A 72,089-nucleotide genomic window follows, 5' to 3' on the forward strand; every position below is an offset into this window, starting at 1 on the left:
CTTTGTCAAAGATTAATTGACCATAGGTGTCAGGGTTTATTTCTGGGTTCTCTGTTCTGTTCTATTGGTCTGTATGTTTGTTTTGGTACCAGTACCACACTGTCTTGATGACTGTGGCTTTGTAGTATTGCTTGAAGTCTGGAAGAGGTATGCCTCCTGCTTGGTTTTTGTTCCTCAGGATTGCTTTGGCACTGCTGGGTCTTTTTGGTTCCATATAAATTTTTGGATTGTTCGTTTCAGTTCTGTGAAAAATGTCACGGGTCATTTGATAGGGATTGCATTGAATCTGTAGATTGCTTTGGGTAGTATGGCCATTTTTACAATATTGATTTTTCCAATCCACAAACATGGATTATCTTTCCATTTCTTTACATCTTCTTTAATTTTCTTGATTAATGTTTTATGGTTCTCAGCATATAAGTCTTTCACCTCCTTGGTCAGGTGTATTCCCATGTATTTGATTTTTGGGAGTGCAATTTTAAAAGGTATTGTATTTTTGTATTCCTTTTCTAATATTTCATTGTTAGTGTACAGAAATGCGACTGATTTCTGAATGTTAATCTTATATCCTGCTACGTTGCTGAATTTGTTGATCAGTTCAAGCAGTTTTGGGGTTGAGTCCTTAGGGTTTTCTATATAGAGTATCATGTCATCTGCACACAGTGACAGTTTTACCTCTTCTCTTCCTATTTGGGTGCCTTTTATTTCCTTTGTTTGTCTGATTGCTGGGGCTAGAACCATTACAAGCCAAGTCCTTACCTTTTAATAAAGACACGGAGCACTGGCTCTCGTATCTGTTTGGTCCGCACCCCATAAATGATGGGGTTGAGGGAGGGTGGGACCACCAAATAGAGGTTGGCAACCAGAATGTGAATATAGCGCGGTACGTTGTGTCCAAATCGGTGCGTGAGGAAAGAGAAGACCGAGGGGATATAGAAAACACAGATGACCCCAACATGAGAACCGCACGTGCTTAGGGCCTTCAGCCGAGCTTCTTGGGAGGGGAGGCGGAAGACCGCACGGAGAATGTGCACGTAGGAGATGCCGACAAGGACTAGGTTCAGCAGAAAGAGAGAGACCGCAAAGAGCCCGTAGATACCGTTGATACGGATGTTTCCACAGGACAGTTTGGCGATGCCCATGTGCTCGCAGTAGGAATGAGGTATTACGTGAGCCTGACAAAATGGTAGGCGGTGGATGAGATAGATCATGGGAAGTGTAAGCAGAACTGGACGGACCACAATGCACAAACTGATGCCCACCAGCCCTCGGGGTGTCAGGATGGTGGTGTAGCGGAGTGGGGCACAGATGGCCACGTAGCGGTCGAAGGCCATGGCCAGTAAGACTTCGGCCTCCATGCCAGTGAAAGTATGGAGCAGGAACATCTGGGCCACACAAGCTCCAAAGCGAATCTCATGAGCATCCAGCCAGAAGATAGCCAGCATGCGGGGTACGGAGGTTGTTGAAAGGGCCAAGTCAACTGTTGAAAGGATGGCCAGAAAGTAGAACATGGGTTCCCGGAGGGCCTGCTGCGTCTTGATGACTAGCAGGATGGTGGCGTTGCCCAGTAAAGCCACGAGGTAGACGGAGCAGAAAGGCAGGGAGATCCAGGCATGGCCCTCTTCCAGACCTGGGATTCCAACGAGGAAAAACGTGGTTGGGTGGAAAACGCTCCTGTTGTGATGAAACATCCTTCCAAATAACAGAGCAAGAGAAGCTGTTGCTCCTAGAAGGAATAAAAAAATATGTCAATAAGAAATGGTTATGAGGGTGTCTAGCTTAGTGTTTCAATATGTAGTGAAAATGAAGAAGTTTGCTGTTTGTAAGGACCTATGAAATTTTTTTAAGAATTCTAAATTGAGGCATAGTCATTCATGTGGTCCAGTCTCAAAGAACATAATATTTATACAGATTTAATTCTGTATTTTAACATGTAAGGTTTATCAGCAAGCCCGTGGAAGAATTATAAGACATAGGACATAGCATTAAGTATAGAGTGATTCAGTAACCCTCACACCTTTTGTGAAGTCCCTGTCTGAAGAGGGACACTTGAAACATCAAGGATACATGTATGGAAATGCGGACATAACTCAAAAGAAGAAAGGCAGATGAGAAAGTAAAGCCACAGGTAAAAATGTACAAGACATTTCCATAATTAGACAATGCAGAAATTCACTAATGATGCATTCATCATTTATTGACTTAGAGAAAATACCAAGATCAAATCTAGTGTCCTGTCAAAAAGACAGCAACACAATATCAGAGATACACATTGTCGCAAACAAAACTACATAAAATTCTGGGATGCCTGCCCCAGAGCAGATACAGGCTGGTCTCACACCGCTGTACTTGAAAGAATCCAGAAGGAACAATAATACACAAAGATAGTAATAGACCCCTGTGAGTTTTCCCTGATGTCTGTATTTTCCAGACATACAGGAAATGGAATTTCACAGTGGCTCATTTTAGAATGCTGCGACTGTGGTGGTTTCCAGGGTACTTGAAACCTTCTTCGTTCACTCTCCACTCTACACCAGTTCCTCTGAGAAGAGCTTCTAATTTCACTCGCATGCGCTAGGTTCACTTCTGCCTGATTAAGACACTGGACATGTGGGTAGAGGGAAACCTAGAAGCCTTCGAGTCATCATGGAGCTGGGGATGGTGATTTTGAGCATCACAAAACTGTCTGGAGTAACAAAGTCTAATGGGAGAGAGAGGTACTTTCTGTAATTGTCTAAAGAAGAGTGTTTTGGCAATGCCTTCTACATGATGGAGAAGCAATCAGGCACCAGCTTCATAAACTCAAACAATGAAGTAAGGCACTTTCTCTGGGTATCAACTTGAAACAGACTGGTTCAAGGTCAGATAAAGTAGCATAGACGTCTGTTTTTATCTTTTGATAAAATATGAATGAGTCCATATTTCCATAGGAGATATATCAGGTTGAAAAAATAAAATACACGTTATATACATTCTGAAGTTGGGGAGTGTGTGTGTGTGTGAGAGAGAGAGAGAGAGAGGGAGCTATATTTTGCAATTATGCCTTTATTTGTGTTTTTTTAAAAACTAAAACCTCCAAGTAATTGCCCTTGGTCGCTGGCAGGGTACTGGCCAAGAGCAAGCTTTCTAGACATTGCGATGCCTTCCTTGGGTTCATCTCTGGAAATAAATTCTCAGTAACATGCCACTGCTCACCTTTGAGTTTCCCCATGCTTCATTAAGTCCATTGCATTCCATCCCTATGACCTGTAGCTGAAATAGAAATTCTGCTTTATTAACCAACCATATAACCATTTTGTAAATAAATTTCAAATGCCCTGAATCTTCTATATATCTTTAGATAACCCATCTCCATTGAAAACTTGTAAGGTTTTCCCCCACCATTCAATTTGGAAATTGGACGACTGCATCGTGCAGATCATATCAAGGTAGTAGTTCTCAGCCACCTCTGATCATGTCTGTTTCATTTGACTACAGCACATACCTAAGTCAAAAGAAAATTCACATGTGATGCTTCATTCTTCCACCGGAGTATAGAGATGCAAAAGAAATTTCAAGCAGTAAAGTTCTACATCTGTTTTTTTATACAGTCCAAAGAGAGTAGTTTTATATTAAGGTTCTAGCCACTTAGAGCCTTGGGAAAAAAATGAGTTAATTCAGTTTTCTGTTATAAACGGTGCCATGGGATTAAAGCCTCTGAGATTGCCTACAGAACTCTTAGACTGATTTAGAAAAACAGAAGCTGAAGAGAAAATAATGTGGATAGAATTTGTATAGAGAAAATTATAAATGTGGAGCAAAAACACAAATATTATTTACATATGGCATAGAGGGAAACATTTTTATTACCCCGCAGGTAAGATTTTGCAGTCAATTCATGAGTTGCTGTTTCCTAGATAAAATAATCCTTGATCCGTAGCCTAAGTTCAGACATAATAACCTAGCATAGGAGACCCTATTTTTAGCCTCCGCTACCCCATCCCCCTTCCCTGACCAGAGATTTTAGGTTCCTCAGATGCTCAACTGTAGAGATTCCAATGCATGAGTGGTTGGTCCCACTTTCCTCTGTTTATGATTTTTCCTCCTAGTCTAACCCTTTGACAGTTACCCATATCTATATTACAGAGGTCAGAGGGATTCAGTGGTAAAAATAGGCCACCCCAGAATTAGTCTGACTGAGTTCAAATGCTGGATTCCCCATGTCCTGGCTCTATTACCACGAGTGACTTACTGATTATTTCTGCCTCAGTTTCTTCAGCTGGAAAATTAGAGACGATCATAGTGCCAGCAGCATAGGGTATTTTGAAGAGTAGGTTAAGTGGTGAATGTCAGCCACTTCGTACAATACCTTCCACACTTTAAGTGGTTTCTTAAAATGAAGTTGTGCTCACCGCACCCTCTTCATAAACCTTTGACCTGTGTAAACCATGCTAGGAAATCTTTCATGCTGCTAAGTCTATGACATTGCTCTAAACCTTCTCATTTACGTTAAACATTTCTCCTTAGTTTTTGGTCAAATGTATACATATTTCTTATTCTCACTAGAATAATTTCAGATGGAATAATTATTACCTCTTTGCTGCATCCTTAAGCTGACATCTTTGATAATACTTAAGAAGCATCATCAGTGTAAGTAAGATATAAAGCATAGGCTACAAGGCATGAAGTTAAATCCTTCTTTTGGTTCTTGTCTTTCCATTTATATCACACAAACCTTAAAGTTGAATCTCTGGAAATTTAAGAGTTCATACATATCAAATACTTACATGTGTATGTTAAATGTATATACACGTGCATATGTATGCATTATATTCAAATATGTATATTCAATATATTTTTGAATGCATGTATTGAATATTACATTTTCTGGGAGGTCACACACACACACGTACACACGTATATCTATGTCTGTGTGTGTGTGTGGTATCCACTATGCATATTTGTATTCTTGTGAACTCAGTAACATGCGACTATCTCATTACCAAGTGTACTTTGATTCTTCTCATTTATCTTGTGCTGACTTAGACCTCATTTTTCTTAATCCTTATTCAGTAAAGTATATTACTGAGGTTGAATCTCTATGATGGTTTGTATTCTTCCAAGTTGTATTACTTACGTACAGATAGATGCTACTACTCAAATATTAGGTTTATCTGACAAAGATTTTGCAGCAGGAATAAAAATCTATTAAAATTCCCTTGAAACAGAAGGTGTGGCTGAAATGGCAAAGTGGGAAGACTCTGAGCTCACCTCCTCCCATGGGCATACCAAAATTACAACTTCTTGCAGAGCTGCTATTTATGAGAATGACCTGAAGATGAGCAGAAAGTATTTTCCACAACTAAAGATTAAAAAAAAAAAAAAAAAAAAAGAGCCACAGTAAGATGAGTAGGAGGGGAGGAGATGACAAACAGGAGGGGTATCACAACCTCAGTGGGTCCTCCCCAAGGAATGAGGGGTCTAAACCACACTGGGCTCCCAACCCAGGAGTTCTACACTGAAGAGGAGCCGCTAGAAAGTCTGGCTTTGAACACCAGAGGGGCTTAACTTTGGGAGAAGTAGAGGGCTGTCGGAAAGAGGACGACTCTGCTCTTAAAAGGCATGCACAAAATCTCGTGTTCTCCGTGTCCCAGGCAACTGGGCCTGCCCTGGGACAGAGGAGTTCACAGCAGCCATTCTTAGGAACTCATCCTATGGTAATGACCAAGGCATCGGCAGGCAACATTCTGGAATGCTTGCTGTAGCCTGTTAGTGCCAGGGGCTTGCCCTGTCTCCCCATAAGCCTCAAACAGCCACATGTCTCTGGCCACACTACCAGCTGCGTGGGGATCCTACCCCACATATCATCCTGCCCATAGCCCCCATGTGGTGTGCCTGGTCAGAGAGCCAATCAATCAAAGGGTCTATCCCAACCTCAGCAGGCCTGCAACCCCCCACGAGCCAGGACAGCACCTCCAAAGAGTTAGGGAGCTAGCCCTGTCGACTGAAGCCCCCCACAACAGAAACATGCCCATGCGCACCACCCACACAGGGGGTGTGGCTAGAGGGGAGCATGCTCTGGTAACCAGTGGAGAGCATCTCTGGTGACCAGTGGGGAGCATGCTCTTGGGCCACATAGGTTGTCTGTTTTTTTTCCTGTGTCTTTTTAGGACCGCACCCATGGCATATGGAAGCTCCAGGCCAGGGCTCAAATCAGAACTGTAGCTGCTGACCTACACCACAGCAACGACAGATCTAAGCCATGTCTGTGACCTACACCAAAGTTTGCAGCAATGGCAGATCCTTATCCCACTGAGCAAGGCCAGGGATCAAATCAGCGTCCCCATGGATATCAGTAGGGTTCGTTACTGCTGAGCCACAACAGGAACTCCCCCATATGTCATCTCCCACATAAGGCGGTTGTGTTAATAAATGGAATTTTCAACGTAGTAAAGATATAAATTCTCCCCAAACTGAACTATATTTTAATTTTTATCAAAAAAATAAGCAGGGATGTTTTTGTAGATATTGACAAGATTATTGTACATTTTGTATAGAAAGATTCAGGTCTTTATACAACTAAAACATTTTGACAAAATAAAAAAGTAGGAGGAATCAGTTTACCTGATGTTGAGCTTAACTACATACCTGCAGGAATTAGACAATAAGCTATTAGTGGAAGGATAAATACAAAGATCGATGAAACAGGGCAGATAACTCACAAGTAGATCTATATAAATAAGCTGAAATAATTGACAAAGATGCAAAAGCAAAGCAATGGAAGAAGGATAGCCTTTCAACAAATGTTCCAGGAGCACTATGGCATCTGTAGGCAGAAAAATTAACTTTAAACCTTAAATATTATACAGGAAGCTTAAGCCAATGTGGGTCATAACATAAATGTAAAACTTTAATATTTTTAAAATTGCAGAAGAGAAAACCTTAGAGACCCAGGCCTACACAGAGTAGAACTCACCAGTGACGCCATCTGGACCTGGAATTTTCATTGTGGGAAATAGTTGATGACCAGTTCAATGTATTTATATTGAAAATATCTATTCAGGTTTTATCTTTCTTCTTGAATTATCTATACAGATAGGTTGATATAAACCAAATCCAACAGATTTCAGTGCTAGGCAACCTGTGCTATAGAAAATGCTGAAGGACTACTACCGGCTAATGGAGTCTGACAAATGTTAAGTGGATCCAAATAAAGATAGGAAGATCAGTGGAAATTTTGAATAACTGTGTTCTCTATTTAAAACATAGGATGAGCTTTGTGCACAAAAATTCTATTACTGTTCTTAATGATTTTAGAAATAAAATAGTTAAATATTCATAACCATATATCTACTCAAAAGTATTGTTTCCAAGAAAAACAGTATTAAGAGTCTACACATAATGTACACACTTTTCTTTATAAGTGTATCTATCAAAATATGTAAAATAGTATGTGATATAATTCCAGTAATAGAAGTCAGTCATACAAAACAACATGTTTTGAACTAGCAAAATGTTTTGGGGTCACTGCAATACAGATACATTATTGCCTCTCATTCTAATGCACGGAGTTTAAAATGTTTAAATAACGACCATACAACACTTTAACAATACAAACAATTAAAAATAAATATTTACTAAATAAATCATTTTACTCAGATCTATTATCAAGTAGAACATGCTAAAAATTGTTTTCTCATGCTTTAAAAAAATAATTTGATAGTTTCTGTTGTCAAGATGGCAGTCTATAGGAGTTCCCGACGTGGCTCAGTGGTTAACGAATTCGACTAGGAACCATGAGGTTGCAGGTTCGATCCCTGGCCTCCCTCAGTGGGTTAAAGATCCAGCATTGCCGTGAGCTGTGGTGTTGGTTGCAGACGCGGCTCGGATCCCGCATTGCTGTGGCTCTGGCATAGGCCGGTGGCTACAGCTCCGATGAGACCCCTAGCCTGGGAACCTCCACATGCTGCAGGAGAGGACCTCAAAAGACAAAAAGACAAAAAAAAAAAAAAGATGGCAGTCTATATAACTATTTTCATTCCCCCAAAAGTTCTAGATATATCAAAATATATATTAAATTTTTTTAATTTTTATTGAAATTTTAATTTAAGATTTATATTACAAATAAGTGAATCATAAGTAAAACTTCACTAGAAACAGTCATTCATAGACAGGAATACAAGACCTAGAACATACCTGCCAACACGAGGGGAAGTTACATTCCCAAGTCAGGGAGGGATGGTAATGTTTTTTTTGTGTCTTGAGGTTTTCAAGCCGGAGGGAGGAAAGAACACAGAACAGATTCTTAAAGACTAGGTAGAGCTGTCTAATAGTGTGTCCACTAAGCAAATCCCCCACCCTCGTTGGGTTTTGTGGAGATACCATGGTGTATCTATCAGCCGTGTCCCCTTTCCAGATTTCAAATACTCATTCTTCCCACTCGTGGGATTGTGACTGAGAGTTGACTCCCTCTTTGGTTCTTCTCTTGCCTAAGGAAACGCTCCTAGTGTAAGATCAAATCTCTCTCCCAAGACAGTCCTTGAAGTGACTAGCTGATGAAGTGGTACAGAAGCTCGCTCAGTTCACCCCAATCCAGGACCGCTGTGCAGGGCTATTCCAGCTCAAGAGCTCCCTGTAGAGACGTCTGGCTCATGCCTTTTTTGCCCCTTTATCACCAATCATTGTCTCCTTCTTTTACATACACCTCCACCCACATTTTGATCTTGAGAGCAAGGCTATGTTCATTTTCTAATGCCGATGTTTCAAATCACCAGAAACTTAGTGCCTTAAAGCAATACAAATTTATTATCTTACAGTTCCATTGGAAAACAGATGCATTTTTCACGAGCTGAAATCCAGGTGTCGGCACGTCTGCATTTCTCTCTGGAGACACTGGGGAAGAGTGTGTTTTCTTGCCTTTTTCAGCTTCTATAGGCCGTTGCCCACATTTCTTAGTTCATGGCTTTCTTCTCCACTTCCAGGTCCAGCAAAGAAAGGTTGAATCCTTCTCACACAAGATTACTCTGACCTCGCTTTTGTCATCACATCTTCTCTGATTCTAACTCTTCTGACTGCATTGTCCACTTTTAAGGCCTCTTGCGATTACTGTGGACCCACCTAGATAGCCCAGACCCAGAATACTCTTGCTATCTTAAGGTCATCTGATGAACCACATTAATTCCATATGCAACCTTCATTCTTCTTGGCCATAATACTTAACATACTCGCAAACTCTCAAGCTGAGGACACGGACACCTTCGGGGCACTTCTTCTGCCTACCGCAGCATCCAGGTAAGTTTCCTACATGCAGATCTCCATGTCACAGTGCGTTTTCTAAGAACCCAACCTGCAAAAGCTGGTCCTTGAAGCGTTTAGAAGAAAATCGCAACAACGAAGAAAAACTCGCTGCAGTCACCAAACATTCAGATTATCTATGACATTTTCAAAGTGAGCTAACAATATAGTAAGACACTGTGCTAAAGAGGACAAAATAAACCACTTCAGGTTTAAATAAGCATGTGGCTAAGGCTTTAAAGGCATGAGAGAGAGAAGAGATAGAAAGAGAGAGAGGGAATTACAATCATGGAAAGCACAAGGTTTTTTTCTTATGAGAAGGATTGAACATAGAAAATTTAAGTGTCAAAAAAATTCATGTTAAAGAACTTAAGACTAGAATGGAAACTTCTTTAAATAAAAAATGTGAGTTTTTAGGAATAGGTAGATGGTAGTTCACTTGGGGCACAGTGAGTTAGGGATCCAGCATTGTGACTGCAGCAGCCTGGATTGCTGCTATGTCACCTGTTCGACCCCTGGCCCAAGAACTTCCCAGAAGTAATAAGCAGATAGTTTCTCTATGTAGTCTTATGAAAAATATAAGGACCAGAGTTCCCTTCATGGCACAGCAGAAATGAATCCAGCTAGGTTGTGGGTTCGATCCCTGACCTCGATAAGTGGGTTAAGGATCCGGCATTGCCATGAGCTTCGGTGTAGGTCACAGATGCGGCTCGGATGTGGCATTGCTGTGGCTCTGGCATAGGCCGGCAGCCATAGCTCTGATTAGACCCCTAACCTGGGAACCTGCACATGCCGTGGGTGTGGCCCTAAAAAAAAAAAAGACAAAATCAATAAAAAATATAAGGACCAACTATGTATATTGAACATGACCTTTAAAAAATTATAAATGTAGACTTAATGTAATGAAATTTCAGAGCATGAAAATTAACATGTTCTTCCCAAAGAACATAGAAAAAATAATTTTCTCAAAAGAGAAAATAAAATATTGTCATCATATGCTTCACTAACAGCATTAGTTGACATAAAAAGTTTACTAATTAATTTTTTAAAATACTAATAGAATAAAACTTTGTTTCAAAATTATATGAAATTTTTAGCAGTCAAACATGAGGCAAATGAGAACATACATAAACATAAAAATATAATTATTATCAGAGCAGGTGAGGGTGTGGCTAGCAGCAATGGTTGGCTAAGAAATAACAAATAGATTCTCTATAAAGATTGCGAAAACCAGAGCAAGAAAATATTCATGAATATTTCTTGCAAAAATAAATTATTAAATGTATGTCACCCAATAAAAATGGTCATTTAAAAAGTTTTTTTAAAAAAAAACCTGGAAACATAATTTCACACAATTCTAACTTATGTGATATAAATAGACAAGAAAAACAGAAAAAAGCATACTAAAATTTTCATGTTGTTCATAGTAGGATAGCTATAAATTAGTGTAATTAAAAAACAAATGCATAACCAGTGTTAGGAAACAAAGTTAAATTGGGAAAGCATGAAATTTAGAAAAAAGTATTGGAAAATATGAATTTAAAAAAGTGATCAAAGAACAGGAAAGGAGAAATATATTCTAATTGAATATACTCCTGCTATCCAATAATTCTATCTTAAAGTATAAAATTGGGGTAAATGATCTAAAAACATAACCAAGAAAAAAATTAAAGGAAATATGGAATATTTCTAGTTGAAAAAATAATATCAATATATATTAATAGATGAACATATAAATAAAATAAATGTTATCAAAAGCAAAATAACCTAGATAAAGCGATGTAACTAAATACTGTGATTGGTTGTAGACCTAAAAATTTATGTACTGTCATGTCGAAAACCACATGATATATTTTGCCTCTAGAAAAATAGGAGAGAAACTGTATTGGAACAGAGTTAAAGATGATTTCAAGTTTTATTTTGCCTTTATTTTTATTAAGCATTATCTTTGAGATGAGGGCCATATTAAAAGTCATTAATTCATGAGGTGTAGGAACAAAGATATTTATTATATTTTTAATTTCGTTTTATTTTAAAAAGTCCAAAAAAGAGGAAATAATTATTTTTTAAGATGGAAAAGTAAAGTGACAGCTGTAATGGTACAAAAGATCATTGCTTGGTCTTTGGGAAATCTTACTCTCGAATCAGTCGAGAGCCCTTGGACTCATAAAACGTGACCATGAATGGGCTGGTTTGATGGTTTGAACAGTAATGTCAGTGAAGAAGTTAGAGACAGATCATGGGTTTAGGATGAGAGGTCTTAGATGTGAGTATGGATTATTTTAAGGTCAAGTGTAGACAGAAAGAACAAAACAATAAAATGTTAGGCAAGGCCAGCATGCATCCCATAGGTAGAAATACTATGCATGATTCAATTACAAGACCACGTTTAAGTTACAGGCCTGAGGAGAAAGAGAAAATCAGTAATACAGCACTGACTGTATTAGTGAGAATGAGTTTTAAAAGTTTATATTCTTTGTGGCTATCATGTTACTGAATCTTACATGCTTGGTGGACCCCTCCACCTCAGGCTACAGATTTGGCATTTTTTTTTTTTTTTTTTGCATTCATGAACCTGGCTTTTTTTTAAAGGGTGCAATAGAATGCAAGCTCTGTAAGAACAGACATTCCTTTCAGTTTGGTGCTTTGATTCCTCCCTAGAGATTAGAACCACTCAAGACTTACAGTAAACACAAAATAAGTGTAAATTAAATGAATAAAAAATGAAAGCCTGAATGAATGAGTGGAATGACTGGATACAGGATACAGAGTCAAATTTCCGGTACCACATTTCTCTAATTACAGAGCAAAAAAAGACCCACTGTAAAATTATTTCCCTGAAAAAGAACTGGTCTGAACACTATCAAAAACTCTGCATGATGACCTGCAAATAGAGGCCACTCAGCTCCCTTTCAGGACAGCCCATTAGCCTTTGAACTAGAGATCCAATGAAGTTTCAAAGATCTTGGAATCCATTAATCAGCAGTTAGGAAAAAAAATCAACTTGTATTGCAACCTGGAAGCAATAGGTTAAGACCAGGAGAAACTTAAGTCAAGAACACACAAATTTCCTAGAGAAATCAAAATCCTTAGTAAAAGAATGTAGTAGGTCTCTTATTTTTTAACAAAGACACGGAGCACTGGCTCTCGTATCTGTTTGGTCCGCACCCCATAAATGATGGGGTTGAGGGAGGGTGGGACCACCAAATAGAGGTTGGCAACCAGAATGTGAATATAGCGCGGTACGTTGTGTCCAAATCGGTGCGTGAGGAAAGAGAAGACCGAGGGGATATAGAAAACACAGATGACCCCAACATGAGAACCGCACGTGCTTAGGGCCTTCAGCCGAGCTTCTTGGGAGGGGAGGCGGAAGACCGCACGGAGAATGTGCACGTAGGAGATGCCGACAAGGACTAGGTTCAGGACAAAGAAGGAAACAACGAAAAGCCCATAGATACCGTTGATACGGATGTTTCCACAGGACAGTTTGGCGATGCCCATGTGCTCGCAGTAGGAATGCGGTATTACGTGAGCCTGACAAAATGGTAGGCGGTGGATGAGATAGATCATGGGAAGTGTAAGCAGAACTGGACGGACCACAATGCACAAACTGATGCCCACCAGCCCTCGGGGTGTCAGGATGGTGGTGTAGCGGAGTGGGGCACAGATGGCCACGTAGCGGTCGAAGGCCATGGCCAGTAAGACTTCGGCCTCCATGCCAGTGAAAGTATGGAGCAGGAACATCTGGGCCACACAAGCTCCAAAGCGAATCTCATGAGCATCCAGCCAGAAGATAGCCAGCATGCGGGGTACGGAGGTTGTTGAAAGGGCCAAGTCAACTGTTGAAAGGATGGCCAGAAAGTAGAACATGGGTTCCCGGAGGGCCTGCTGCGTCTTGATGACTAGCAGGATTGTGGCGTTGCCCAGTAAAGCCACGAGGTAGACGGAGCAGAAAGGCAGGGAGATCCAGGCATGGCCCTCTTCCAGACCTGGGATTCCAACAAGGAAAAACGTGGTTGGGTGGAAAACGCTCCTGTTGTGATCTGTCATCCTGTTACTGGTCAAATGAAGTGAAGCCAGTTCTTGTGCTCCTGTAGGTGGAAACGAGACAGAGACAGAGAGAAATCAGACGGAAAGGATCTGGTATGTCGATTGCTAGCTTTTGTTTCAGCATAGAGTTGACGTCGTGTTTACTACACAAGTAGGCCTGTTACTGAAGGACATATTCCATCCCTACAGCCATTTGATAGACCAGCTCAAAGTCATGTTCAGAGCTTCTATTCTGCCTGTTGATTGAATTCTGACTCCAAGTATAAAGGCTTGCAACAAGCTCAATTCAGATTTCTTATAATTAGAGCCTGTCACTCACTTTGAAAGAGAATTAGATCTGATTCTACTTTGGGAAATTCTCTCTGGTGAGTGACACTGGAAATATCAAGACTACCCATGAGACCGAGTTAATACAGGACAGAGGCAGTTAAAAATTCTTCAAGCACTCTTTTAGGAAAATAAATCACAGACCCAGGTGTATAGGAATTCACACAATCAAAACCTGAATTCTTTGACTCCTCATTATTCGCTGACAGAGATACATATGCAGAAACTCTGACCCAGGCCCAGTAGCCTCTCACAGACATGATTTCAGATTAGAAGAGACACAACCGTATGCTCTCAAACAAGTGATGGCCCCTTGAGATTCCTGGCCAGGAGCAGAAATGGCCACTGTTCCTGACTTACAGACTGCACGGAGCATAAGTTGGAAAAGGGAAAAGGAGAGAAGTCTAATGCTATTTACACTCTTTTTTTTTTTTTTTTCAAAAAAGTATTTATGGCTGCACGTATGGCATATGAAAGTTCCTGGCTAGGCGTTGAATTGGAGCTGCAGCTGCCAGAGTTTGCAACAGCCATGGCAACAGTGGATCTGAGCCACATCTGTGACCTAGGCTGCAGCTTGCAGCAATGCTGGATCCCTAATCCACTGAGCGATGCCAGGGATTGAACCTGCATCCTCACAAACATTATGTCGGGTTCTCACTAAGCTGCAGCAAGAAGTCTTATTTACACTCTTTTGTTCATGCTCCACAGCATATCAGGTATTTTCAGAACACTTGTTAATTGTACCATTGTTGTTGAGCTTACTCCTCCTACCAGATTCATACACTGCAACTGGGTGGAAAAGTCTGAAAGCCTCTAATGGTTTGTATTTGGGGAGGTATTTTCTGTAGCACACTGGGTAGTAGTGTCTCAGTAAAGAATCTACTTCTGTAATGATCTAAAGGGAGTCGAGAGTAGCATATAACACTACTATATATAAAATAGATAAACAACAAGGACCTACTCTATGACACAATGAAATATATGCAATATTTTGTAATAACCTATATGGGAAAAAATCTGAATAAGAATACATACGTACACACACACACAAATATAAATTCATTATACATACACACACATGCACATAACACACACAATAGAATTGACTCTGCTATACACCGGAAACTAACACAACATTGTAAATCAGCTATATGTCAATTAAAAAAATGAAATTGACAAAATAAATAAAGGGAATGGAGAAAGGTACTTGGGAAGTGCTTTCAAAATTTTGAAAAAGGAATCAAGCTACTCAGAATGGGGTAAAGAAATTTACCCAGGGGTGTATTGTACAGCACTTGTAATTCAAAATACAACAGAGGTTTCCCTTTTTCCTTTTCATAGCTTCACTTTCTTATTCATAATTCTTTCTTTTTCAATATGGAAAACATATCAGGGTGGGAAAAAACAAAAAACAAAAAACAAAACAACCTCTCCATCTTTTGTGAACTCAGTCCAGCAGAGAGAGAGCAAGTCCTGCAAAATGCACTGACTCGTATCTGTATTCTGTAAAAACATAGACACCCTGGACATTTAAAATACCACTGTCTGGTGTTACCATTGTGGCTCAATGGGTTAAAAGCCTGACTAGTGTCCGTGAGGATGTGGGTTCAAATCCTGGCCTTGATCAGTGGGTTGCAGATCAGGTGTTGCTGTGAGCTGTGGTGTAGCTCACAGAGGGGGGCTTGGATCTGGCATTGACATGGTTGGGACGTAGGCTGGCAGCTGCAGCTCTGATTCAACCCCTAGCCTGGGAACTTCCATATGCCACAGGTGTGGCCCTAAAATAATAATAATAATAAAATTATTTTAAAAACCCCACCACTGTCTAGTAGAAAGATTATGGCCAAGGCCGAGGCTGGAGAGTCCCTATTGCTTATTCTGCAGCAATACTGGGAGCCCACCCACAGCAACGGGGCTCCACTGGCTTCATTCCTTCCTCCTGCCAGAGAAGTGTCCTTGATCCAGTGCAATCGTTAAACACTGGATCTTTCCGAACAGTTTCAAGGATAATCTAATAACCTTTTAAAAACAAAATTTGTTTTCTACCTGATGCAGGCTGGCCACACGGTCCATTCTCAGCCTGCTCTGCTCATGTGTCTCTCCATTTGCCGGCCCACCTCTGAGCAGAAATCAGTAGCTAACTCAGCTCTTTCTTCCAAGCGTATGGAAGAGACTTGTGCACGGCACCAAGCCGCTCAACACGATTCCTCTTTCTGAGCAGTGCACGGAAGGTGCATTTATATTGTGTCTAGCACCTAAGGGATATTTTTGAGACTATACCCCATTTTAATCCCAACTTTACACAGAGTTCTAAGATTGAGTCCTCAGGGACGGCTCATAAACATCCAGATTCTACTTCAGAAACAGAAAAGCCCAAGAGATATAGAAGCAAACAGAAGTGATGTAAATAAAAGTGAAAAAGGAGGGCGATAAAACACAGTGATGGCATCTGCACTTGAACTATGTGAAAGCAGAGATACTGTATCTTCACGTGAATGTGACTCTGTGGCCCATATGGGTTACTGACCTCCTGCATAAAGAACACACTAGCTAATTTAAATTCAGATATTGTAATGAGTATGAAAGACTTTTTTCTTTTGCTGTAAGTTTCACTATTTCTCTTCACTGACAGTTTCTCCAGCTTTTTTATAACTGCTTTGAGTGTCCCGGATGAGTCTTAAGGACACGGATTCATGATGCTTTCTCCATACTGTTTTCCGTACATCAGTTCCCTACCACCACCACCACAATTTGACATGTACACAATTCAAATACCCTGCGATGAATTTCGCTCTAATTTCAGTGCCTCAATTTCAGTCCCGGATTCAGAACGCTGGTGTCTAAGTCATGGCTCTGTCACATACTAGCCAGGTCACTTTGACTTAAATATTTCTGTGCCTCAGTTTCCTTAGTAATAAGAAGGAACTCAAAATACTGCCGTCTTCATTGAGTCAATTTGAGAATAAGTTAAAAAATTTTTGTGCATTTAGAACAATATTTTGTACATAGTAAGTGGTCAATTAGAGTTCATTTTACTATTATTATTATTATTATTATTATTATTATTATTTTAGACTTTAGCTCACAAGAACAGTTCTGTAGATATTATTCATGCAAACCTGATTGAGGAATCACTTACCAATCCCTACCAATTCTATAGCCTTTTTATCTTCTAAGATCTCTAAGAATATTAAATATTTTCTAATTTAAAGTCAATCATATACATATTATATGGCTTTTATTAGAATATTATCTTTTAGAGTGAAATAATTAGATCCATTAACACACAGTTGGAGCTTATAGGAATCTCCCTCAGGCAATATTTCAGATTAAGAAACAAACCACTGAATACAGAGTATTAGAATTAATATCTTTCATCTAACCTTATCAGTCTTTTTCATTATTCTCTGTGAACATTAAAGTTATTTCCTGCACTTTCACAAATTTTGTTTTCCTGTGTCTTTGCAATGAAGTATTCCTTTGGTTCAGTCTTTACACGTAGTCAGAATTAATCTTAAGAAGTTTGCTTAAGCATATTTCTTCCCCTGTGAATTTAAACTATAAGGTATCTGGTCTTGAGAACTGCCAAAGCATATCTTGGATCCATGAAGTTAAGCTAACTTTAGGATCAAGATAAGACACAGAATCTCCACAGCAAATAGCGAATCAAACTTGGTCCCAGTGACACAGTTTAGTTATTCAAACAACTTATACAAAGTCAGACCGACTTCTCTATTGTTGTAAGAGCCAATAGATTCTCTGTAAGGAGTAAGATAGTTTGGGTTATCTTTTCAGAAATGTACAGTGTGAAATATCCCAACAGATACAAATTTAATTACTTCCTCCCCACCCCACTCCCCAGGAGATCTCTGTCCCAGGAGCCTTTATTCTGTAGCTCCAATCTGAACTGGTTGCTTCTCACGTGTCTGGCAGGACATACGAGTCTCCTGTTTTGGGTCCATTGTTTCTCTTATTTCACATCTTCCCATTTCACAGATACCTTCCTAGTTTTTCTGAAACGTCTCCTTATAAAAGTTCCAGAACCAGAAGTAGGATTGTGAGAGGTTTACCCTCAGAATCTTTGCCTGACTCTAAATTACCTTGCCTTCAACTATGACTGAAATTTTGGGCGTAGTCAGTATCAGTTGAGTTGAGTCCACACACACTCCCATTCATGGGTTGAAGACTCAACCTTTCGTACCTCAGAATATGACCTTATTTGGAAATAGAGTCATTGCAGATGTAATTCTTTAAGTTAAAGTTAAGTCTTCCTGGAGTGGGGGGGGGGGCTTAATCTGACTGTGGTCCTTATTTTAAAAAAAGACCATTTGAAGGACAGATATACAAAAAGCACCATGTGAAGATGAAGGCGGAGATCAGGCTGATGCTTCTCCTTCCAGCCAAAGATGGCCAGCAAATCACCAAAACCTAAGCAACATGGAACAGACTCTTCTCATTGCCAGTATTACAAGATTTACTGCACAATTAGTACATGACACGGAACTTGGCACAATATCGTATAGAACCAAGGAACTGATTTTATAGCAGTAGGTGCCCACTGTACACCAATGGGCTCCTTTCCATGAGGTTCCCTGGTTACGTCCTAGACCATTAAGCCGGCAAACCAACGGAGTGATAGATTGGCCTGTTGAATGTATGTGTTAGTTGCTAGCTTAGAGATTAGAATCTACATTGAAAGGTCCATCCTCTAGGATACGGTACACACTCTGAACTGTCAATCATTTTAAAGACATAGCATCTGAGTCTGAAAACCAAGGGATAGTGGGATAATGGTTCCATTTACTATCACCTGTTTTGATCCACTTAAGAATTTGGGATTGTTAACCCTACGAGTTTCTGTGAGGTTGGAGAAGCTGTTTCCTGCGTTAGGAGTGCTTCTGCCCAAATACACTGTTATCTCTGTCTGCTCTCCGGGCATTTTTGGGTTCTTTGTACCAAGGGACAAGTAGATAAGACAAAGAGTTATAATCCTGTGTGTAATAATTTATCATGGTCATCAGGAGAAGGTGAGGCTGCGAAGGTAACAGAGAAAAATAAATTCAGTATCAAGCGACGTTCTTGGGCATATCTTGGAAGGATCTTGAATAAATCCTGAAAGAAATAAACACAACAACCCACAGCTAAGAGATACATGGCTATCACCTGGCGTTCCATATTAGTTTGGGTCTACTGAACAGCAAATCCCAGGACAGGATTGGATATGCAAGGAGTGCATTGCAGGAAATTCCTGTGAAGGGTAAAGACATAGAGACAAGAGGAAGCAGGTATATTTGGATCATGATATGAGTCATGTATCTTTGAAGAAGAGAGGTAAGAATAAGGAATTGAACAGGAAGAATTTTGGATGGTGTCATAATTCCCAGAAAGCTTCAGCCAGGCTATGATGGATTTTTTAATCAAAGTCATCTGTTGGGAAAGGTCTAAGTCCTTTGGAAATGACTCTGTGTTGGTACCTTACTATTCTCAATTACTGTCAGGGAGAAGCCGAGGGGAAGTGTGGCCTGGGCACAAAGATGATGGAGGCTACAGCAGTAGTTTTGGTCTTCAGCCAAGCATGCTCCCTGCTGGGGAGGACTGAGTGATTTAATTGACAGGGCCTCTAGAGTCTACCCTTGTGCCACACAGATCTATTTCTCAACTCAGGTTTGGAGACCAGATCCTCCAGGGTTCCTGTTGTGGCATTTGGTCTCAGATACTCATTCTCTCCACCTTCCATTATCTCCCCTAAATTTCCCTAAACCCCAGCTGTCACCTCTGTAGGTCTCAGTGGCTTATTTAATGGTATAATCCAAACTTCCATTCTTGAACTGAGTCCTTGGTGATCATGCCCTTCTCAGGCTGGGTTGCTGTGTATATCCCTTCGCAATACAACCAGGGAGGTGAGTGTCAGGAGATGCCCCAGGGAATCACATAGTTCCACACGGGTCCATCCATGTTGCTGCAAATGGCATTAGGGTCATTATCTATTGTATTTTCCCCCTTTATTCTCCTGCTTTGTAATTGATTACTGTGTTTCAAACAGTAAGTAGGAGGCTACAATAATGCTACATTGTTGAGAGTCTGGATTGTGTTGTCTTCCTTTGGATGTTGAAGTTTTTTATGGCATTTATTTAAGCTCCTTGTGTATCAGCTCTATCCCTTCAAGGCTGGTTTCATTAGAGTGGGCATAAGGTTGACCTTACTCCAAGGATAAGGGAACTCTTAAGGTCTGATTTTTCTGAGGAGTCAGTTGAGAGGTCTAGATGCTCCCATTCAACACGTTCTCTCTACTCTGACTCCTGTGTATCACAGTACGGAGTCATCACCAAAATCTGTTCAATTCAGAGCTACTCATGTGGGCTCTTTGCCAGATTTTGCTAAGACTTAACCTGTGCGTGTATAATTTAAAATGTAGTAAAACATCTTAGAAGACTCCTTGCAGATTTATGGGTGTCTTTCTCTACAGAGTTTCCTTCTGCCATATATACCCTCTATCTCAAAATCCAGAAACCTCAACTCCGAGCTTTGTTCTTCCACTTCAGTTATTCTGCTCTAATCTGCTGGGGAAAAAATGCACAGAAATTCAGGGAAATTTTTCAGGGGCTTATGTCGTGTATTTATCTTAATCTTACAGGCCTGCCTTACTGTTATTCAGTGTCCAAAGACATTTGCCTCATATATTTTATTCAGTTGTTTAGATATTTACAGCAAGAGGCTAGTTGGCTATCAGTTACACCATAATTGTTAGAAAAAGACTGAAAGAATTTTTATAAATGAAAGTTTACAAAATGTACACTTGCTCTGACCTGCCTTAGGAACCTCCTAGAGGCTATAATCCATTACATGGAAAGATAAACCAAAATAGACAAAGCCAGAGAATCTTCAAAACAAAGGAAATGCATGAGAGATCAAGGTAAATTAGTTATTGGAACAGATTTGACTAAAGATTCTACACATCACAGGTGCATCAGGTCTAGAAGGCACCTGCCAAGGATGATTGCTTCCGCTTTGCAGATTTACTTGAATGCATAACAATATTTGGAGATGATTGTATTTAGTAGAACATATGTGACATGTAGTTATACATTCATAAAAGCAAAGAAAATTTAAAATAAGAGAATTTTCATTGTAAATAAAATAGCGCAGAGGAAATTATAATTATACGGAAATTATAATGCACTGTAATTATACGGTGCAGCTTTACACATGTAGACATAAAAATAAAGGGCATTAACCACTATGGTATATAACTGTTGTGAGAGCAGAGGGAAGGGAAAATGTGTGCTAGTTTTCTTTTCTTTTCTTTCTTTCTTTTTTTTTTTTTGCATGTTTGTTAGGAACTTTATGGCACAAGAGAGTTAAATTCTACTTTCTTTTGCTGGAAATTAATAGTCTCATAGTAAGAAACTGAACAGTAACACCACATGTTTGGAATTATAAGGGCACATGGCAGTAAAAGCAGCCAAAAGTCTTGACGTTGGTGTTCTCTGAAAGTAGAATTCGTGGTTGTGGAGCTGGAGAAGAAACTATGTAAATCTTGAAATATTATTTACGTTTTCAAGCATCGTTTTGACAACGTAAAAACCTTTAGATAGTAAACCAAAAAAAAAAAAAAGCTATAAAATCTAGCAAAAGTAAAACAGTTCACTCACCTCGAGACATAATAATGTGTTTGGGAAAACATTCATGGGAGGAGAAGGTGGCCCTGATGCACGAGGATAGAAGAAGCCACCTTTGGAGTAAAGTAGAGAGCCAGCGTCCAAAAAATGTTCCACTACTTCCTTACAGGAAGCCAAGGAATGCTGATGAAGAAATCACACATAGGAGCAGTGATTTGGAATCATTGATGTGGCATGAAAATTTTCAAATATCATTTTCATATCAAGGTGTTTAATAAATATGGAAAAACACATAGAGAACAGGCATAAGGTAAGCAAGAGAAGGTCTATAATTCTGAAGACGTGCCTCAACAAGAGCACAAAAAATTCTTCCACGGCCCATATCATTTTTTCCTACTTTAAAAATACTTGGGCGTCTGTGAGACACCTACCTTTCTAATACGCAACTTAAGAAAATTGTATCATGTCAGGATGGCATGTTACTTAACTTTTCTTTCTTTCTTTTTATTTATTTGTCTTCATTTTAGGGCCACACCCATGGCATATGGACCCCCCAGGATAGGAGTAGAGTTGGAGCTGCAGCTGCCGGCCTCTGCCACATCTGCAGCCAACACCCCAGCTCATGGCAATACTGAATCATTAACCCACTAAGCGGGGCCATTAATCGAACCTGCATCCTCATGGATACTAGTCAGGCTCATTACCTCTGAGCCACAATAAGAACTCCTACTTAACTTTTCAACAAACAATTCTCCTTTCCCTAAACATGGCCTCACTTACATGTTGATTAAATAACAATTGATCTATTCTACTTAAGAAGGTAAGCCAGAGATTAGATACACAGAGCTGAAACACATATGGTTTTTCCTTCTTTGAGAATACACTGTATTCAGAAAGTAAAAAGAAAAGAAATGAACATAAATTTTATCTGTGGTTTAAAATAATAATGAACAAAAAATAAAGGATAAAATAGCTATAAAGGAGATTTTAAAAAGAGGGTCATAATTTAGACTGAGGGTTTAGGGAAGTATTTTATGATGAAATCAATCTTAAACTTTAAAAAAAGAATAGTCATGAGTTATATGAAATTGAGAAGAGCATTCTAGGAAAATAGTCAGATGTGAAAATTCACAAGAAACAGATAGCTTTATAAATTGTACAAATCTCCAGAAGGCCAAAGTGGATGGAGTTTAATGATTATCTGATGATGTTGGTGACGTAGGCAGGATATAATCAGTGCATCTTCTCGTGGTATATACTTCATTGCTTTAATTAGGTTCTCAAAGAAATAATACAGCTTACATTTAAAAGACAGAGAATCATCTAATTTTCATTCTCTCTTTTTTTTTTTTCTTGTTATTTCCCCAACACATTTTTTTTTTCCCAATGTACAGCATGGGGACCCAGTTACACATACATGTATACATTCTTTTTTCTCCCATTGTCATGCTCTGTTGTAAGTATCTAGACATGGTTCTCAGTGCTACACAGCAGGATCTCATGGTTAATCCATTCCAAAAGCAGTAGTTTGCATCCGTTAACCCCAAGCTCCCAATCCATCCCCCTCCCCAAATATGATTCTTGTTTTGCATGAAGACTCAATTAGAAAGCAGCAAGAGCAGATGTTTAGAAACTTAATGTTTTCTGAACTAGACATGTTTGCTGTTATCATAGATGGCATCGTAAGACATCTGTTTTCATCTTGTTCACTGAATTTCCTCAAGAGAGGGACCTGAAGATATTGACTTTCTGTCAGTATCACTTGTGAATGAAATACGTCTGATGAGGACAACAGGAAAAATACATTGATGATTATGTGTGCCAAATGCGAGGTTTTCTCAAACTCAAATTTAATCTCTTACCTAAGACATCCCCACCATATGTTTTCCGCTCTATATGACTGTTATATTTGCTTCTGACACAATTTGGCTACAACTCTTACTCTGATCTGCCTGGTTTTCACACAGTACACAATGGGATTCATCAGCGGAGGCACAAGTACAAGAACATCTGCCATAAGAACGTTGAAGAGGGGAGAGACATGCTGGACAAAGCGATGGACAATGGCAAGGTTGATGATGGGCAGATAGAAGAGGGTCACTGCACAGATGTGCGAAACACACGTATTGAGGGCTTTGAGCTGCTCCTTTCGGGATGCAATTCCCAGCACAGTCTTGAGGATTAGGATGTAAGACACAACAATCAGCATAAAGTCTACCATACCACAGAGTGCCGCACAAAACCCATAGACGACATCCATTCGGTTGTCAGAGCAGGCCAGCTTCATGACATCCTGGTGGAGACAGTAGGAATGGGATAATTGGCTTTTCTTACAGTAGTTCAAGCTTCTTAACGTGAGGGGGAAGGGGAAAACCAGGAGGAAGCTCTTGGAAAGGCACACCATTCCTACTGGGGCCACTCTGACGGGTGTCAGGATGGAGCTGTACCTCAGAGGGGTGTGGATGGCCAGGAAGCGGTCAAATGACATGATGAGCAGCACTGAAGATTCCAGGGCTGTGAATCCATGGATGAAGAACTCCTGGGCAAAGCAGGCGTTGGCAGAGATTTCAGGAGCATTGAACAAGAAGACCCTCACCATGGTGGGAAGAGCGGCAAAGGACAAGCCCATGTCTGACAGAGCCAACATGCAAAGGAAATAGTACATAGGCTCATGCAAGGAGGGTTCTGTCCTGACGACATAAAGGATGGTGCCGTTTCCCAGAAGAGCCACCAGATACGTGCTGCAGATGGGAATAGAGATGCAGATGTGTGCATGTTCCAGCCCTGGCATCCCAACCAAGAAGAAGGTGGTGATTCCAATGTGTGACGTGTTGATAAAAGACATGATGCATGTAGATGGCTCTGCAATGGAGCATAGAGATGTGGAATTGGTAAAATGTGAATATCAGGAAATTTGGTAGGAAAAAAACACAGTTTCTGAATTTTCTGGTTTCACCCAAACTCTTATGATAGAGCAAATATTCATGTGGCTATCATGTGGAGAAAAATGGGCGCCCCTCTAAATTGCAATCGTCAGATGTCATCGTTTGGAAGAATTATTTCTGGTCATGTTTTTTTCTCATGGAGAATGTAAATTTTTATTTAGTTTTCATATATGCACCTCAACTCATTATTTCTGTAAATCTTGGTGACCCTAGTCAGTTTCCCTCAAGTCATCGACTATTTCTTGCTTTCATTCCCAGATAGGATGTTGACTCCAGTAGTTGATTCCTAGAGTGTCACTAAATAAAAGCAAAGGAATATCACAGACTCAATTTCTTCCTACCTTTTAGAAATCCTACGCATGTATGTTTTTTTCCTCAAAACTAAACTGCCCTTAGTTCTGTCTTGCCATTTGGAAATTGTTGGTTATTTAAAACATTCTTTAAAAATTACCATCCTTAAAAACCTCTGTATATACTGTACTGTACACAGAAGTATAAATATAATATTGCATACATGAAACTGATACAATGTTATAAATCAGTGTTGCCTCAATAAAAATACATTATTAAATATTTTGAAAAACATTGTTATCGTTCAATAGCATATGCATTATGAAATCAGTATTTATTCCAAAATAAATTTAATTGAGCCACATAGTTCCCATCATTTTCAGATCAAGTCTATATTCATAAGGGCAGTCACTGAAGACATTATTGACAGATTATGTCTCATTTTCTTCAGTACTAGAATTTGTGACCTGTTGCGTACTGTTGCCAGGTGAATAGTAAACTGAAATTGTAGGTGACATGATTTAGGAGAATTTGGTTTCTATTGAAGAATAATTCCCCTCTAGGTAAATGGTCCACTCACATTGTCTCTGAAGGGACTGTTCTGCTTACAGGTATGACTTTGAGGGGCCTCTTCCTTCTCCTCATCCGGTTCTATTTGTTTTGTTGCCCAAAGGATACATAAAGTAAATGCCAATTAAGTAAGAATATCTAGGCACCTACCAGAGAGTGGGTACTTGGGAGAGAACTATGGAGAGTAGCCAGAGTTTTGTCATAACATCACAGAAATCATTGACTTTGTCTGCCACCAAAGTCTCCACCTTTTATATTAGGGCTCACAACCCACTCAAGAGGCACTGTGCCCTCTGGGGAAGGGAGTCAGGCTGGATCTATTCTGGGAATAAGAGTAAACATGCACAGATGCAACACATTCACAGAGATAGTTCATACCAAGGAAATGAAGTATCAGCCTCAAGTTAGGGATGGTTCCAGTTAAAGAAAGGTCCTTAATAACCAGGCATGAGAGAATGTGGTAAATCCTGTGCAAAACCTAACACTTCGGTTGAATATTTAGCTCAGATATTAACTCCTCTGCCCTGGGCAGAGTCAAAGCAAAGGTGCTGTGAGTTAAGTACATGCATTCAACAAGCGATGAAGGACAAACACTTTATGACATATTTTTAGCCTAGACTTTACTGCTGAAGCAACACAACCTTCCAGATAACTCTGGACAGCACTATAATTACCCTTTAAAAACAACTTCTTCATGTTAGACTCAAGTTTCTCCTCTATCAAACCTGCCTCTTCTTAGGAACTTATCATAATAATACACTTTTATGCTTAATATTTTATAAACCCCCAATCTGACCCTTTAACCTATTCTGTGCCACACTTTGTACATAGTTTTAGCCAACATGTATTGAGCATTTAAATCATTCCACTTACTAAGACTAATTTATTAGTAGATGATGAATCTTTCAGTATTTTGAATAATATGAATCCCTAGTACTATCGTCATTCTACTGATGGAGAAGATGTTTCTCAGTCCGTATAAGGTTCTATAGAGGTCGCGTGGTAGAGGTAAGAAAGGAACTCAGGTCTGTAAGATTTCTAGTAACTAAACATCTTGCTTGCAATCAGGAAGGTCGATCAATATTTGGAGAGATACAGAGTGAACGAATGGATATATCATGGCTTTATTGTTTCCCAGCATTCTAACCTGCCTACTAGTTTATTCTCAGAGATAACGTCTTTTTAGGTTTTATTGAAGTATATTTAATTTGCAAGGTTGTGGTCACTTCCGCTGTGGAAAAAGTGACTCCGTCACACGTATACACATACCCGTACTCTCTCAGCTCCTTTTCCCACATAGGTTATCACCGAATACTGCCTAGAGTTCTTGTGCTCTGCAGCAGGTCCCTGCTGGCCAGTCGTTCCGTATACCTCACATGCCAATCTCAACCCCCCAGTCATCCCTCCCACCCCTGACCCGTCCCCTTTGGTAACCATAACTTTTTCAAAGTTTGCAAGTCTATTTCTATTCTGCAAATAGGCTCATTTGTATGCTTTTAAAAAATATATATTCCACAGATAGGTGGTATCATAGGATGTTGGTCTTTCACTGTCCGGCTAACTTCACTCAGTATGATAGTTTCTAGGTCCATCCAGGTTGCTGCAAATGGCATTATTTCATTCTTTTAATGGCTGAGTAATATTCCACTGCATATATGTACCACATCTTTTTTATCTCTTCCTCAGTCGAAGGACATTTAGGTTGCTTCTATATTTTGGCTATTTTAAATAGTGCTGCAGTGCACATGGGGGGGGGGGGGGCGCATGTATCTTTTCAAATTATGTTTTTCTCTGGATAGATGCCCAGGAGTGGAATTGCTGGATCGTATGGTTTTTAGTTTTAGGGTTTGTTTTTTTTTTTTCAGTTTTTTGAGGAACCTCCATACTGTTTTCCATAGTTGTTGCACCAATGTACAATCTCACCAACAGTGTAGGAGGGTTCCCTTTTCTCCACACCCTTTCTAGAATTTATTATTTGTAGCCTTTTTAATGATGGCCATTCTGGCTGGTATAAGGTGGTACCTCACAGTAGTTTTGACTTGCATTTCTCTAATAATTAGTGATGTTGAGCATTTTGCATGTCTTTTTTGGCCACTTTTATGTTTCCTTTGGAGAAATGTAAATTTTTATTTTCTGCCCATGTTTTTTTTTGATGGGGTTGTTTGTTTGTTTTTTTGTTTTGGTATTAAGCTGCAGGAGGTGTTTATATATTTTGGAGATTAATCCCTTGTCAGTCTCTTCATTTGCAATATTTTCTCCAATTCTGTGGGTTGTCTTTTTGTTTTGTTTATGGTTTCCGTTGCTGTGCAAAAACTTTAAGTTTAATTAGGTCCCATGTGTTTATTTTTGTTTTTATAGTCATTACTCTAGGAGGTGGATATCAGAAGATATTGCTGTGGTTTATGTCAGGAGTGTTCAGCCTATGTTTTCCTCTAAGAGTTTTATAGTATATGGTCTTATATTTATGTCGTTAATCCATTTTGAGTTTATTTTTGTGTATGGTGTTAGAGAAGGTTCTAATTTCATTCTTTTGCATATAGCTGTCCAATTTTCCAAACACAACTTATTAAGTAGACATATGGCATATGGAAGTTCCCAGGCTAGGGGTCCAGTTGGAGCTACAGCTGCCGTGCTCCACCACAGCTACGGCAACAGAGGATCAGAGCCACATCTGTAACCTATACCACAGCTCACAGCAATGCCGGATCCTTAACCCACTAAGCAAGGCCAGGGATCAAACCCGCATCCTCATGGATATTATTTGGGTTCGCTTCTGCTGAGTCACAACAGGAACTCCTTGTGATTTATATTAAGCATTTAACAACATCATTGTATACATACTCTGTTAGAGAATAAAACACTTCTCCACTAGTTTCATGTGTTATACTTAACCAGAGAATTACCTTATGAGACACAGTAACCAATGGTTACTACTTGGTGAACATAGATACAGACATATAGAAAACAGCAAGTAGACTACAGTGATATATAAAAAGGATAATAGATCATGACCAAGTGGCATTTATCCTAAGAATACACAGTTTTCAAAAATCATGACTTTAATTCACACTGGCAAGGAGGAAAAACTACATGATCATCTCAATAGATAAAATCCTCATCTTTTCGTCCCAAAACCCCTGAGTAAACTAGAGACAGAAGATACTACCTTAAATTGATAGGCACATGAAAATGTTATAGTTGACAGTACGGCAACGAAAAAAAAATAGACATTTTCCATCAGCAACATGTAAAGTTCAGGATATCCCTATCAATACTTTTGTTTAGAGTTGTACTAGATGTCTTAGACCATGTGATATAGAAAGAAAAAAGAAAGGAAGAGTATAAAAATTCTAAAGGATAAAGTAAAAATGCTGCTATTCACCAACGATATGGTTGTTTATGTAGAAATCTATAAACATTAAGAACAAGTTAATTTAGGAGTTCCTGTTGTCACTCAGTGACAGTGAGTTAAGCACCTGACATTGTCTCTGTGAGGATGCTCGTTCAATCCCTGGCCTCACTCAGTGGGTTAAGAATCCAGCATTGCTAGCATTGCTGAATGCTGCAGCATAGATTGCAGATGCAGTCAGATCCGTGACTGTGGTGGAGGGCCCAGCTGCAGCTCTGATTAAACCCCTGGCCCAGGAACTTCCATGTGCTGCGGGTGCAACCATAAAGAGAAAAACAAAAACAAAAACAAAAAAGAACCAGTTAATTTATAAAAGGAGACCAGATAGAAGATCAATGTACAAAACTGAATTCCTCCCTACTTGATAAAATAGTCTATATAAATTTTAAATATCATTTTCATCAAGCAAAGTGATTAACTAGAAACATAAAATATGTAAAAATAAAATAAAATACTTTTAAGATATCTACTCTGAAAACTTCAAAACATTGCAGAAGATTTCAAGTAGACCTAGATAAACAGATCATGTTCATTGATTCCAAAAGTCTATGTTATTAAAAATTCTTTCCAAGGTAAAATTGACTCAACACAATTCTATTCTAATTCTAGTAAGTTCTGTTGTGGAAACTGATAGATAAGTAAATTGCATAATTTTTGTGTAAATGCAGAAAGTCTAAAATAGGCAAGACCAGAAAAACATTGCAAGAACTACAGCATTAGGTCTCTTGACTAACTCTGAAGAAACATTTATTCAGCAGTGTGTTCTTAACACAGCACTGGAAGAGGTCATTGACAGGATGTGACCATTGATTGACCCAAGAGCTGGACCCAGGCAATTGGAGGCTCACTTCTACCTCCTCTGTTCTTGGAATGTAGCGACGCACAAGCAAAAATCAATTAAATTAAAAGCCAGAAAACTTTAGCTAGATTGGCCCAGAAAAAAGAGAAAGCGAAAGACTCAAATGACTAGAAATAGTAAGGAGAGTTAGTTGCTCCTAATCTTACAGAAATGAAAGTCACTGTAAAGGAAAATTAAGAACAACTTGAGGAGTTCCCGTCATGGCGCAGTGGAAACAAATCCGACTAGGAACCATGAGGTTGTGGGTTCGATCCCTGGCCTTGCTCAGTGGGTTAAGGATCCGGCGTTGCTGTGAGCTATGGTGTAGGCCGGCAGCTGTAGCTCCAATTAGACCCCTAGCCTCGGAACCTCCATATGCTGTGGGTGTGGCCCTAGAAAAGACCAAAAGAAAAAGGCGAAAAAGAACAGCTTTAAACCACAAATTAGATAACAAGTGAAATGGACACATTCTTAGAAAGGCATAATCTACTGAAACCAGCTCAGAAGTAGCAATTAAATAGAACCATAACAAGTGAAATATGTGTTTAATAATTAATAGAGATAGGGCTAGGCCCTAATGGTTTCACTGCTAACTTCTATGAAATATTTAGAGAAGAATTAATACCAGCTGTTACAACCTATTCTAAAAAATATTTATAAGATGGAATTCTTCTCAACTCATTTTATGAGGGTATTATTTACCTTGGTATCAAAAAAAAAAAAAAAGTCACAGTAAGAGATACTACAGGCCAGTATCTGTTATAAATTTGGATGCAAAACTTCTCAACAAATACTAGCAAATCAAACCAGTGCCATGTATAGAGAATTACACACTATGACTAAGAGGGACTTGTCCCAGAAATGCCAGATTGGTTTAACAACTGAAAAACAATGAATGTAATGTATCTTTTTAATAGAATAAAAGTTAAAGGTAATCATTTTCCTAAATGAAGGAAAAGCATTTGAAAAAATGCAACATCCTACTCAAGAAACTAGAAATAGGAGTTCGCTGGTGGCCAGAAGGTTAGGATCCAGCATTGTCACTGTTGTGACTCAGATCACTGCTGTGGTGTGGGTTTGATCCCTGGCCGAGGGAAATTTCACATGTCCCTGGTGTGGCCAAAACACAGCTAGAAATAGAAGGGAACTTTCTCAAGTGGATGAAAGGTATCTATGAAAAACACAGCTCATATCATACTTAATAGTAAAAGACGCATCATACCTACCCTTAAGAGCAAGGCATGGTAAACACATCCTCTCTCAGCTATTCTCATCTGTTCTCTTCAGTGGTGTCCTGGGAGTTCTGGCCACTTAGCCATGATAGTTAAGAAGGAAAGAAGAAATAAAAGATATTCAGATTCAGAAGGAATAAGTGAAACCATTTCTATTTAAAGAGGATACACTTTTTCCTACAGAAAAGTTTAACCTATTAGAAGACTTACAAGGTCAACAGGGTAGCAGCACGTAAGTTCAGTATAGAGAAATCATTTATATTTATATGCATTTGCAGTGAACAAAATAAAAATAATTTTAAAAACAATTCAATTTACAACAGCATTAAAGACAAATACTTAGAAAAAAGTTTAACAAAAATACAAAACATATTAGAAAAAAACTATAAAACATGCTGAATGAAATTAGTGGTCATTAAAAAGAAAATATTTTTTAAAAGACCTTTAAGACAATTTCCATTTATTAATGGAAATATATCCCATGTGTAGAAATAAGATTTAGCTATGTAAAGGTGACAGTCCTTCTCCAATTGTTCTACAGATTCAGTAAAATCTTTATCAAAATCATATTTGACTTCTTTATGCACAATGAAAAGTTTATTCTAAAACTCATATGGAATTGCATGGGACACAGAATAGCCAGAACCATCCTGTGAAAGAATAAGGTAGGATTACTCACACTTGAAAACTATTACAAAGCACCTGTAAGGAAGACAGTTTGGTTCTGAACATACGGAGAGACAGACGTATAATGGAATACAATTAAGACTCTGGAAGCAAATGTGTATATCAGTGGTCAACTGATTTTCAACAAGGGCGCCAAGACTACTCAATGTGAAATCAGAAGTTCAATTGATGATGCTGGGACTAACCATAAGCAAAACCCAGAAACAAAGATTTTAAAATTTTAACTCACACCATATACAAAGAATAAATTTAAGTGAAGATATTAATGCAAGAGATCAACCTATAAAAATCTTAGAATAAAACATGAGTAAATTTTTATGATCTCAGATTTGGCAGAGGATTATTAAATAGGACCCCAAAAGCCTGCACTACAAAAGGAAAAAAAAAAATAGACTTCATCCAAATTAAAAATTTTTGTGCTTCAAAGAATACCACAGAGAAAGTGAAATGATAACTCAGTAAATGGGAGAAAATACCTGAAACCATGTATGTTACTAAGAGCCTTATGCCTAGAATATATAAAATAATAAAGACAAAAAACAATTAAAAATGTTTAAGGGATCTGAATACACATTTCTTAAGGAAAGTATATAAATAGCCAAAAAGCACATGAAAAGATGCTTGACTTCATTGATCATCAGTGAAATGAAAATCAAAGCCACAGTGAAATATCACTTCATGTCCACGAGAACAGCTTGAGTGACAAAGTCAAATAAGAACAAGTGTTACTGAGGAGCTTCAGGAATTAGAACCCTCATGCCCTGCTGTAAGAATTTAAAATTCAAAGCTACTGTGGAACAGTCTGGCAAGTCTTCAAGCAGTTAAACTTAGAGCTACTATACCATCCAGGAATTCCACTCTAAAATTCATATCCAAAAGAAATGAAAATATGTGTCCACGCAGAAGTATATGAAAGAACATACATATCAGCATTAATCATAATATTCAGAAGGCGGAAGTAGACCCTCTGAATGCTAAGCATTGTACCAGGTTTGAGGATTTGGGGCGTGATCAGGAAAGGGCTTAACCACAGCATGATGGTAGCGTGTAGACGTTATTTCCCTCCTCCCAATACTTCCCTCCCCCCCAGCACTACTGTATAAAGTAGATGATGAATGAGAACCTACTGTACCACGCAGAAAATCTACTCAATAGTTGGTAATAACTATATGGGAGAAAAGAGTATAGATATATTTATATGTATGATTGATCACCTTTGCTCTATACCTGACACTAATACAACGTTGTAAGTCACCTACACTCCAATAAAAATAAATGTATAAAAACGGCCGTAGCACACACTGAGATGTCTTGGGCAGTGCTTGCACAGCTTGGATAACAGGGGAAGTCTCACACAGCACGACTTTCCAGGGATAGCGGTCCTGCCACCACTCCAAGGGGAACAAGGCAGGAAACTCCTGGCCCAAAGGGTGTTTAGGGAGGGGAATGTGTTTCCTGAAGATCTCGTTCAGTGTGGTGGGAGGCAGTCTCTGGAGCAGAGATCCTTGAAGGGCAGCAGTGATTTGGAATTTTCATAGCCCCGGGGTTTGTCTTAGCTAGGACGAGCCCAAGTTAGGTGCAGTTTTGAGAGTAGGCCCATCAGGCCATCTCCATATGGTTGTAATTGTGTTTGTGTGGGATGTAGTGAAAGGAAGCATATGTGACGAATTTCAGTTTGGTGCCAGAGGTCTTGAGCTTGAGGTCCCACTTCCTGTGAAGAAGTAAACCAGACACAGGCCAATCCACACAGACAATCCTTCATCCATTGACCCAACACCATAAAACGAAATGCCTTTCACCCATAAAAGGACTGAAGTCCTAGAGTTCCCGTCATGGCACAGTGGTTAACGAATCCGACTAGGAACCATGAGGTTGCGGGTTCGGTCCCTGGCCTCGCTCAGTGGGCTAAAGATCCTGCGTTGCCGTGAGCTGTGGTGAAGGTAGCAGATGTGGCTCGGATCCCGCGTTGCTGTGGCTCTGGCGTAGACTGGCGGCTACAGCTCTGATTAGACCCCTAGGCTGGGAACCTCCCTATGCCATGGGTGCAGCCCTAGAAAAAGACAAAAAGACAAAAAAAAAGTATGAAATTTCTTTTTGAGATGATACACATTGAATTTTGATGGTTCCACATATCTGTTAATCTATGCTAAAACATTGAATTATATACTTTAAATGGGTGAATTGTGTAGTATGTTAATTATATCTCAGTTGTCAAAAATTTTAAAAAGTGAAACACTGTTTATAGCAAACAAGGCCCCTAAAAACATAATTTTTCCCTTTAAAGTATCTTTTTTTTTTAATTGAAGTTTGATTTTCAGTGTTTGAGATGTAAGGCCAAGTGGTTCAGTTATATATATATGCATACATGTGTGCATATATATTCTTTTTCAGATTATTTTCAATTATAGATTATTACAAGATAGTAAGTATAGTTCTCTGTGCTCGACAGTAGGTCCTTGGTTAATCTGTTTCGTATATACGGTATTATGTATCTGTTAATCCCAAATCCTGGTTTATCTTTCCACCCATTTCCCCTTTGATAACCATAGGTTGTTTTCCATGGCTGTGAGTCTTTTTCTGTTTTGTAAATATGTTCTTTTGCATCATTATTTTTTTAGCTTCCATATGTAAGTGATATAATACGTTCGTCTCTGGCTGACTGACTTCACTTAGTATGATAATCTCTAGGTCCATCCATGTTGCTGCAAATGACATTATTTCATTCTTTTCTGTGGCTAGATAATGTTCGTGTGTGTGTGTGTGTGTGTGTGTGTGTGTAGCACATATCCTTTATCCATTCATCTGTCTATGGACATTTAGGTTGTTTCTGGGTCTTGGCTATTATAAACAGCACTGGTATGAACACTGAGGTACAGGTATCCTTTTGAATTAGAGTTTTTGTCTTTTCTGGATATATGCCCAGGAATAAGACTGCTGGATCATATGGCAACTGTATTTTTTAGTTTTTTAAAAGAACCTTCATCCTAAGCACATATATTTTTTAAAGTAAAGAAGTAGAGAGAGATATGTCATGCTAACACTAATCAGAAGAAAGCTAAACTATATTAACTTCAGAAAGTGAGAAAAATTATCAAGGATAAAGGCATTACATTTTGATAAAGTGATTTCTCAAAAGACATAATAAATCTTGATGTCTATATACCTGACAAGAAAGCAATAAAATATCTGGGGCAAACTGATAGAATGACAAGGAGAAACAGACAAATCCATGATGATATTTGGAGCCTTGACATATTTCTTTCAGTAACAGATCAAAAGTCAGCAGAAAATGGATGGAAATCTGAGTTTCAGAAGTATTGATACTACTCCAAGAAGAAAGACTCCTAGACACAGAAACAGCACGGTTTCTGGATGATTTGAGAGCTACCCAAATCAGTTCAGTTATTTTGGCCCACGTTGTCTTTGTTTCATACTTCTAAAAGTTTGCTGAGATTCATTCAATTTTCATTTTCCTTTTTTAAAATTCAATGAATTTTATTATGCTTACAGTTATGCAAGTGTCATTACAACCTAATTTTATGACATCTCCATCCAAAACCCCCAGTCCATTTCCTTGATAGAAGTTCTTTCTTGCTGGAAATATTTTCCTAAATATTTCCCTCTCTTCAACAGAAACTTTAAAAATTTCTGAAAGTATTTTTGTACTAAGGTCCATTTTGTGGGGAAATAGTGTTATCTAGACCACCGAGTCTACATGAGTCCCGGAGTCACCTTGAAATCCAAGCATTTTTCACAAATTTAGGACCTGCCAAGGTATAACTAGTAACTTCACTAGAATGTTGACGTGATGACTCTCTTAGTCTCACAAACATCACTGCTGATTATTAAAAGAAAAGCCGTAGTTCTGCTAGGAATAGCCCAACCTGGATTTAGTGGCCGTATTCTCTAGTATGTCAGCATTAATGTAAATAAAAACCATGCCTTTATTCTATAGATTACTGTTATTGTATTATAATACTACTGTTATCTTAAAAATGAAATATCATGAGAAATATTTAAATTCAAATATCTACATTAATATGAAATACTCTCCTTAACATAGAAGGAGGGGAAGGAAAGTCGTGTCTTAGCGTCTCTTTCGCCTAAACCTTCTGTTGCCTAAATTTCTTGAGGATTCGGTCACGAATCTGCTTGGTCTTGACACTGTAGACAACAGGGTTCATGAGGGGTGGCACCAGCAAGTAGACATCGGCCATGAGCACGTGGACGAGGGGGGACACACTCTGCCCGTAGCGACGGATCAGAGAGAGCCCGATCATCGGTGTGTAGAAGGTGAGCACGGCACAGGCGTGAGAGACGCAGGTGTTGAGAGCTCTCACCCGCTCTGTCTTGGAGGCTATCCTCAACACCGTGCCAAGGATGAGGATATAGGAGAGGAGGAGGAGCACGGAGTCAAGTCCCATGGAGCAGATGACCACGATGAGGCCGTAGATGCTGCTGACTCGACGGCTGGATACAGTTGTCTTTATGAGGTCCTGGTGCAGGCAGAAGGGGTAGGAAAGAATATTGACAGGACGATACTGAAGCCTCTTCAGGAGGAAGGACGCTGGAAAGACCAGAGCCAAGGCCCTTCCCGCCACTGCCAAAGCGATTGCAAAGATTACCGCATTGGTTAGAACGGCTGCATAGCGCAGGGGCTCTCGGATTGCTACCAAGCGGTCAAAGGCCATGGCGAGCAGCACAGCTGACTCGATAATTGAGAAAACGTGAATGAAGTACATCTGGACCAGACACGCATCAAAGGAGATCTCCCTGGCGTGGAACCAGAAGACGCTGACCATGGTAGGCAAGGTCGTAGTGGAGAGGCCCAGGTCGGTCAGCGCCAGCATTGACAGAAAGTAGTACATGGGCTGGTGGAGGGACGGCTCCGTTCTGATGACGCACAGGATGGCCGTGTTCCCTGCAACGGAGCTGGCATAAACCAGGAAGATGGGCAGGGAAAGCAGGCCATAGCTGCTTTCGAGGCCTGAGAAGCCCGTCAGGAGGAAGCGGGGGTACGGGGTAGAGCGATTGCAGACGGCCATTGGGTGGATGGACGCACGTCAGTCTGAGGGGGAGACAGGACCATGGAGCGATTAGGGTGAAGGTCAATACGGCAGAACCAAACAACGTGCGCATGCGCGCCCCTCTGTGTACTGCTCTCTGCTCATTACGTGCGATTATCACCTGTGTTTATGACTTTACCCATTATTTGATTCGTTCTTCATTGAGCATTTACTGGGATATATTTTGTTAAAAGAAATCTGGTGGTGCTACATATATACGTATTTATGGAAAAAAAATATATATATGAAATGCCTTCAAATACTTACCACCTAGTGACTAGAGAGAGCTAAAATTAAAATAAAGGATTTGTTTAGCGCAAGGCCCTTTAAAACACAGGAAGAAGAAACTAACTTAAACCTGGGAGATCAGGGAAGATTTACTAACGGCGATTCTGTCTCAAAGAAAAACAGGGGTCAGATGAAAACAGAGGACTGTGCGGGGTATTCCGTGCTGATTTACACTCAGGCGCATGTCAGCAGGCATCAGTATTACAAGCGGAAGGGAGCAAAACTGAATAGAGCTGTCGGTTGAGTGGCTCTTCAGGTGGATATTGGAACTGCGACTGAATAGACGGGCCAAAATTTCTGGAGGAACTCGTGTAAATATAAAGAGCTTCGACTTAATTTTAGACGACACTTTAGATAGGCATTTTTATTTAATTTAATTAAAAATCCTAGATAGGCATTTTAATAAAAAATAAGCACCTTGGCTGAATTTACATTATATTGCCGTCAAACTAGAATGAATGTTAAAAATGGGCAAAAGAGTAACAAAAGAGGAGTTCCTGTCGTGGCTCAGTGGTTAAGGAACCCAACTGGTATCCCTGAGATGTGGGTTCGATCCCTGGCCTTGCTCTCAGTGGGTTAAGGATCCAGCGTTGCCATGAGCTGTGGTGTAGGTCACAGATGCAGCTTGGATCTGGCATTGCTGTGGCTGTGGTGTAGGCTGGGAGCTGTAGCTCTGATTGGACCCCTAGCCTGAGAACCTCCATATGCCTAAAAAGACAAAAGTAAAAAAAAAAAAAAAAAAGGTTAATAAAAGAGAAGGCAGGGAAATCCTTTAGGAGGTTATTGTAGTAACACGAATCCCCCTCCCCCCAAAAAAAAAATGAAAGGGAAAATGTACAGTGGCAATGAAGAGGGATGATAGATAGAAAACTTATATGGAGGATTTGCCTTGTGGTGCAAAAGGTTAAGAACCTGGTATTTGTCACCATAGCAGCTCAGGTCATGGCTGTGGGGGCTTGTTTTTCGAGCCCTGGCCCAGGAACTTCCACATGCTGAGGGTGCAGCCAAAAAGAAAACAAGCAGGAGTTCCCGTCGTGGCGCAGTGGTTAACGAATCCGACTAGGAACCATGAGGTTGCGGGTCCGGTCCCTGCCCTTGCTCAGTGGGTTAAGGATCCGGCGTTGCCGTGAGCTGTGGTGTAGGTTGCGGACGTGGCTCGGATCCCGCGTTGCTGTGGCTCTGGCGTAGGCCGGTGGCTACAGCTCCGATTCGACCCCTAGCCTGGGAACCTCCATATGCCGCGGGAGCGGCCCAAGAAATAGCAACAACAACAACAAAAAAGACAAAAAAAAAAAAAAAAGAAAGAAAGAAAGAAAACAAGCAAAAACTTACATAGGGAGACAAAAGTAAAAAGATATTGGTCAATGACTCTGGTAAGAACGAGAAAAAGAAAGAAACCCAGGACGAGGTTAGTTATTTGGTATATTTCGGTGTCACTTATTAAAACAAATACACAAAAATTCAGGAGGACGCAGGAAAACTTTTTAAAACTAGGGGGTAAGCTTAGTTTGATTAGAATAAAGTTGAGGCACGCATATTGGGGAGACAGTGATATACTGGTTTCCGTGGAAGCTTGTGAAAAGGGAAGTTACCCAGAGAGTTGGGTGCTTAATAGAGCAAGGAGAGAGAGAAACCACCACCACCAGCACAAAGAGCTGACGGCACGTTAACACAGGAGTGTGCAAGCTTAGGGCGCGGGTATCAAGAGACGGAATGTGCTGTAGGCACCATGCGAGGCAGTTTCCCAGGGACTGGAGAAGATGAGGCGTTACAGGAGGAACCCTAGAGGCTTCAATTACTTAGCAGCGCGCTGACCACACAGTGGCTGCTCCTCTAGGCACCAAGCATCAATAAAACTTTTCACGTAGCATATTCAGTATCAACATTTTATCAGAATTCATATGTCCCCCAATCTATCCTGTGTCAGGAATACAACTACAATTTCTAGTGTCCTCTGACGCACTTTAAAAGATAATAACTGATTCCTTAACCCTTTACAGGGATCAAGGGAACTTTTTTCGGCTCTGACACCACGTTCCTTCCTTTTGCAGAGCAGATTCAGTGCGAAGAATCGCTTCATATATTCCCCTGCTGTGATTTATATACTAGCAATCACAGCCTATTAGGCAGCCTGGGTCCTTACACAAGTCCCTTACTTTCCTAGCTGTTTATTTCACAAACTCCTTTGGCATCACAGAACAACACCTGTGATCCCTTTGGCTCTTGCAATTGTGGTCTTCTTCCTCAACTCTTTCAATATCTTCAGAGACTGCATCTTGCCCAGGAATGTCAGTTCTTCCCTTTCTTGCCTTGTTGTAGAAAAGTCTCTGACTTAGGTTATTCGTCACCCACCTTCCATGGTGGGAGTCTACCTATCAGATACAGAAGCCCTCCACTCTTGGTGGCTGCTCGTCTGGAATCACGGGAAGTCTGATGATAACTGTCTCTTTGACTTTGGACAGATGAATCTATTTCTTGGAGTGGAAACGGTATTGCTTTCTGTAACCTTTAAGAGATTTAAGAAAACACATCTAAAGTTTTTGGCTAAAATGCTACATTTATCTAAAATATCTGAGACCTAGGAGATACATCGGGCTTAAGTGAAACATGCTAATGGGGATGCTAAGCAGCCACGATCTTCAGCACATCAGCTCCATACACCAGTGATCCAGAACCAGGTGTTTTCCCTTGTAAAGATGCGACTCCTCGGGGATTCTCTTCAGAATTATTTTGCCCGAATCCCTTTTTGGCTTCTAATATTCAGAAGTGTATATGACTACCTTGAGCGTGAGATAGAAGGAGTATTAAAATCATCTGCAGTATCATCATCATTGTGTTTGAAAATGATAACTTTTCGTTAATATCAGATAGCAGTGTTTACAGAGGCCAGAGACTTTTTCCTGCATGGATTCTCATCCTAGGTGTTTTCTATCCCTGGACATGGGTTTACAATGGGCTCCATCCCAGAGCTTCTGAGCAGCCTCTGAGGATGATAATCTGGCTCCTTCAGGGGAAGGGCAGCCTGCACCTGTGCCTATCCCAGAACAGTGATTTCACATGAGCAATGGTCAGTCCTACCTCTTGACTTTCCCTTCTACTTCCTGAATCCTTCAGATATATTAGGTAGGAATCAGTTACCCATTCTTTGTGCTTCAGAAGCCGTCCTCCAGGTGTAGCCAGCCACTCTCCCTGCTGTTGGCTGGCTGGGTCTCCAGTTTGCCAAGCATAAGGATGTCTTGTAGACAGAAAAAAAGCCACTGAATATGGGCATAAGAGGAGAATAAACACACAGTGGACCCTAATGCAGATAATTCTTCAAGGAAGCATGGGTGTCCTGAGTAGGGCATCCATTCCTCCTTCGGCAATTCCAGAGCCAGGATGGGATATTTTTGTATTCAGGATCCTTGGCTCTGTCCAGCTAGGTGCCCTATCAACACCACACCTCTGTGCCTTAACTGCTCTAATCTGCATGGCCGCTTTTGACCAGTGCATTCCCTCAGGACCCATTTTTTTTTCCTTAATATGACCTCCAGGGAAATAAACGATGTCACTGCCATGGGGAAACTGTCTTTTGTTCAGAAAAAGGAGGTGGCCGTGCCAGATCCCCAGTGTGGGGGTCCAGGTTCAGCCGCAAGTGGCACTGAGAAGGGCCCTTGGGACCATCTGATGGAGAAAAACAACGGGCTTAGTCAATTGGAATGTGCAATAAACAGTCTGTGCTCTGAATAACTCAGCAGTTACTAGCTGTTGCAGGGTGGGACAATTAATCAAAAATTTTATATTTTTGCAGCTAAACAACAGGAATAATGAAACCTGCCTCACTGAGCTATTGTGAGGAAGGCAAAACGTTGTAGGTAACAAATAAATTTATTACTCAAAAGCAGTGCTTGTGATCACAGTTACAAACCATCGGAAGCTGGGAGATTTAGCCCCAGTCGGTCCATAACACTCAGCCCTTTTACCATCTGCCTGATAGAAGGGTAAACATGCCACTGTATTCATCCAGCAAAAATTCCTCTTCACCTGGCCCTCGACTCTCCTCTGAGTGATTCTGGGACGTCATGTTAAACAGGAAGGATACAGGTATCGAGGACACAAAACGAGCTCAACGCCTGTGGCCTCACAATACAGCAAAGACATAAATGCCCACTTGTCAAGGGCATGTTCCCTGTCCCTTTCCAAACCCCACAGGCTGTAGGTAGGAGAGCGGAGGATGAGCCCACAAATCTCTGCTCCAGATTCAAATCTAACGCTGTGCGAAGTTTCCACGGTTCTTCCCGTCGTCAGGAAATTCATCTCAGTTATGCTGTTGCTGTTTCCGAAGACCGATTCTTTTTTTTTTCTTTTTCTCATAATTCAAAATATAACTGTCAACATCTCTCTGTTCATAAAGTAAACTATTTCTCTGACCTATCATTTTGTTTCCACTCACTCCCATATGCCAGATAAATGCAAGTGTTTTCTAATATAATTTGGGTTCAGGGCAAAATGACTTCATGAAAGTTTTTAGGGGATGCCACAGATCCCTCAGAGAACACATTTTTTTTTTGATAGTCCAACATATGCTTTTCCAAAATTTAATTTTATTGTGTTTTTACTGTTCGAAATGTTAATTCTTTGTATTGCTTACATCCCATCTTCCTAAAATGTGCAATAAGCCACCATTCCAATAGAATTAGCAACAACAACAACAAAACAAACCCAAATAAATAAAGTGAGCTTCAATTAATCATGTTTGGAACAAACCGCAGATTGTAAAATGCCGATGAGCGGCAGCTGGGACAAGGATAAGCCAGATGACAGTTGAGGGCACACGCTTATGATGAGTAGTAAGTCCTAGCGACCTAATGTACAGAATAATGAATATAGACGACAGTGGTGTATGACAATCATCAGACTTGCTAAGAGGCCAGATCTTAATTATTCCAATTTAATAATTATGTGACTTCATAGCGGCGCTATCACTGCAGCGTCAGTCATAATGCAGTAGACACATGTATTAAATACACACATTTACACCTTAAAATTATACCATGCTGTATGTCAATTTTGTTTTTTGTTTTTTTTTGTCTTTTTGTCTTTTTTAGGGCTGCACCCGTGGCATATGGAGGGTCCCAGGCTAAGGGTCTAATCAAAGCTGTAGCCGCTGGCCTACACCACATCCACAGCAACACAGGATCCGAGCCGTGTTTGCAACCTACCCCGCAGTTCACAGCAACACCGCATTCTTAACCCAAGGAGCAAGGCCAGGGATCGAACCCGCAACCTCGTGGTTCCTAATCGGATTCGTTAACCACTGAGCCATGAAGGGAACTCTGTGTGTCAATATAGTTTGTAAAAAAATCAAGCCAAAAATGAAAAAGAAACCCTGCACGTTGTAACATCACCGTGTGTGAATGTCAATTCCACACCACAGTGTTTCAGAGAAATCCCGTCCTGAGGAAACGGAATACAGTTTAACCCAGACGCTTCCAGACCCGTGACATCCGGACAGCAGTTATTAACATCTGAAATCTGTGCTCAGGAGAACTCAGTTTGGGAATGGAAGTTGAAAGCATCCTTGATTTAAGGCCCTGGTTCTCAACAGGAAGCAGTTTTTTCCCCTAACAGGGTAATTGGAAATATCGAGGGCCTTTTTCGGTCGCCATAACTGGGAAAATGTTTATATTAATGGCATCTAGTTTATAGATGCTAGGATTTCTTCCAAACATCCTGTAATGAGGACAGAACCTCAATAAAGGATTACCCAGTTCTAATGCCAATACTGCCAAGGTTGAGAAATCCTTTTTAAGGGGAGAAGGGCAGGGAGCAAACCTAAAAATCAGTTTTCTATGTTTAAATCTCAGGATAAATGAAGGCAAATGGCATGAACTCTAGAACCATGAGAGTAAAGAGCACGGGGGACTGTCTTTCCAGAGGCCCTGATCTTTGAATCTCAGTTCTGATACTTTGACTGTATAACCTAGAAAATTTATTGAGCCATGTGTGCCTCTGTTTCCTATGTATACAAGGAGCACAGAGTAATTTTATCTGTCTCCTACGTTGTATTTTAACGTTCTGAGTTAATACATACATATAGCATTTAGAATATATGAAATACTCCGTAACAAAAAAATCAAAAATTGATGCTGTTCCTTTGATACAGATTTGTTATTGAAAGAATTATTCACAGTATTCTGCCAGTACCCCAGTTCTGTGACACTGTATTTTGTGCCCTAAACTGTAACTGTTTTCAAAGATCCTGGCAAATGTTTTCAAAGAATACATGAAATTTCATAGCCGTTAAGTAATTAAATCATAAGACTAATTTCTCTGGATCTAGTCTCATGAGGATCAGACAGCCTTTTAACAATGATTCAAGTTTCCATGTATTCTTATTTTCAGAAAGCAGACTCTCTTTCCTTTGAAGATATGCATCAACTTTAGACAATTTTCCTTTTTACATATTAATTTCATATGTTGACATTCAGACATATCAAATGAGTTTGGTTTTGGGGCATTCAGCTCTCTCGGTATCTTATGAGTCATGAAATATTAATAAGATTAATTTTTCTGAAAAGGTAAAATAATCTAGGGAAAATAAAAATAAGCAAAACAATAATCTGTCTAATGATATTTTTGAACTTTTTTTTAACCTCCATCTAATTCAGTAAGACATACTTTAAATGATGTGTTGCTTTGTTGATTCTTTCTTCTTGAGGGTTCATTCCTGCTTCCTTATCCCCAGTTTTCCAGGATATAGCATCATTCTCCCAAATTTCATTATTTTCATAAATTCTTACACTATATCCCCATATCACATGCCTATTTCCCCTAAATAAAATGTTACAGGCATTGTCAACTGAGCTGATGGGGGAGTGAATAGGGAAAGGCCCTATTTCAAAGTAAGTTTTCTTCACCGGAGAAAACTGTCTAAAAGTATTTCAAAGGAGGGGTTGATGTATTTTTTGTGTGTTTTAATATTATCTATAAAGTGACTTGTTACTAATTCTTGTTAAAAGTGAATTAGGATGATGAGAATGAGGACGATGTGGGGGTGTGTGCTGGGAAGTCTGAGAAGCTTTCATTGGCTTAAGGTCATCTGTTCACAGAAACACAAGTTCGTCCTCAGTCCTGACTCAAAGAGGTCATGTGGAGGCTGTGTGAAACAGAGTGGCGTGACTTAAGGTGCAAGTTAATGAAAACTGGTCTTTCGATGGAAAAGCATTTGAATTTCATATCCTAATACTGGGCATTTCTGAACTCATCTCATTGGCTGTTGGAGTTCATTTCGGTTTCTGGGTCAGTTTGTTTATTGAACATAATACAGGCAGGAAGAAATAGAAATCATGACTCCTTTCTTCACGGCCCTTTATTTGGGCCAGATCAAGCTTCTCTGAAACAAACTGGTGCTAATATCGAAGTGGGGCATTAAAAAAAAAAAAGATTAAAAGCAAAAACAGAACAGAGAATAACTCTTGGGTGAGACAAATTCAAAAATTCTAGCATACGGTGGAGAAGAATGAGAGAAGAGAGTATCACAGAACCACTATTTAAGACACAGTAGTCCAGAAAGTTATATCTGAAATCAAGATCCATAGGTTATTAGGAATGTATGTCTTCCTCGAAAACTTCACTTAAAAATATTGTGGAAAGAAGAACCCCAGGCCCTGACAGCATCTTTTGTGAATCATTTAAAACATATAACGATGAATAACAGAAACCCTACACATGTATTTCTGCAGAATATAAAAAGAGGGATCATCTCTTAATGATTTTTATGAGACAAGCATAACTTATATTTTATAACCAGATAATGACATCACAGAAAATAAATTCGAAAGACCAAAATACCCCATGAAATTGACCACAAAATCTAGAACAGAATAGTAGCAAATCTAATCCAGTGATTGCTCGCAGACACACACACACTCACAGATGCTCACGGAGTATGATCTTGTTGAATTTTTATAATACTACGTAATGAGTATTAATTTTAGTGAAATAATTTTTCTTCACCAGTCTAGAATATCAAGTGATTGACTTTCTTTCTGTGCACTTAATTTAAGCATCAAAGTTGTTTTACATGCAAAGAAGTTACACAATGTAATTTACTATAGGTAATATAATGAATACAGTCAAAAAAATGGAGGAAATCATTTGAAATCTAGATGGATAAAGAAAAAATATTTGACTAAAGATAATACTGGTAATGCTTAATAAAACTTAACTAAAAAACATAAGAGAACTTCCTTGATCTGGTTGAAAAACAACAATAAATCTGATGTTAAAATCCTGAGCTATGGTGCTGAACAGGGAATCTACACATTATTGCTGTTATCATCATTGATAACAATTTGATAATATTAACAAGTTGTACAGTTTTCAAAAACAATCTTTTTAACATCCATTGTCTATTGTTATGTCTCATAATTATCTTGGGGGTAGAAAAAGCCATACTTAAAATTTGGCTCTGAAAAACCTGAATCTCACAAGGATTGATGATTAACCGAGATCATGTATCTAGGAAGTGAAAGAATTAGGAATTTCGCCAGATGACCAGGCTTCAGATCATTTATTTCTCACCTACTCAAATCGCTGACCCCACATTTTCAGTGGGAACCTGGTGGGTAGAGAGGACTTAAAGCCTCCTCCTCGGTCCAAACTTGCTGAGAATCCCTAGGCGAATCTGCTTGGTCCTGACGCTGTAGACAATAGGGTTAAGCACTGGGGGAAGGAGCAGGTAGATGTCAGCCATGAGGTTGTGGACCGTGGGAGACAAATGCTTGCCAAAGCGATGGACGATTGATACCCCGATAACCGGCACAAAAAAGATGAGCACCACGCAGACGTGGGATACACAGGTGTTGAGTGCCTTTAGCTGCTCCTCACGAGATGCAATGTCCAGCACAGCCTTCAGAATCAGGACGTAAGAAAGAAGGATAAAGACTGAATCCACACCCAGGGTGGCAATCACCACGCAGAGTCCGTAAACACTGTTGATCCTGGCATCTGAACAGGATAGTTTCAGAACATCCTGGTGCAAACAGAAGGCATGGGAGAGGGCACTGACATGGCAGTAGTGATAGCGTCTTAGCAGCAGAGGGGTGGGCAGGACAACTGCCATGCTTCTTAGCAGGCAGGCCAAGCCAATCTTGCCTATCACACCGTTGGTGAGGATAGCGGTGTAGTGCAGCGGACGGCAGATGGCCACAAAACGGTCAAAGGCCATGGCCAGCAGCACTGAGGACTCCAGGAACGTGAATGTGTGGATGAAGAAGAGCTGGACGTAGCAAGCACGTGCCTGGATCCCCCGAACATCCAGCCACAACACAGCGAGCATGGTGGGCAGTGTGGACAGGGACAAACCAAGGTCAGTTAGCGCCAAGATGGAAAGAAAGTAATACATGGGCTGGTGGAGTGAGGACTCCATCCAGATGACAGAGAGGATGGTAACATTACCCGTCAGTGCCAACAAGTACGCAAGACAGAATGGGATTGAGAGCCAGGGATGAGCATGCCCCAGTCCGGGGAGCCCCCGCAGCATAAATATGGGCTCCACAGTCGCACTGGTATTGCAGATCACCATGGTGACGCGTGGCCAACGGGGAGGAATATTTTCTGTCCTCCTTTTTGGTCCCTCGCAGTCATCCCTTGTGAGCATAAGCCGTGGAGTCAGGACAGAGGAATGGTTCTTACCTGAGGAGCATGACCCAGTAGTGAAGAGAGCCAGATTCTAGAACAAGAGTGCGTGCTACACAAGTCTGGCACTACACATGTCTGGCAAGAACTTTGGTGAATTTGCTTTAAGGACGCTAAAAAAAAATTTAAGCAGCAGAAGGGTGGAGAAAGAAATCTTTATAATATATTATAAAAGAAAAAAAAAAAAACTCAGAGTAAATGTCTATCGATTTGCATAGGCTTCCTGCCAGTGATGCCTTTGAGTTCATCATTTGCGGTTTCTAGGCTACCTTTTAATTCCTGACAACTGAATGGGTCCTAAGGACTCAGCGTAATTTCCCTTCATATTTATTTAATAACGTATAATATTTAAATTTTTTAAAATATTTGATATGTTAATAGTAAAAACAAGTACCCATTATATGAAAAGAAGACACGAAAAAGAAAACACACACACACACACACACACACACACACGAAAAAGAATACACACACACACGCACACGCATATACGCACAGGTATATATACTATAATGAGGTCACAATGTAACTGATAAAGCTCTTCCTGTATGTCTTCCTGCAAAATAATATTGAAATAATTAAAATATTTAGTTCAGAAATGTTGTATGTTGTGTCTTAAATTAGTCGTATGTGTAATATATCTACTCTGTTTTTATGTCTTTTGCTTGTTTTTTTGGTCAAAATGAACTCTATACACGATCATTTTAAAAAATATTCAATCAAATATTCAATGTTTCTCTAATTTTATGACCCACTTGCATCTACCTCCATGAACCCATAGAAAACCCATAAATGCAGCCCTAAGCATTCCCCATCAGCAGCTCTCCGAAATAACCAAGCTCTTTTTCCCTTTGGGAAGTGTAATTTTAAGGCCTGGCTTTACTTTCCCTGAGCAGTCTCCATGGTGATTGGCTCTGGAATGCTGTCCTTGCCAGACCCTGGGTTGATGGCCACGACCACAGCAGCTAAGCCCTCTGGGATTGCCTACCCCTCCAGTTCGCGGTGTCCTTATTTTAGTCCTAACTCCACTGACTGTCTTAGAGAGGCTTCTTCTCTCGCCTGTCCTGTAGAGTCTGGGCATCGTTGACTTTAGATATCTTCACTGCAATGTCTTAGCATCTCCATCGTCCTTCTTTGTGGACTCTTAGTCTCTGACGTACAAAATGGAAGTCACGAAGCTGAACAGTCTTTAACTTGAAGAGGTTTTGGTTTAGCCTCTGTACCCGAGGAACAGAAGGCTACCAAGCCATCCTCTCTCTCTCCATGTAATAAGAAAAAAGTATTGCTTTCTCCATTTTACCCCAGTCCAAGCATCCCATCCTCTAGAGATAAGACATCTCTCTGGTACTCTTCTCCAGCCCAAGCAGTCTGGACTAAGGTCTCACTGGGAACCGTGTCTTAGATGAAGCAGTCAGCTACTCACCATGTTTTCAATCCACCAGGCAGAATACTCACTCAACACTGTAATTTTGCTTTACCTCCAAGCACTATTTTTTTCTAGTCTTCTTTCTTTACTCTTCCTCACTATGAAATTTTGTTCTAACTCCCATCCACATCTCAGTTTATCAAAAGGCTCTAGACATTAACACTGAAGTCTATAGACCATATGCAGGTGTGCGTGTGTGCGTGTGTGTGTGTGCGTGTGTGTGTGTGTGTGTGCACATGTCCACAAGGATTATATTATGGCCATGTTAGAAGAGAAGTTTATTTTTCCCCATGCCAAGAAATTATTCTATGCATTCTCTTTTTATTCTACTTACCTAAATATAGATCATTTTTCTTTCATTCTCAGAGACGTTTCAGGAAATAAAGTGTATCGCCGTTCTTTAAAAATCTCTTTCTCCCTGTTCTGAGTCTTCCAAGTGCAGTGTTTAGGAAACTTCAGTAGTAGGCCTGCCTCTGGATTTAAAGTGAGGACAGGCAGTAATATCTCCCTGTGCTCTCTCTTTCTTATCCTTCTCTCTCACGGATCCGCATGTCATATCCTTCGCTTTTTCTCAGCCCTTTCATCATTGCCTGTTCTCTGTTCATTTTCATCTGACTCTCTATGTCATTAATAACAGCTCTTTGGGGTTCTTTACTTTAGTACAGTTTAATCACAGTGGGATGAAAAATAAATAGTAGAAGAGACTGGACATATGACAAAACCGTTTCATAGGGCAGAGGCATGAAAAGACTCATGGAATTCAGGTACCTATCCCAAGTCATGAAGGGAGAACCACTCAAGATAAGACCATATTTATTACAGCTTCTCCAGCATCTCAGCTGCCGTCCTCAAGTACAGCCTTTCACTGGCCAGCCTGTCTTAACATTGTTGGCAAAGATTGGATAAAACATAAAATATGTAATAAATGATATAAAAATCATTTCTCGCTAAAGAGAATGACACTTGTGTTTCTGTCCTTCATAAATCGCACATTGTCTTTCTAACGATTTTGCTTCTTTAGCCCTTTTATTTTAACACTTCCTATACCAAGTCTACCCATTCTTTGTCATTGAAAATTAATATCTGAAATGTACCCACAAGCCAGTTGCATCAATATGAATGCCGAATCATGCAACCTGCAGCCCATTCCCCAACAACCCAGTTTCATTTTGTCTTTTTCTACCTAGACTTTCCTCCGTTGCAGATACAGGTATGTTCTGTCTGCTTCTGTTTCTATTTCTGCTTTCCCCCTCTCTCTCTTTTTTTCAGTCCTGCTGTTACTGCTGTCTTCCTTCTTATATCTCTTTGTATTTCTGTGCTTTTAGTTTTTGCTCTCTTTGCTTTATCACTCACCTGAGAAGAATTCTCATCTCAGGCGGAAGGTCAAATTTGACACAGATGCTACAATTTTGATTTTCCACATATTCTCAGGTCTTGAACACCTCTCATCCCATGAACAGTGAGGCTTAAGTACTTCCAGCTTCTTTATATGTACCCTTGGTTTCTCCCAGGGATAAAAACCTAGGAATTGGTCTCAGAGCTCCTCTGGATCCCTAGAGATAAAATTAATATAAACAGTAGTTAACCACAGCTGTGTCGGAAGCATATAGTCCTAAAATTACACAATGGTGTCTCTATTTCCATCCATCATTCCTAGTCCTTTCTTTCAAATGTGATAATGTTCTCTTCTCAAAAGAAAATAGGAGAGCAAATTCATGATCACACTCTAATATTCCAGAAGCATATTGAAATTGCAGCTTCATTAGAGGCATCCACATAGAACTCTGGCGATTAAGCACAGTGATAGGCCCTTCTGTTTTAAGGTGTTTCTCACTTCTCATTGAACAGGATTTTTCATTAGGTCTGTGTTCAATAAGCATGTACTAAGCATCAGTAGGATTCAGGCCTCCACCCTAAGCTCTGCAAAGGCAAACACCATTAACCGGTTTATCACTGTTGCTGAAACTCAGCCTCTCTCCACCAGTGCTAAATAGAAACATGGAAACAAAGTTTTGGGCAAGGGAGAAAAAAAAATAGCTTTATTGCTTTGCCAGGCAAAGGCGGCCACAGCAAGCTAATGCCCTAAAGACTGTGCCCTCCCTTGGGAGAGATGAGGAAGTGGTTTTATAGTTTGGGAGCAGAAAATAGGGCCACAGATAAGGATTGGGGTAGATGCGAGCTTGCATTCTTCTTCCGAGTTGGTGTTTAGTGGCCTCAGGACTGATTCTGGCGGTCCTCCTCTCTGGGTTTCATTTGTTGGGGGTTTTAGTTCTGCAGAAGGACTTCAAGATACTATTATGTGCATTCCTTGAACAGAACCAGAACCCTTCCCCAAGACTGCACCATTGTTTCTGGGGTGTTTCTCCCTGTCCCTGCATCCCCTCCCTGCCCTGACTAGCAACTCTTTGAACCTGCCCTTGGGAACTCAGGGAAAGTCATGGAGGCTGAAGCTTATTCCCTAAAAACAAGAAATAGGGATCACAGGCTTAGGCCCAGGAGCCCCAACAGGGCCCTGCTCGGTTCCATCACAGCTTCCACAACGGCTTCTGATCCATTCTTTTTCTTAGCTTATATCTTGGTTATCTCCCTGCTCTGTTGATCTCAGCTTGGCTCTCCTAACTGGGCTGCTAGAATCTGAATGGAAAACAGAAACCCTTCCCACCAAGGCAGAGAGACTAGGTCAGGCCAGGGCCCAGAGCACAGGCTCCATAGGACTTAACTTGATAATATTCTGTTTCCTAAAAATAATCAATCTAAATTAATCCTCATGCTAAAGAGACACATTTTAGGGTGGCCAGTTTTGTTCCCCTTGAAATTATGTGGCACACGCTGGGCCACAGAGAGAGGTCAAGGGTCAGAGAGGGAGAGAGAGAGAGTATTCTAGCTCCCTCAGGCCCGGGATTCTGCTTTTAATGGGGTTGAGGGTGGGAGCCCAGCTTTTGAAGGCCTCACTCTATGGATTCACTTAAAACATAAGAGCAGGACCTTCAAACTTGGGAAGAGAAAAAACACAGGGGCCCAAATTTACCCAAATGGTGGGAAGGAAGGAGAAGGGAGCTGGGTGCTACAGGCTTTTAGAAACAGGTTGAATCAACTTGGAATAGCATTTCAACAGGTTTGGGGGCCGCAAAACTCCCCTTAGTCAGGAGAACACGCCCTGGGTATTCACTCCCCAGGGCATCCTGCCCCCTCCCGGCCGCCTCAGTGTACTACACACGGCTTTCCCGTGTTAGACATTGATCTTCATGAGGATTTTGCTTGATTTTTTTTTTTTTTTCTTCACTCAGAAGATGGACTCGGTGGGCTGTATTTTTGTTCAAGGATTGAGACCACTTGCCTTTTTCATGAGGGGCCATACCCTCCCTCCCATGTCGTGTTCTAAGCCGGTTCCCAGAAGGAAACGTTGCCGTGTGTATCTTGACTCTTCTTCACTTGCTGGAAGATCAAGGGGGTCACGTCACTCCAAGTGGGAACTGTGTCGTGTACAAGGCTTTTCATTGTGACTCACGTCATATCGTCTGGGTCATTGAGAATCCTGAATGAGGTCTTTAAGTGGGGTAGCTCGGAGGTATGGGAAGTGTCCTAGCTTTAAAAAGGCATGACTCTGCTTTGGGGAAAGTCGCTTCATATTCTGGGACCTTCCAAAAATAGAATGCATCCAATCAAAAGCCTAAGGAATTACACCTGCAACGTATAGATTTTTAAGAATTTTATTAAGTTCTCCACATTGTTGATACTCAACTAATGACTGAGAACCACAGCCCTATAGGGTAATGGTGAGAAAAAAAATCATTGTGAACTCAGAATGTATGGTATTTCGTAGTTTAGTATTGCTTTGTTCAGCTGTCTCCAAGATGCTTAGGATTCCCAACAGCATAAGTAACACAGATATGGAGCGAAAATATATCAAAATGGTATCTTACTGCCTCCAACACACACACACAGAGGAGATTTCACCAAAGGAAGAATAGCAGGTTCATGCAGAAGAAGAGAAGTTAAGCTCCACTTTCTGCAGAGATAGATAATCTGGGGAAGCAAAAACTGGTAGAAGGGCCTTATCTGAGGGAGACTCGGGACTTTGGAGAGCTGCCGGGGAAGCAGAAGAGACTCCAGCGGTGCCTCCAGGAGGGACATTGTAGGAGGTCCTTTGAGGCCATCACCCCTCTCGCCCCTCCAGGCCTTCACATCAAGCAGCTATATGTCTGTGTGCTTATTCCCTTTAGAACTGGCTGCAGAGCTGACGTCTTTATCCATGTCAGTTACTTCCCATCCTGGCTGGAGTAGCACAGCCAGGATCTGATCCTCCCTTAGGGCTGCCTTGTTCAGATGGAACTGCTCGAGGCATTGTATCTCTTACCCCTGGGTGAGGAGCAGGATTCTTGGTCAGGAAAAAGTGATGGCCATAGACTCCGATGAGAGATTAGGAAAGGATGAGTGCTCAGCAACCCAGGGACCCCTTCGTCTGAGGGCCTGGGAAGGGCCTCTGGCTGGCTGGCTTTCTTAAACCTCTTGTTCTCAATGGAATGACGGCAGCTAGGCCTGATTCTCCTGTCCCTGGGTAGATACCAGTCAACGCTGATGATACAGTAACAATGATAACCTGTTAAAAATGCTCTAAAGACAACGCCTTCACGTTTTAGGATAGAGAGGCCCAAAGATAAAGTTTTTTCCGGGAAAAGAAAATTTCCTCTCCGGCCTTTCTTGAGTTCCTATGACGGGATTAACCGTAAAATTGACACCAGACAGATTAACAGGTGAAAAAGAAACAAAAAATTAATCCATGCCCATGGAAGTCTTATAGAAATGAGACATAAAGAAGCAGGCAGCTTTTAACTTTTTAAATAAATTTGTGAAGAATTGATAGAACAAAGAAACTTAGATTTGGGGTGTCCAGTTAGTGAAGACTCTAAACAGAGTTTGGGCTTGAGGTCGTAGATTTTAAAAGTAGCAAGGTTAATTTATACGGGGCCAGATTTCCTGTCTTTGATAATAGGGGCATCCCTCTACCTCCAGATGCAAAGCATGTACCTTTTATCTGAGATATTTATTTCCTACTTTCAGGGAGACAGAACAGAAGGCCAGGGCGACCTCTTGCATTGGCCATTTCTTAAGTAACTTAATTCCAATAATCATGCCACCGAGGCGCATTTTGGGATGGTCTGCTCTGGGCCCAGAAAGGTCGGGAAGGTATTGGATGGGACTTGCCCAGGGAAAATGGCCTCTGGTTTCTCAGTGATGGAGACCCTCAGTCAAGACCGAATCTATGACTCCCAGGACATGGAATGTATCTGGTTCTGCACACTCAGTTCATTTGCATTTACACCTTCAGTTCTGTTAAAATACTTTTAGAAAGCTCACTTATCACCTGCTCCCTGTCTCACTGACTTTCTGCTAATTAAGTGTACCGAATTTCGACTTCCCGGGGTGCAGACAAAACCTTACCTTCAGGCTTTCTGTATGTGTAATCAAACCCTTGTTGGGCTGAAGGTACACTAAGGGCAATGGCTTTGTCCAATACAGCTTGGTCTATACCAGTTCTTACACCCATAACCTGATTAAAAAAAAACCCACATGCTTTACCTTTGCATTTGTATAGAATTGTTCTTTTGTGTCTTTTGTTTCTTGTGACTTTGTCTGGGTAACTCAGAGACACATGATTACCAAATTTTTCTGGGTTATGTTTTAGCAGGAACCGTTACCAGGTCCCTGAACTACATGACTGAAAACAGTTCTAAAGAGTTTTGGGGTGTTTTAGATGCTCAAAAGGTTGGGACCCAATGCATAGTTTCTTGAGGAATTTGAAAGTGCGTGGTAGACGGAGCCAGAAGTTTCTCAGTCAGTGAGAATATACCAGACCATTTGAATCATTGCCCTGGTCCCTCACTACCTAGTAGGCTGCACAGCAGAGACAGCTAAATGGGAAAGATGCTAAAGATAATAAAGGTAAAAGTGACGTGTTTTATGATGCCAGTTTTAAAAATAGAGTTCGTTCAGCCATTCAGCATTTACCATGCCAGCACCTGCCATTCAGTGTGTCAGTGACTGGACAGATCAAAATAAAAAGAGCAAATGCCACAAGTATTAGTGTACAAATGCCCTAAGCATCAGTATGCTTAGGGTATTTGTTCTTTTTACTTTGATCTGTCCAAATAGATCAAATGGGACCCGTCTGGAAAGTTGGACAATAAGCCAATAAACCCATAATACTACCGTGGCAATTACCACACAGACGCGCGCACGCGCGCACACACACACACACACACACACACACTAACAGCAAGGAATCAAGATACATTCTCCCATAGCTTTCATGAGAAGGACGTAAAGAAACCTCAGATATAAAGCAAGAGTGAAAGCCTATAGCCAAGGGGACTTAGCTTTGAAAAGATGAAACAATAGGGCATTTTTAACCTAAAATACTCATGGTAAAGCTTGAAAGGCGTTATTGCAGAAGGTTGTGGTGGAACTTTGTTATGCTTCCTCCCTTTGGTCACCTCAATACTAACTCCCATCCAAAGACGCCATATTAATAGAGGCGAGGATGTCTAGGCAGAGAGAATATCTAACTGTATATGCGGTTGTGTAGTTATACATAGTTTCAAGAGCATTTTCCTTACGGTCCTTAAACTACCATGTTTCTCTGTTGCAAAAGTACAACAGATATAAGGTTACATATTCCATATTAGTCTCCAGAATAAACTAATAAGCAGCTTAGAATGCTGAAAATAATGCGGAAATCCGGCTATCCATTCACTCAATAACTCCTCAAATACTGATTGGCCATTCTGATTGCTCACCACACGTTTTGTCACCAGGAATCTTACAGATCTCAGCTCCTAATCTATCTCTGCTGTACAACCCCTAAATGATCTAAAGCAGTTACCTGAACTCCTTGAGAAACGTTTTCTTCATCAGTAAAATGAAAATCTTCACCATTGTTCATAAGATTCAAGGATTCAAAATCCTTATCCAATAATGAATGAAACTCAGTAAATGAAATGGTTTAAGTTCTCAATAAATGTTGGCTATTGCTATGTACAAAATATGGGAGAAAAGAGGTTAAAGGTCTCAGATTTGGGGCTGAGAAATTAAACATTTATTATGCCCTAAGAAAAAGAGAAGGAAAGGGAGATGGAGTCTAATTTAAACACGTTGTAAGGAATGCTTAGCTCATCATATCCAGGAAGGATGGATCCAGGGTTCAAGAGTAAAGTCAAGGCCAAAAACGTATGTCTTACAGTGTTTGTCCTACACCACTACCCTGAACGCAAAGATTCGACTCAGCATCTCTGTTGTGACTCTGTCCAGGGCACAGGAGCAATAACGGAACCAAATACTCAATAGAACTATCAGCGACATTGCACAAGATTTGCCGTATCTCTATCACACCTGATTATTAAAGAGCTCTCTCCAACCAAAATAAACCCTAATTCAAGGCCTAGATACTTATTTCATTTCTTTGGTATTACTCATCTCTATGGATTTCCTGTGTCTGGACATGTTTGTTTTAGTCTCAGAGCAGATTCGGCGTGGCTGCAATCCTCAGAGAGATCAGTGCCCCTTGAGCAGGTGCCTGGGAGAGAAGAGAGACCCAAGCACTCATATTTGAGGAGGAGGCCTTGACGACAAATTAAATGGCTTCGGGGTTTTATGCTAGACACTTTCAGCTACTCTCAAACGTGCTCTCCAAAATATCCACTCCCTGGTAAGGACTCAGATGTCTTCATCTATTTTGCTGTCACTTTGCTTTTTGGAAATCAATCACCTAGAACTTCATACAAAACAGGAGCTCCTCCAAAAATCCTACACCTAGGAAAATTATTCCTTTCTCAGACTGTATAAATGATCTATTTATCTTGTAAGGAATCAGTCTTCCACAGAATTCGAATTCTCCTAAATCTTGATACTCACCGCTTCAAGGTTATTGCTCTCCTGTCATCATAACGCAGTAGGTCACACATTCTAGGCTAGGGGAAAGTAAGAAGACATAATCTGTCAGTAACCTCTGCAGTGATTGCCCTTACAAATCTCTAAATTATTTGAAAATCACGGGGATTTTTGAAAGGATATTTAAATAACCAGTGATCTTCCGATAGCAAAGAATAGAACTAAGGGTCGTTTGGTTTTGAGAAGACTGTACTTTTACAAAAAGTGGGGAAAAATTAAGTTGTGAGGCTCCTTTAGATTCACAAAGTATCATTCTAGAAATCATATATTCTATTCAATGTTTCATCTAGAATATGAAAGCAAGAAGTTGTAGAGGATTCTAGATCAATTAACTAGGGTTTACTAGTATTTTACAGGGAAAAAGAAACCAGATGTTCATCTGAATGCAAAATATATATTCTAGTTTCTCTACAGGGAAAATAGAGTCCAAAGTAATTTTCTTATTCTATGATACAGGTAGGTTCTATTCTAAAGTGGAAGCCACGTCTCACTACATGAGAGTCGCATGAATGCTTTTGTTCTATAAAAAGATACCTGAAAAAAAAAAAGCCAGAAACTTCAGAACTGCTTTTTTCCTATGAAATTTCCAGATATATCATATTTTATCTGCTCAAGACTCTCTATGCTCCATTGCAGAGCCATCTACATCCATCATGTCTTTTATCAACACGTCACACATTGGAATCACCACCTTCTTCTTGGTTGGGATGCCAGGACTGGAACATGCACACATCTGGATCTCTATTCCCATCTGCGGCACGTATCTGGTGGCTCTTCTGGGAAACGGCACCATCCTTTATGTCGTCAGGACAGAACCCTCCTTGCATGAGCCTATGTACTATTTCCTTTGCATGTTGGCTCTGTCAGACATGGGCTTGTCCTTTGCCGCTCTTCCCACCATGGTGAGGGTCTTCTTGTTCAATGCTCCTGAAATCTCTGCCAACGCCTGCTTTGCCCAGGAGTTCTTCATCCACGGATTTACAGCCCTGGAATCCTCAGTGCTGCTCATCATGTCATTTGACCGCTTCCTGGCCATCCACACCCCTCTGAGGTACAGCTCCATCCTGACACCCGTCAGAGTGGCCCCAGTAGGAATGGTGTGCCTTTCCAAGAGCTTCCTCCTGGTTTTCCCCTTCCCCCTCACGTTAAGAAGCTTGAACTACTGTAAGAAAAGCCAATTATCCCATTCCTACTGTCTCCACCAGGATGTCATGAAGCTGGCCTGCTCTGACAACCGAATTGACGTCGTCTATGGGTTTTTTGCGGCACTCTGTGGTATGGTAGACTTTATGCTGATTGTTGTGTCTTACATCCTAATCCTCAAGACTGTGCTGGGAATTGCATCCCGAAAGGAGCAGCTCAAAGCCCTCAATACGTGTGTTTCGCACATCTGTGCAGTGACCCTCTTCTATCTGCCCATCATCAACCTTGCCATTGTCCATCGCTTTGTCCAGCATGTCTCTCCCCTCTTCAGTGTTCTTATGGCAGATGTTCTTGTACTTGTGCCTCCGCTGATGAATCCCATTGTGTACTGTGTGAAAACCAGGCAGATCAGAGTAAGAGTTGTAGCCAAATTGTGTCAGAAGCAAATATAACAGTCATATAGAGCGGAAAACATATGGTGGGGATGTCTTAGGTAAGAGATTAAATGTGAGTTTGAGAAAACCTAGCATTTGGCACACATAATCATCAATATATTTTTCTTGTTATTCTCATCAGACGTATTTCATTAAAATTGTTTACTGATCACGAGCATAAAATAGGATTTAGAATACCTTTTGGGGGATCTCCATCCTAGTTACAAAAAGAAAAATAGATGCCTTATGACATCATGTTTGATAAAAGCATCAAGTTCCAATCAAGACTGACAAATGATAATGTCTATCTTTATGGCAGAAGACTCCTGATCTTACATTCAATTTATCCATACTAAGAGCTTTTGATTCTCGATCCAAATTATGCCCTAATTCTGACTTATCATTATCTCTCTTTTAATCATCCTAGTAGATCACCAGCATTTCTTTAATGAAAAACAGCCATAACCTTTTTTAGTTTCTAACTATCTACACTTGCTTCTTTCTAACTGAAAAGTAACTACAGGTTACTGCAGCATGTGGAATTTTCCAGGCTTAAAGAATAATAATAAGCTCTTCAATGGATAGTACCTCACAATTGATGGAAAAACTTCGCAGATATAAGCATTGATTTTGAACCTCTAATATAGACAAGATATATTTCTAGGCATTTTTAGGTGTATTTTCTCTTTTGGTTCTCATAATCACCTACCTTATTTTCCTTTTTTAAATTAAAACAAATTGAAGTATGGTTGATTTGCTATGTCGTGTTAATTTCTGTTCTACAACAAAGTGATTCAGAGATGCATGTATATCCCTTTTCATATTCTTTTCCATTATATTTCCCTGTGCTATACAATAGGACTTTATTGCTTATCCATACTGCATTTAATAGTTTGCCTCTGCTAATCCCAGTCTCCTAATCCTTCCCTCTCCTACGCCTTTTCTCCCTTGTCAACTGCAAGTCTGTTCTGTATATGTGTGAGTATGTTTCTGTTTTGTATGTATGTTCATTTGTGTCATATTTTATATTCCACATATAAGTTATATCCTGTAGTATTTGGCTTTCTCTTTCTGACTTATTTTGCTTATTATGGTAATCTCTAGGTCTACCCATGTTTATTCAGATGACATTATTTTATTCTTTTTAGTGGCTGAGTAATATTCCCTTGTATATATACCTCATCTTCTTTATACACTCATCTGTCTATGGACATTTAGGTTGTTTCCATGTTTTGGCTATTGTGAATATTACTGCTATGAACATATGGTTGCATATATCTTTCTCAATTATACTTTCTCTGGATATATGCCCAGGAGTGGAATTGCTGGATCATATGGCACTCTATTTTTAATTTTTTGAGGAATTCTCCATACTGTTCTTCATAGTGGCTGTACCAATTTACATTCCCAATAATAGCGTAAGAGGGTTCCCTTTTCTCCACACTCCCTCCAGCATTTATTATTTGTAGACTTTTTAATGGTGGCCATTCTGATGTGTGTGAGGTGGTAGGCACCTCATCGTAGTTTTGATTTGCATTTCTCTAATAATTAGTGATGATGAACATCTGTTCATGTACCTGTGGGCCATCTCTATGTCTCCTTTGGAGAAATGTCTGTATAGATCTTCTTCCCATTTTTCATTTGGGTTTATTTTTTGCCATTGAGTTATATGAGCTGTTTGTATATTTTGGAAATTAAGCCCTTGTTGTTTGCATCATTTGCAATTATTTTCTCCCAGTCCATAATTTGTCTTTTCACTTTGTGTAAGGTTTCCAAGGATGCCCACTCTCACCACATCTCTTCAACATAGTTTGGAAGTCCTAGACACAACAATCAGACAAGTAAAATAAATAAAAGTTATTCAAATTGGTAAAGAAGAGGTAACATCATCATTATATGCAGTTGACATGATATTATATATAGAAAACCCTAAAGACTCTACACAAAAAATACTACAACTGGTAAAATGAATTCAGCAATATACTAGGATACAAGATTAACATGCAGAAATCAGTTGTATTTCTTTACAGTAACAATAAAATATCAGAAAGGGAATGTAAACATATAATACCTTTTAAAATCTCAAAATAAATAAAATAAAATACTTAGGAATAAACCTCACTAAGGAAGTGAAAGATTTATATACTGAGAACTAAAAAATATTAATAAAGGACATTGAAGATGATTAAAAGAAATGGAAAGATATCCCATGCTTTTGGATTGGAAGAATTAATGTGGTTAAAATGGCCATACTTCCTAAAGCAATCTGCAGATTTAATATGATTCCTATCAAATTATCCATAAAATTTTTCATAGAACTAAAACAAATAATAAGATTTGTATGGAGCAATGAAAGACCCAGAATTGCCAAAGAAATCCCCCCCCCCAAAAAAAGAAAGAAAGCAGGTAAACCTTCCCATTCTTTAGATAAAACTACTGAACTACAACAATCAAAACAGTATGGTACCAGCAGAGAAACAGACATACAAATCCTGGGAACAGAATATAAACCCCAGAGATACACACCTGTGGACAATTAACCCTTGACAAAGGAGGCAAGAGTATACCATGAGGAAAAGACAGTCTCGTCAGCAAGTGGTGTTGGGAAAGCTGGACAGCTGTGTATAATCAGTGAGGTTAGAACATACCTTCACACCATACACAATAATAAACTAAAATAGCTTGAAGACTTTAATTGCTTGTAGACAAGGTACCATAAAACTCCTAGAAGAGAACATAGGCAAAACATGATCTGACATAAACCATACAAATGTTTTTTTATGTCAGTTTCCCAAGGAAATAGAATTAACAACAAATGGGACCTAACAAAGCCTATAAGCTTTTGCACAGCACAATAATCTTTATATTAAGCATTCTTTCTGTTTTTGTTGTTGTTGTTGTTGTTCATGAGATTGAGCCTCTGACAGTTTGACTTAGTAAATTCCACATAGATAGGAAGTCAAAAGCTGGGATTCAGATCTTCTGTTTTATACCCCAGGGTAGTACTGTGTTTGCTAAATTTTAGCTTAACATTCAGGATTGTATCTATTTCCATAATGCCTTTTCAGTATAAGAAATTCTATCTTTAGATCAAGGCACTCAATGTTTCTGTGTCTGAGTTACATAACTATCTCCTTCTGCCTTTTCAATAAACTCACAAATGCAGCCATGGACACTGAAGGCTGTAGCACAACAAAGCACTAGTAGACTATATTGTTAGTGGAAAGAAAAAGAAGTTCATATCTTCCCAGTGTGAGGATAGGCAGCCCAAAGTGAAGCCTTCAGCAGCCTATGTTAATAAAAGAAAGGGTAATTAAATGGATTTTATTAGTATCTAATTCTTGCGGAATATTGTACAGAGATGTCATGTTCAAGACTCAAAGAGAAGTTTTTTTCTGACTTCCTCAATAGAATAAAGTAAAAAGCAAGATGACACTACACTAATGTCAGTCGGGGTGGTGGGACTTTGTGATCATTGTGATTATTTCCACATGCTCCTGAAATGTGAACCATATTCCTACAGGAATGAAAGCAAGTCCAATTCTAGACCTTCTAAAACAATGGTTCCCAAATAGGAACAATTTTTTTTAAAATTTTATTTTCTTTAATTATTTCCCCAATACAATTTTTTTTTTCCTACTGTACAGCATGGTTACACATACATGTACCCATTTTATTTTCACACATTATCATGCTCCATCATAAGTGACTAGACAGAGTTTCCAGTGCTGCACAGCAGGATCTCATTGCTAATCCATTCCAAAGGCAATAGTTTACATCTATTAACCCCAAGCTCCTAGTCCATCCCACTCCCCCCCCCCTCCCCCTTGGCAACCACAAGTCTATTCTCCAAGTCCATGATTTTCTTTTCTGTGGAAAGGTTCATTTGTGCCTTATATTAGATTCCAGATATAAGTGGATATCATATGGTATTTGTCTTTCCTTTCTGACTTACTTCACTCAGTGGGAGAGTCTCTAGTTCCATCCATGTTGTTGCAAATGGCATTATTTTGTTCTTTTTATGACTGAATAGTATTCCATTGTGTATATGTACCATACTTTGCTAATCCAATCATCTGTCAATGGACATTTGGGTTGTTTCCATGTCTTAGCTGTTGTGAATAGTGCTGCAATGAACATGTGGGTGCATGCATCTTTTTCAAGGAAAGTCTTGACTGGATATATGCCCAAGAGTGGGATTGTGGGGTCATATGGTAGGTCTATGTATAGTTTTCTAAGGTACTTCCACACTGTTCTCCATAGTGGTTGTACCAGCTTACATTCCCACCAACAGTGCAGGAGGGTTCCCTTTTCTCCACACCCCTTCCAGCGTTTGTTATTCGTGGACTTATTAATGATGACCATTCTGATTAGTGTGAGGTGGTATCTCATGGTAGTTTTGATTTGCATATCTCTAATAATCAGGGATGTCGAGCATTTTTTCCTGTGCTTGTTGGCCATCTGTACATCTTCTTTGGAGAACTGTCCATTACGGTCTTTTGCCCATTTTTCCATTGGGTTTTTGGCGTTTTTGCTGTTGAGTTGTATAAGTTGCTTGTATATTCTAGGGATTAAGCCCTTGTCTGTTGCATCATTTGACGCTATTTTCTCCTATTCTGTAAGTTGTGTTTTTGTTTTCTTTTTGGTTTCCTTTGCTGTGTGTGCAAAAGCTTGTCAGTTTGATTATGTCCCACTGGTTTATTTTTGCTTTTATTTCGGTTGTTTTGGGAGACTGACCTGAGAAAATATTCATGAGGTTGATGTCTGAGAATGTTTTGCCTATGTTCTCTTCTAGGAGTTTGATGGTGTCTTGTCTTATGTTTAAGTCTTTCAGCCATTTTGAGTTTATTTTCATGCATGGAGTGAGGGTGTGTTCTAGTTTCATTGACTTGCATGCAGCTGTCCAGGTTTCCCAGCAATACTTGCTGAAAAGACTGTCTTTTTCCCATTTTATGTTCTTGCCTCCTTTGTCAAAGATTAATTGACCATAGGTATCAGGGTTTATTTCTGGGTTCTCTGTTCTGTTCCATTGGTCTGTATGTTTGTTTTGGTACCAGTACCACACCGTCTTGATGAGTGTGGCTTTGTAATATTGCCTGAAGTCTGGAAGAGTTATGCCTCCTGCTTGGTTTTTGTTCCTCAGAATTGCTTTGGCACTGCTGGGTCTTTTGTGGTTCCATATAAATTTGTGGATTGTTCGTTTCAGTTCTGTGAAAAATGTCATGGGTCATTTGATAGGGATTGCATTGAATCTGTAGATTGCTTTGGGTAGTATGGCCATTTTTACAATATTGATTTTTCCAACTCAGGAGCATGGAATATCTTTCCATTTATTTACATCTTCTTTAATTTCTTTGATTAATGTTTTATAGTTCTTAGCATGTAAGTCCTTTACCTCCTTGGTCAGGAGTATTCCCATGTATTTGATTTTTGGGAGTGCAATTTTAAAAGGTATTGTATTTTCGCATTCCTTTTCTAATATTTCATTGTTAGTGTACAGAAATGCGACTGATTTCTGAATGTTAATCTTATATCCTGCTACGTTGCTGAATTTGTTGATCAGTTCAAGCAGTTTTGGGGTTGAGTCCTTAGGGTTTTCTATATATAGTATCATGTCGTCTGCATACAGTGACAGTTTTTCCTCTTCTCTTCCTATTTGGGTGCCTTTTATTTCCTTTGTTTGTCTGATTGCTGGGGCTAGGACTTCCATTACTATGTTGAATAACAGTGGTGAGGGTGGGCATCCTTGTTTTGTTCCAGATTTTAGTGGGAAGGCTGAGTGAATGGTTTTTAATACTCAGTATGCTTAGTACACTCAATGTCCCTGAGATTTTGGGAAAATTACTTCCATTCTCTGATTCTCAGATTGAACATCTAAAAATTTGAGGCTTCAGTGAAGGCTGGAAGCCTCTACTTCTTGCTTTTTAGAATATATGCCAATAAAATAAGAAAACTTATCTATATCAATGCCTGTATTAAAAGAAAAAAACAGTTACCATACTTTTTCACTTTCCTTGCTATTAAAAGTCTATTAAAAGAAAGACTAGGGAGTTCTTATCGTGTCTCAGTGGTTAACGCATCCCACTAGGAATCATGAGGTTGTGGGTTAGATCCCTGGCCTCGCTTAGTGGGTTAAGGATCCGGCATTGCTGTGAGCTGTGGTGTAGGTCGAAGACACGGCTTGGATCCCATGTTGCTGTGGCTCTGGCATAGGCTGGCGGCTACACTCCAATTGGACCCCTAGCCTGGGAACCTCCATATGCTTTGGGTGCAGCCCTAGAAAAGACCAAAAAAATAAAATAAAATAAAATAAAAGACTAAAACATTTCTTTATTGTTGTTAAGGTTCATAATGATGCAGTGGTTGATTGTCTAATTCCTGAATACCAAAGCTCTCTATTCATGTTCACTGATTTAAGAATCTGTATATGTGTGTGTGTGTGTGTGTAGGGTTAGGGTTAGGGTTAGGGGTTAATATATATAAACATATATATATATATTTAATATGGACGCATATGATTTTTTTGTTGTCCATGGCTCGTCTTTTCCTCCTCCATCTACTTTGTCTACCAGACATGAGCAAATCGCTCTAGCCATTCAGTCAGCTAGTATTAATAGGTCACAGTGCTTCTGCAAAGCCCACAATACCTATATTTGCGACAGGAAGATGTTGGATGGGAATGTTGTGCTTACTGCAAGATGTTTAACAGCTCAGGAACTAAATGCCAGTAGTTCATCCAGACCCTCAGCAATGGCTGGGAGTTCTTTTCAAGCCCTGTCCCGTATTTTCTCCCTACTCATACAGTCATAGTATGGCATCTATATTAGTAGAATCTCTGGTGTTGAACATATTTGCATTTCTCAAATAACTATTTGTAATAACCTCTCTTTTTGGCATTTATGCAATATGTATGCATCTATCTTTTTACTATGTGTTTCTTAAATAATATTAAACACCTTCCATGTTATCAATTACCTCTAATTTTGTCTAAACACCCTTTGGATTAGTTTTTCTAATCTCTTAAAATACATTAAATTTTATCTAATAATTAAAACATTTGAAGTTAATAATTAGACATTTTAAAAAGTGAACCGGGCTACAAAAATAAAATTTATATATAAAGTCCTATATCCATATTTTGTATATTTTCACACTTCATAATTATCATATACATATTTCATAAGCTATGAAATTTCTTATATCATAATACACATTAACTATATAATAACTGGCAATACTTTTAGAGTATTGGTTGGCCAACAAAATCCTTTTTAGCAAAACTATTTCAAATATAATATTTTCTCTGAAAGCGAAGCAGTCTCTATCCATGTATAAGCTCTGTTTGCAAGCTTTGAATTAGCAAATGATTTACCTTGGCTAAAGTAAATCAAAGCTAAATTTTTTTGGTACTCCCATTTTTCAAAGCTTTGGTTAAAGATGTCTAACCTACTTTGAATAAAATGTATACAAAGTTGAGAGGATGGGTTCTCCGGTAAGCAGATGCCGAGAGAGAGTTAGTAGGCAGAGTTTAAACGTGTGCAAGAGAAGGACCCAAATTAAAAAGGGGCAGGGGGAGCTATGAGACTATGATTCAGTTACAGTAAAGTCTTGGGCCAGGCTCATGGGGGCTCCAGAGCAAAGACTGATGTCTGGAGGCGTCCCCCTGCCCTCAGGGAGGGCCAAGTCTGTAGACCACCCTCTGCTCACTCATATTCCAGTCACGCTACGAAGATCGTGACTTCTGCTGGAAGTCGAAGTAGACCCTGAAGCATTTTTCGGCCAGCACTCTCCTTGCAACTGGACAGCAAACTGCTTCATCATCTGAACAGTGTTTGTCTACATCTGTTTCACCAGATTAGGCTGGTTTACCAAACATTCCTTCAGAGGCTCATCTCTCTTTTAAAATCCGATTGAAGGGGATCAGTCAGTTAAAGAAAATACTGATCATTCTTTCACTATAATGATAAGTTTTTTTTTTAATTGAATGTCAGCTTTATCTCAAAAATTCCTAATTCAGTTACTCTAAATGTATAAGTAAAAAGAAAATAGGAAGAACTGCCTTGATGTCATCATGAATTTTATGAATATGAATTACGTTTGCACCACAACCATCCCAAGAACATTTCTGAACAAAAAGTTTCTTAATTTTGCAAGAACATGGTGTTACCACATTGCTGTCCTGTGACAAAATATGTGCTTATATCATACCTATGTTTTTCAAAAAGTATCTCTACTGTTGGCTTCTTAACTGAGTTCAAAACAACATTCACACTAGGACCATATGTTTTATACAGTTTCAACAGAAGAAATGTTTAAAATTTTTACTTTGAGTCATGAATTGGAATAACGTCCTTTAAACAACTTATAGAATTAATTGATTTTTGGAGTGACTTCAGCATCATGGCAGCATAAGATGTCTTTCATTTGTCCTCCCCTCCAATAGAAAAAATTTCACATCCATCCATGAACAGAAGTCCTTCTGTGGGATCCAGTACCACATTTCAAGGGGCTGGAAGGAGTCACACCCACCCTTGCATCCATGCATCTGATAATAGGCAGACAGACCTCAACACTAGGTGTGGTCTCCGTTAGAGTTATGCACCAGTTCCAGCCCCTCTGGGCCTTGGTCCTTTAGCACTTGGAAAACACTCACTGGGGGCAGACACCCACAAATGAGAGAGCTTTTGTGGAAGTCCAGATTTCCAGAAAAGTTCCAGCATGCCATTGGTGTAAAAAGTAGATATGTTTCAACGCACTGGAGTGTTTAAAGGGAACAGCTAGACTTTGCCTGAATCACCCCGTCCCAAGGCAGCCGACTTCAAGGCAAAGTGAGACCCTTTCAGCCTCTTGATTTTTCCTGCAGAGGAAAGGGAGTGAGGCTGAGTGAGCGCCCACCTTCCCCAGCTGTGCAGGACTGTGCAAAAGAGACTCATTTCTCTCGTAGCATTCAGAGCACTAAATCCAGGCTCCATGACTGAAAAGAGGAAAGATAGCAGGAGAGTGGCAGAGAAACTTCTCATCAGTCATTACAAGGATGTGGTGCCTACTGACTGCAGAGTGAACTGTGTCAGGAAGTCCGCCCATGAGCCAGCGGGAAAGAATCACCTGCAGATCATCCCAACTGACAAAAAACAAACAAACAAACAAACAAACAAAACCAAAAAAACACCAAGGGATGGAACTAAAAAGTTAAAAAACTTCTGCACAGCAAAATGACAAAATGAAAAGGCAGCCTACATAGTGGGAGAAAATATTTGGAAAAAATCACTAATAAGTGATTAATATCCAAAACATTTAAGGAACACGTACAACTCAATAACAACAACAAAAACAATCGACCTGATGTAAAAACGAGCAGAGGAACTGAATAAAACCTTTTTCCAAGAAGACGTTCAAATGGCCAAGGGGTTCATGAAAAATGTTCAGCATCACTTATCATCTGGGAAATGCAAACCCAGACTGGTTGGGAAACCAAGATAACTCTAAATTAGGCCGATTTTTTTGCAAACTAGAATCTCAGTCACCCTACCAGTTATATTAATAATGATGCTTACTGAGAATCCATGAAGTGTCAGCTGTCCTGTTTAACTCTTTCCTCCAGTTGTTTAAATCAAATCTGAAAGAACCTGGCCAATCATGATTGAGAAACCCATAGTTCATAGGTTCAAAGGACCTTCCATTTCCCTAAATGCAAACCAAAGTACACTAGCAGGGATTCTAAAACACGTGACAATGCCTCATAGTACCAGGGTCTGCGTAAAGAAAAAAAAGGGGGGGAGGGGGGTAAGGGGGAAGTTCTTTTTTTAAGGTATAAGGAAATAATCTCTCTAGAGATTAATTTGTCCCATGTTACTGGTTAGAAAGGATCAGAGATAACGTTGGAATCAGCTTTATCTTTTTTCCTGAATACGAGTCAGAACACTGTCTTGTGCAAAACTGCTCTTCAGGCAGAGTGAGGGTTTTCTTATGAAATTCCAGCAAATGAAATCCATAAGAAGAAACGTCCTAACGTCTTGAAGCCGTCCCTTGCCTACCTACATACAAGATTGGGCTTCTCAGCCTCTCACAGCTTCCATCAGTAGCCAAGAGCATCGAGGACTCTGTAAGGGATTTTCAGCCTCAGCTGGGGCCTCTGGGGAGAAGCCGCTGGGCTCTTCAAAAGGACCCGGTGCTTCAAGGAGGGGCTGTTCCTGTAGTGGAGCTACCGTGCGTCCTGCGTTCCGACTGGAGGTGTGCACCCCACACGCTTTTCTCTCCAGCGGCTGGTGCTCAGGTATGTACTCCAAGAAGAATCTCAGAAATAACTGGGCACCTATAACCAGAACCAGGCACTGGTGTCCAGTCTTTGCTCCTTCTGAATCCCCACATCAGGTTAGTCCAAGAAGTTTCGAGAGGCAGATAGACAGACCGGAGATGGAGGATCTGCAGTTTTAGCCCTGGCTCTGTCACTGCATGCAATCCTATGAGTCATCTTCAGAGTCTGGTTTCATCCTTGTTGCCTCTCATTGCTTTTCTCCTCATAAGGAGAATTCGTTTATCTTTAAAATTAATCTCTACCTTGCTTATCTTAAAACTATGTTATGATAATTAAACATTAAAAATGGATTTAACAGTGCGTTGTCATGAGCAAGCTTTACACTAATCTGAGGCCATGATTGTCCTTGGGAATAATTTTGAAGACTGGAACCAACACAGATGCTAATAATCATTAGCACTGTCATGCAATTACATGAAGAATAAGAGTCAGCAGGAGTCAGGTGGCATTGGAATCTCTGTTCCAGCCCATCTCTTCTCTGTTTGCACTTCAGAACCTGGGCTGATATCCCTGTATTCCAATAAATTAGAGCCGAAGGGAGGTTCCAGGGTATACGATGTAGTCTAGTGGGAGAATCAGCTGACACGTCTCTGATCCATTGATCTGGAGGTCAGTACCTTTGAGAGTCTCAAAGGAGTCTGTGCACTAAAGGCTATGCCGTTTCATCACCACTGCTGTCATCTCATTTCTTATCCATTCATTCATGCATTTATTCCGCGAAATTTATGAGGCTCCGGCTCTGTGCCAGGGCTACAAGGCTCTAGTGATGCAGCCATCCCATCTTGCAAGTTGTGGCATGCTTTGATCTTTTTTTTTTTTTTTTTGCCTCCCCATATGTGGAACACTTGTCTCTTACCCATACCCAAAATATAATGTGCGGAGAGTATATTTGGAGGTGGAGATAATACCTGGGATGGGGGATGGGATATGATGGAGGCGACTTCACTAAGCAGGCGGAGGGAGCTTTGGAGATAGAGGGGTGGAACACAGGACCTCTACGTGTCTCTTCTCTTTGTCAAACGCCGCCGTGAAAACCTCTCAGGAGGAGATGGATGGAAATCAGCCTCACTGCGAGTCTGCTGGCTGAAAAGTCGCAGGTGTGTTTAGACTCCTGTTTGCGTCTCCACTGAACAGATGGAAATGTTTCCTTTCTTCATTACCACGCCTTTTTAAAATGCTGCTGCTACTTTTTTATTCCATTGCTGTTCTCAAAGCGAGACTGCGCTGCTGTCCGTGCCACGCGCAGCCCGCTCCTCAGATCCGATCATATTCCCTTCTTCCTTCAGAGCCCGTCTTCTCTCCCAGTTTCCCCTCTCTGCGACGTGTTTCCTCTTTCCTAGCCGTGCCTCTGCATATCCTTTTCCTGGTTCCCCTTTGGGATCATAAAACAAGAGTAGTTTTATTATTGTATTTATTGCATTATTATCTTTTTATCATTTGTTTTAATTTGAAGTGTGAATGGCAAAAGCTGGGCATGGACACTTTTTCCTTCTTTATCTTCAGACCTTCACGGCTCCTCTTTCTTACTGAAAAAAAAAAAAAAAAAGAAGCTTTTTGAAAGAGTACGCTCCATTTTCCATCTCTCTTCCTTGAAATATCCTGTCTTCACCCAACCTGTAGATTTTCTCTGAGAGAAAAGTTGCGAGTCATATATACTTTTTACTTAGTCCTCCGCCCCATCGATGAGGTAAACCCTTATAATTTGCCTCCAATCTACGGGACTATTCTCTGAAAAATCAGTGATGCCCTCATCCTCATAAGCACGGTGCCTTTTGAAAACTCACGTTCCACTGCATCTTTTCCACGGTCAACACACTGCCTTGCCTTCAGCAACAGCGTCCGCTGTTTTCACCCTGCTTCTCTGATGCTCCGTTCTCCGCCACTTGTCTAGTTTGGGTTCTAGTCGTCCTCTCATTCAGCGCAGCTCCTGGTGTTATGAACGGAGCCCTTGCCTTTCCTTCCACCCTCGGCAGCTGCGCGCCGTGCTCCCCGTGGTCATGGGAGACATCCTGTGACTCAGGCCTTCGCTCAGACCAATGATCACACGTGTCACAGCCCCAGACACGCTGGCCAAGAATTTCCTTGTAAGCTTACAGGCAGCATATCCCAACTGACTCAGTCCTCAAAACACATCTCCTCTCAGCCATTTTACCTATAATGGAAATGGCTATATCCACAGATGCGCCAAGGTACAGCTTTGTTTTCTTAATGGATTTATTTTTTTAATTATCTGACTTTTATTTTATTTATTTATTTATTTTTCAGTACACTAATTTTTTTTTTTTTTACTTTGTGATACAGTACAGCTGTCACATACAATGGCTCTGGTAGGCTTAAATCAAATGTCACGAAGGGCACAGAAGGCCAGAGAAGAGTTTATACAACATTCAGTAAGCAGTCATATCTATTCAGTGTATAATAACAAAATGTTTAAAGTACTAACCTCGAAACACAGGCGGAGAATTTATTGTTTTTAAATTCCAGAAATAAACATAACACAACCACATGGAATCCATAACAAGCTGGCCCTACAATTTCTAAACTACAGTTCAATTAAAACAGTTAAGGAAAAGCAACAACCTATGTGTTTTCCGACCAGGTAAATGTACCCGAGAAAGTTACCTATAAAGAAATCGCCTTTAAGACTTAACCACAAAGACTCTTGTACCGTGACGTTATGAGGATGCGCTAGGCACCTCTGGGACATACAGCCACTGCTCACAGATTCTGTTCACTGCACAGCTGCAGGCTGCAGCCCGTCAGTGACTCAATAGTTCATATCAACACCAAGCTCCTTTGACCAAAAAAGCACAGTAATGTTTTAAAACCATCTGTTCATATTCATTAGTATGTAAAAATCACAGTATACCAATTTGGAAATGTTTAATGCATCTATAAATAAGAGCGTATTATCTCAGCATAAGCTTGAAAAGAGTCTGAGTAGTCAGCCCAAATATAGGGAAACAGATGCTGTATTTTGACTAAAGATATTTTAGAATTATAGTTTTTGTCATTGCCAAGAATGAACAAATAAATACAGATTTAAAAATTGAAGTATTTCTTCTGGCAGCAAAATTACATCTATCATAACAACATCTCCCAGCAAGAAATCAGTTCAGAGCCGGAATGCAGTCTGTGCTTGGTTTCTATAAAAATGTAAATGCAGTGTTGCTTCCAGACATTTCTAAACTAGATTTGCAAATAAACAGTGAATTTCTTTTCATCACAATTTATTTCTAGTTCCTCCTATTCAGATCATAGAACTAAAATTTGTTTAGTTTTTCCCCAGTAGTTTAACGGTATGAATCAAGGTCCTTTTATTTTAAACAGTGGTTTATTGTTATTCTTAAGGCAAACAACAAAAACAAATTCTAAGTGTTTACTTTTCAACTTAAGTCTTTAAAATTTCAGATCACAGAGCCCATAACTGATAACAGTGTTTTAGATTTCATATTAATAGTCTAATTAAAAACACTATGATGACCTCGCAGTAGATGTGAAAAAAATCAAGTTTCTGTGAAGGAAAACAAAAAACATGCAAAATACCCCCAAACACATGATCATCTCTCTTATGTCTAAATCTGTAAAATTTTTTATAAACACCTGATCATTCTACACAGTACAGATCTTCGAGGGCATTGCTAAAGGAAATGACAGCTTTGGGTCTCAAAGGAATAAGACTACGATGGAAAGGGGCTGAAAAGAGTGGAATCTGAGGGGGGCAGGTGCTCTTTCCACACAAGCTGGCTGCTGCTCATCCAGTCCTGGGAGCCGTTAACAGCTCTGTACAGGATTTTCAAGGCAACTAAGAAGTCAGAACACAGGTACTTCCTCTTCCTAGAATTAACAATTCTTTTAAAAGCTATACCCTAAAGCACTGTTGTTTGTTTGTTTGTTTTTCAAAAGAGAATGATGACTAAATAGGGGGGGAAAAGTTTCCATCCGCCAATTCACCTGCACAACAGCTGGACTATAAGCTAGGCTTCCACTGCCCAGTGAAATAGAAGTGTGGTTGCCACAGGCGGCAGGTGCTACCCTAGTTGGTGCCACACACGATCCCGTGAAACGACACGTGTTTTTATGCCTCAAATGACTAGAAATCATTTATTATTGTTCTAATACCACGTTCTATTAACTCCTAAGAGAACAGACTTCTAGGACGTTGTACCTTCACAGTATATCTGAATCGATACTAGGCACAGAATGCCAGATTCAAAACGGTTATGAAAGTAAAGACATCATTAGAAAAACTCAAGCTTCCCGTGAAATGAGGGAGGACTTAGTGCTAAATGCTCACGCCGAGGGTGTGAAGGCAGAACGTTTGTTTGGGGAAGGCAGAGTGGGGGAAGAGACCCAATCAAGACCACCCAGAAGACAGAACAGAGAATGAAAAATATTAAAAATAATAATAATAATAATAAAGGCAGGAGAAGGAAAATGGAGGAGACCCAGGCAGCAAAAGACTTACTAGAGAGAATGGAAGAAAACTTTCAATGAGGCACATGCACATGGCTCGTGTTTCTGTCCTCTCTGTGCCTAATACTTTGC

At 40.0% G+C, this 72,089-nt stretch overlaps 6 protein-coding genes across 6 annotated transcripts; 1 reads left to right on the forward strand and 5 right to left on the reverse strand.

Moving 5' to 3' along the window:
- Positions 1 to 755: 755 nt before the first annotated feature.
- Positions 756 to 1,697, reverse strand: LOC125111587 (olfactory receptor 52J3-like). Its single transcript, XM_047753581.1, has one exon. It carries the CDS (start codon positions 1,689 to 1,691, stop codon positions 756 to 758), a length of 936 nt encoding a protein of 311 aa, XP_047609537.1. The 5' UTR covers positions 1,692 to 1,697.
- A 10,690-nt stretch (positions 1,698 to 12,387) lies between these two features.
- On the reverse strand, positions 12,388 to 13,377 carry LOC125111555 (olfactory receptor 52J3). Its single transcript, XM_047753524.1, has one exon. The coding sequence runs from the start codon at positions 13,321 to 13,323 to the stop codon at positions 12,388 to 12,390; it is 936 nt and encodes a 311-aa protein (XP_047609480.1). The 5' UTR covers positions 13,324 to 13,377.
- A 9,629-nt stretch (positions 13,378 to 23,006) lies between these two features.
- Positions 23,007 to 24,114, reverse strand: LOC125111928 (olfactory receptor 51A4-like). The gene has a single exon (XM_047754090.1). The coding sequence runs from the start codon at positions 24,112 to 24,114 to the stop codon at positions 23,173 to 23,175; it is 942 nt and encodes a 313-aa protein (XP_047610046.1). The 3' UTR covers positions 23,007 to 23,172.
- Positions 24,115 to 35,333: 11,219 nt separating this feature from the next.
- On the reverse strand, positions 35,334 to 36,334 carry LOC125111838 (olfactory receptor 51G2-like). Its single transcript, XM_047753957.1, has one exon. It carries the CDS (start codon positions 36,284 to 36,286, stop codon positions 35,345 to 35,347), a length of 942 nt encoding a protein of 313 aa, XP_047609913.1. The 5' UTR covers positions 36,287 to 36,334; the 3' UTR covers positions 35,334 to 35,344.
- An 8,806-nt stretch (positions 36,335 to 45,140) lies between these two features.
- Positions 45,141 to 46,163, reverse strand: LOC125111365 (olfactory receptor 51L1-like). The gene has a single exon (XM_047753307.1). The coding sequence runs from the start codon at positions 46,161 to 46,163 to the stop codon at positions 45,216 to 45,218; it is 948 nt and encodes a 315-aa protein (XP_047609263.1). The 3' UTR covers positions 45,141 to 45,215.
- Positions 46,164 to 56,299: 10,136 nt separating this feature from the next.
- LOC125111895 (olfactory receptor 51A4-like) lies at positions 56,300 to 57,244 on the forward strand. The gene has a single exon (XM_047754042.1). The coding sequence runs from the start codon at positions 56,303 to 56,305 to the stop codon at positions 57,242 to 57,244; it is 942 nt and encodes a 313-aa protein (XP_047609998.1). The 5' UTR covers positions 56,300 to 56,302.
- Positions 57,245 to 72,089: the final 14,845 nt, after the last annotated feature.

This window comes from Phacochoerus africanus, chromosome 11 (genome assembly GCF_016906955.1).
Source record: "Phacochoerus africanus isolate WHEZ1 chromosome 11, ROS_Pafr_v1, whole genome shotgun sequence".
Classification (NCBI taxonomy): domain Eukaryota; kingdom Metazoa; phylum Chordata; class Mammalia; order Artiodactyla; family Suidae; genus Phacochoerus; species Phacochoerus africanus.

What these genes read in the sequence shown, in the direction of transcription:
- LOC125111928 (XM_047754090.1), bottom strand. Translation starts at nt 24,114, where the DNA reads ATGTCTTTTATCAACACGTCACACATTGGAATCACCACCTTCTTCTTG.
- LOC125111587 (XM_047753581.1), bottom strand. Translation starts at nt 1,691, where the DNA reads ATGTTTCATCACAACAGGAGCGTTTTCCACCCAACCACGTTTTTCCTC.
- LOC125111365 (XM_047753307.1), bottom strand. Translation starts at nt 46,163, where the DNA reads ATGGTGATCTGCAATACCAGTGCGACTGTGGAGCCCATATTTATGCTG.
- LOC125111555 (XM_047753524.1), bottom strand. Translation starts at nt 13,323, where the DNA reads ATGACAGATCACAACAGGAGCGTTTTCCACCCAACCACGTTTTTCCTT.
- LOC125111895 (XM_047754042.1), top strand. Translation starts at nt 56,303, where the DNA reads ATGTCTTTTATCAACACGTCACACATTGGAATCACCACCTTCTTCTTG.
- LOC125111838 (XM_047753957.1), bottom strand. Translation starts at nt 36,286, where the DNA reads ATGGCCGTCTGCAATCGCTCTACCCCGTACCCCCGCTTCCTCCTGACG.